This window comes from Coptis chinensis, chromosome 4, assembly GCF_015680905.1.
Source record: "Coptis chinensis isolate HL-2020 chromosome 4, ASM1568090v1, whole genome shotgun sequence".
Lineage (NCBI taxonomy): Eukaryota > Viridiplantae > Streptophyta > Magnoliopsida > Ranunculales > Ranunculaceae > Coptis > Coptis chinensis.
The window spans coordinates 57,021,876-57,085,967 of record NC_141459.1 but is presented as its reverse complement, the minus strand read 5'-3'; the positions used below and the strand labels follow the sequence as shown (position 1 = coordinate 57,085,967).

Sequence of the window (64,092 nt, the reverse complement as noted above, 5' to 3'; positions counted from 1 at the left end):
ACTGTCGAAGAAGAACTTGACGGTGATAACTTGGATGCTGTTATTGAACAATGTTCAATAGATGGTGCTCGAGGAATAGTTGAGGAAGATCCTATAGTTGAGGAAGAGCCTGACACAATTGAGTCCGATAATTTTCGTGAGGCTTTGAGTCCCTTATATCCTGATTGTGAGGACTTCACAGTTTTGAAATTTGTCGTCAAGTTGTTTCGGTTAATGGTTACACATGGGTGGATAGACAAGAGTTTTACGGGACTCCTCGAATTACTTCGTGTGGCTTTTCCACGTGACAACAAGACTCCGGAGAATACTTATAGGGCAGAAAAATTAATAAAAGAGTTGGGCCTAAAATATGAGAAAATTGATGCTTGCCGAATGATTGCATGCTATTTTGGAGAGATGATGATTGGAGGGATACTTGTACTACGTGTGTGGGGCGTCGAGGTACAAATATGCTGATATCGAACAAAGGAAGAAACATATTAGGATTCGGTAAAGATACTTCGATACTTTCCAATTACGGAGAGGTTAAAGAGGTTGTATAGTGTACCATGGGTGGCAAAGGAGATGTGTTGGCACTCGAAAAATTGATTGAAAGGTGGAGAGATGGGGCATCCAGTTGACTCATCTAATTGGAAATTAATTGATCGGAAGTATAAGGACTTTTCAGCTGAAGCTCGTAATGTTCAATTAGGACTAGCGACAGATGGTTTCAATCCTTTTGGAACTTGTGGCACATTATACAGCTCTTGGCCTGTAATGTGTGTTGCCTATAACCTTCCTCCGTGGCTTTGCATGAAACCCAAATTTACCATGCTCTCTTTACTTATCGAAGGGCCCACGACCGGGGAAAGGATATCGACACATATTCTGACCTCTAGTTAAGTGAATTACAATCTTTGTGGAATACCGGGGTGACTGTGAAGGATGCAAACATAGGCAAGATGTGCAATATGCGTGCAGTTTTGTTATGGACTATCCATGACTTTCCTGCGTTAGGTAACATATCTGGTTGTAGAACCCATGGCAAATATGCTTATCCCGTTTGTGGCCCAAATACCTCCTCATTAAGACTCCAACATGGCCAGAAATTTGCTTACATGGATAGTAGACGATTCTTGCCCTCCTCGGATGCTAGTAGGATGGACACTAAACCAAGCACCTTTAACAAGAGTGAAGAGCTTAGAGAACAGCCTTTGAGATTGACCGGACTACAAGTTGAACAAATGACACAGAATCTGAAAATGCAATGGGGTAAGGGCAAAGAGAAGGAAAGGGGGAATGGAAAAAGGAAAAAAAAGGGAAAGGCGGTAGAAAACAAAAAGAGGACAACGGGGATGGGACATGCTTTTTCAAACAGTCGATATTATTTAGGCTTCCATATTGGGCAGAGCTTCTTATCCGTCACAACTTGGACGTTATGCACATTGAAAAAAAATGTTTGTGAACTCCGATTGCTATGATGCTGAACACAAAAGGAAAAACAAAAGATAACACCAATGCACGCAAAGATTTGCAACTTCTTGGGATTAAAAGGAAGTATTGGTTGAGTGATCAAAATGGCAAGAAGGTTATGAAGCCTGGGGTGTTTTGGCTTCGGCGGAGGAGAGAAAAGTTGTTCCTTGCGAGCTTAAGAGATCTCAAAGTACCTATTGGGTTTAGTGGTAACTGGGAAGAATATTGTCCAAGGCGGTCGAGAAGGATTTGAGTGGAATGAAGTCTCATGATTATCACATTTTGATGCAACATTTGCTTCCAATGCTGATCCAACATGCATATCGAGATAGGAAGGAAGTCCGACATGTGATCTTGAGTATTTGCACATTTTTTTGTGAGTTATGTTCTAGGAGACTTGATGTTGACACTTTACATGCACTTGAGAGGGGTATGGTCAGGACTTTATGTGAGCTTGAAAAAATTTGTCCTCCATCGGTATTTGTAATAATGATGCATCTACCTATTCACTTAGCGTATGAGGCTCGTATATGTGGACCAGTATTCTATCATTGGATGTATTTGTTTGAGAGGTAATTCTAACTAATAAGATTGTTTACTTAGCTTCATGGTTGGTTTCTGTTAAGTTATTCTGTTATAAAATTCTTAATTTTGTGAAGGATGATGAAGGTCTACAAGGATTATGTTACAAACAAGGCACGTCCTAAAGGTTGTATCGCGGAGCGATACTTGAAAGAGGAAACCATGAACTATTGCACTGGTTACAAAGGAGGGAATAGTCTTCTCCAGAAGCTTAAGCAAAAGTCTAGTGGTGAAGAAGTAATACCATCAAATGTGTTTGATAGTGAATTTGATGGGGCTGATGAAGTTGGTCCAGTTGGTTTGGGTCATACTTATCATTTGGTAGGTGTTAAATATGAGCAAGCACGCAATTGGGTACTGAAAAGCCATCCAAGATATGATTGGTAGTACACGTATGTATTTCTAAATTTTAAAAGTTGAAATTATAACTTCTATATACTTAAACAGACTATTGCTTTAACTAATACATATATTTATAAACGTAATATCCTATTCAAGGAGTACACTGCAGATTTGGAAGCCCGTAGGCAGTGTGCAGGGAGGAAGGCAGGCCAATATAGGGTGTCCATGGACGATGAGTTCATTCCTTGGTTGAGAAGACAGCCTGAGTTTGAAGACATGGAGGAAGATTCTTTCAAAAATATAGTGGCGGGACCAGTAAGCTATGCCATGGCGTATAAGAAGTATTGTGTCAATGGTTTCCTCTTCATTACAAACGCCTATCAAGAGAATAAGATGAACCAAAATAGTGGTGTTTGCACAGAGTGTCCAACTACATTCCGGGCTAGCGCGAAGGATAAGAACCCAGTAGAAGATGTTGCAGAATATTACGGTGTTCTTATGAATATCATTGATTAAAGTATCGAGATGGGTACCCGGACTGTTTTGTTCAAGTGTGAATGGGTTAAACTTAGACATGGTGTGAAGCTAGATGTGGAAAGCGAACCTTAAGTTGGTAAATTTGTCAAATCAAATTAGTTAGGATAATATGAGTGGCGAACCATTCATTCTTGCGAGATAAAGCTTCTCGGGTTTTCTACTCTAAAGATCCAAAGGATCCCGACCGGGCATGTGGTTTTGGAAGTCCCAAGAAAGGTGTATTGTGATCAAGATGAAACATGTCTTTTATCGATGACCCAATTGAAGTTGATCCTTCTTATGCGAGCCTAGTAACCTTGAACCATCCACGGATGATCTGATTTTTAACGATCTAGGCGATATGTTTGTGGTTGTTGAAGACACTAGGAGGAAGAAAAGACAAAAATGAATTAGTTCACTTGAACTAAATGCTTATCTGCATTAACTATGTTTGAATTTTGAATCTATGTTTGAATTTTGAATACGTGTTTGATTTTTCAGGTTACACAATTATAAATGGATATCATGTTTTCTGATTTGTTTTGATAGATTAAATGTTATGCAATATCTGTGTTTTGATACATCATGTTTTAGATACTTGAAAAATGCATGTTTTGAATATTAAGAGTTTACGGAACTTGTTACAATATGTGTACAAGCAGACCTTCATGGGAACTCCATCTCAAAATAACTTGAACTTGTCCGGAAGTGACTCAGAGGACGACATGGAGCAGACTAATTATGGTAAGAATTTTGAATTTTGTCTAGTTATGTGTTGTACTGGTTACCGTATATGAATGCATGTGGAATTAGATTACTGTACTGGTTCTTAGATTGTAATTCATTTTTTCTTTGATCTTAATATTTTCTTTAGTTATTACAGGAATTGCATCTGAACTTTAATGTATACTAATTGACAAGTTTACTATGTACTTACAGATAGGACTCCATCTACTCCAGAATCATCCAATGCTCCTAAGGAGACTAGAGGTAAGGCAAAAGGAATGTCGGATACACCAAATACGAAGAAAAAAGTTTGGTTAACATTGGACCATCTTGAACAACCATGTCACCCTTTAGCAGAGGTAAGTAGGTTTTCCTCTGAATGTGGTGTACTTGTACGGCGTGATGTTCGGATATGCTATGATACTTTTCCAACCACGCTGAAACATACGTTAGTAGACATCTTTGAAACATTGGAAACCAGCTTCGGGTTTGTGGGACGTCCTATCATTAATACGACATACACTAAAAAAGTCTTGGGTGAGGCATGGAGGCGTCATAAGAGCACCTTGTATAAAAACTTAGTCAAGGGCAAATTTCCTACTATTGTTAAACAAGGACCAGCTCCAGAAGGTGTCAATCTTGAAGATTGGCGGGTTTTTGTTGATATCTACAACACTGAAAAATTCCAAGTTATCTAATCATTAGTTTATTAGTTGTGAATCTTATATGTATATTCTCTTATATATTGTTTTGTATATAGGCTGCTAGTGAAAGGAACACTATAAACCGGTCAAAACAAACAGCTCCTGCTTGCGTTGGGAGGACACCCACCCAAATTATTCGACAGCAGATTGCTAAGGAACAGAACAAGCCAGTCCATATGGTTGCTAGGCCTGAATCTTATATCCGGATACACAAGAGGAAAGCTCCATGCACAGAACCAGTTGAGTGGGAGGTAAGTGTCATTTTCCTGGTGGGAGGGATTGTTGGTAGTAAGTTATTTAAGTTGTATCAAGGTTTGATTGCATTCTTGAGCTTTAGTGTAATACTTTACTTGGTAAGACTGTATTATGGTTTCACTCCCGTTGTGTTGAATAGGAGAGGATTAATGAGGACATGTCTGCAAATTCAGGGTCTCCAATGACAATCACCGACGATGCCGTGACAAGGGTATGCAAACTAGGATGTCGGTAGTGCATAAAATGTTTGTGCTATATTGTAGGTAAAATGAAATGTGTTTGGATACAGGTGGTTGGCAAAGATAGCAAGGGCCAATGTCGGGCTATGGGTCCAAGGGTCAACAAAACATCAATGAAGAGCATGGAGCCTATTTTGGATCAAAACTATCACTTGGCAGAAGAAAACTCCAAGCTATGGAAGGAGACTCAAACAAACCAAATGAATTTTGCTATGCAATTAGAAGAGATTAGGTCAACGATATTAAGGTAACAAGAACCATCCACGACCAACTCTTTTGGAACTTCCAGTAGTATACCTCGCTCCAGTAATGCAACCTCGGTATGTGATTGTCTCTTTTAATGCTTTACTTAAGCCTTTGTAAGTTGTTTGATCTTTTTATATCCAACACCTTTGTTTTTCAGCTGGAAACCTCAAAGATTGGCAAAGAAGTTAACTTACTTGGTGGTTGGCCTCTTGACATTGTGGCAACTGGATGTGTTAAAGAAGTTGACCCCACCTACAAGTTCCATGAAAGGTGCTTGGGAGAGAGATCTTACTTAGTTTACATTGATGAAGTACATGCACAAGATGCTACTCTACCATGCCCTCATGATGCATGGTGTAAGAATCTAGGAGAGAGTTGCCCAGGAAATGTTATATGGCCCAAGTCATGTGTTGAGTTTCTGTCATCTACATCGCGGTCTTGAATAAGTTTACTATCTTTTTTTTTTGTTTATGATACATGCCTATGGGCATGTTTGACTATGTTATCTCTTTTGCTATTTTGAAACGCGTTTCTATGTTCATGTCCAAGCTACTACCAAACTGGTATCATATTTTTTTATTCAATGTAATACTTGTTTTATTTTGCTAATATCAATGTATTGAATGTTTGCTTTCTCTGTTTTTGCTAACCCATTTTTAACTCCGCCAATGCAAGTAAACTTTACGTTTGCATTTGCATTGCCGGTCCCAATCCCGGAAAAAGGAGGAGGGAGAAGTGGTGTATAATATGTTTCTCTTTGTATTTAATTCTGTTTATTTTTCTCTGGGCTGCAGGGAAGAGCTACCAAGAGGTACAAGGGCAACCAATATCACTGTTATCCCTTCGCTAATGGCAGGTCCATCTATCACTCCTAATGTCCGCAGTAGCATCTGCCTAGCCATGTCATTGATCAGTGCAAGATTCCAATCCGGTAGACTTGTGTGCTCATATATGATTTCCTTTTTGCAGTTTAACTCTATCAAATGCACAAATACTAATATCTAACAAATGATATACTCTATTTTGAAGACACCACCCAAGAAGATTACCATTGGCCAAAAGAAGTCATTTGATGCGCTTGGGACTACATCAACCCAGCCAAGGTACTCATTGCATTCTCTTTTAATATATATTTTTTCATTTTAATTTTAATTTTTTTTTTAATCATATGAACTATTTTATTTGGTATTACATAGTAAGAAGCAAAAGGTATATGGGGCACTTTCGATCAAAGCATCAAACAACTAAATGATGTAAGCTGCTGCCGGTGGAGTTAATCTAAGGGTATATATCTTTTACATTGCTCTTTATGTTATATTATACTTTGTTTGACATTTTGGGTATCTAAAATGGTAACAATTGTGTAATCTGTGCAAGTTTTGTTATTTTATTTATCATGTTTAGGAAGAGGAAGAGCAGCTATTTTTGGCCCCAAGGATGAAGGTCGAACTTCGGAAGCAACTAGAAGGGTTGTTCAAGAAGAGGAAGAGCGGCTTGTATTGCAAAAATCCCTTTCTGAGAGAAAATTGGCAAAAATCAGTTTAGACCCTCTACTTTGTTAAAAGCCATTCTTGTTATTATCTTGTCATAGTGACATTTGGGTCCCTTTTGGCAAAGTGTCTAAATCTGGTATATAAAAGTGTAAGCAAGGATGTGTGGGCGTTGTTTGCCAATTGGTAAGATATTAGCATACTGATTTAGGTTTCATATTTTCTCATGGTTATGTAATCTTGATGTGATTGGGTTTCAAGTGCTTGGAGGAGAGGTTGCGAGGATTGATCAATAATTTAGTAAGAGTATCAAAACAGTCGGTTACATGTTATGATTTCTTTTGTCTTGGACAATTTATATATCTTTTTTACGGTTAAAATAAACTACTTGTTTCTTCACTTTTTAAATTTGTAGAGAGTTGATCTTGAGAGGTCAAGACATCGAACTATTATCACCTCGGATGTTAGGCGTCAAATTTTAGTCATGAATCGGAAGGCCAAGGAGGATTGGGAGAAAAAACAATCCGAGAGGAAACCGAAAAGATCGGAAAGTTAATGAAGTAAGTATCCGGTTCGGACAAATTTGGGTTATGAAGTTCCTTTATGTTTCTAATTTCGTTTATGGAAGTTCCTTTATGTTTTTAATTCTGCAACCAGCGCCCTTGAATCCATGTTGAAGGAGTGCTCCCCTAAAAAAAGTATGCCGATCTTCAAAAGGCCATCCACACCTATTTAGGTTGGTATTCATTTATTATTTATGTCAACTTATTTAATATTCCTTCTTTCTTTATTACATCATATCATATCATATTTTTGCATGTCTTGCTGGCCGATTACCAAGGAAACCACTTCAACCGACCGCATCTTCAAAATGCGAGATACATACATTCTTACCAATGTATTTTTAAACCTTCTCTGTTTATATTTAAATTAACCGGTAATTTGTCTTACGCAATTTCTGCTTCACTTTAGTTCATCCGATGAACCCCCGTCCCAAATACAGATGGGTCACACTCAATCGGATACTACCCAAAGGATTGATCTTTGCTAAACCAGTGGAAAGTGATGGAGCTATTACAACTGCTTTAGCTAGTCTTTGGACACACATTACAAAGGGGATTAGGTGGAGCTTGTCTTACACCCACTTAGACTTGCATTTGAAACCAAGAATTTAAAACTCCCCGGAGCCCGCCCTTGATTGTCTTCATGTAACGTTTTCATCTCTTTCAATCTGTAACTTGGACTTTGTGTCATTCTTTCTTTCAAGTAAATCTTTTGGCTACCTTAGTCCGATGCGATTCTTTGAATGACTGTATCTGAAACTCATTGCTTATGATCATTTAGAAGGTGATCCCGGACTGGATGGTGCTAAAAATGCTTCACTATTTCGGACATTATGAACATGGTTTGTGGTTGTGTTGATAATTCTTCGTCCGGATAGATGCGTTGGAGATTTCCAGTAATTTTCACAACATTTCTAGCTTGTACATGCTTCTTACTTTTCTTGACTGAATTTGTATTTGCAGTACAATTTTACAAGTCTTTGAAGGTGCTTCTTCTTCTTTGTAGCATCACACAAGTTCAGAGGTATATTCGAGGGGTTGAGCGAGAAGTTGCTTTCATTTTTGTTAATTTTGGAAAATTAAACTCTTGTCTTGTACATTCTAACTATTAACACGGTCATTGCGATTGTGTGTTTCATTTTAAAACTTCATTAAGCATTGGTGAAATTACAATCACGGAAAATATGTCGTATACTTCCCACATATTTCCACATATGATGCATATATTAGGCCATATTTTTGCCTCTTACGTTTTACATTATCCATAGTAAGAGTTCTACCCAACAACGGGGTCCATATGAAGAAGTTGATTTGAAGTGAATTACGGTTTTCTTGAGACAACAAATACTGATTAGGTTGCAAACTTGCAATTGAGTCTTTGTAATTTGCAGTGAAGAGAACCTTTGCATGTCTAGTTATGTTCATAGTGGACCGTGTATTTGGTCATTCTGGAAGCTCCCATCATATGTTCACATAAAAGTTTGCAATTAGCCAAAATCGTCTGCATGTGGGAAAAAGCACCCACCTTTGAGAGAAGGGTCGTATCTCACTTGATAACTTTTTTCTAGTAAATAATGAGCAGGGGTAGTTTGTAATTCTATTTATGGAATTAGGTCAACTCATGGTAACAGATTAGTATGTAATCAATAACAATATGAAGATACACTCTACTTGGAGCTAGCGATATATAGAGTCTCGGTGTTATGTAAGTAAAGGCGGAAATTGTGGGTCTGGTGTGATCAAGTTATATTGAGTCCGTGCCCATATAGAGCCTTACTCTGTTTGGGTTGAATTCAGCCAAATTAATGTGGTTGATTGCAATTTGTGATTTTGGATACAAGTATGGACGAGTGTTATCGGAATGTAGGCAAGATAACTTATCAAATCCAATCCATTTACTAGGAATATCTCCTTGTCTTCTGAGTAATCAAGATTCTCCTCCACCATCGGTAGACATGCATACAAAAGCCGGCGAAGGTGGTGGCTCAAACTCAAACGCTGATGAAATTTGGATTTGGACGACCATAATGGGAAAGGAATCATTTTGGGCGATGCACTTTCCATTAACGGGATAAAGATACCACTATTGCTTACGTTGAAGAACTTGAAGGAATCTGGTGGTGGTGCGATATTAAGGTGCTTCCATATTCTCTTTAGTTTTAGATTGTCCGGGTTATTTTTTCCAAGCTTATTTATGCAGTTTTTGTGGTTATTGGATGATGGTAAAAGTTACATTACGTGTACCATTTAGGGATTAGAAGCATTCTTGACAAAGTTGTGTATCTTGAGGATGGAAAAAAGATACCCACGGTATGCAAGAGGTGTTATTGCCTAAGTTTGTTTTGGTCTATTACTTTATTTTTTCATGGGTGGGCTCTCCTTATTGAGGTGTTTCTAAAAGCAAGTCTTTTTACTTTTCGAGAGGAATTGACCTTGGATAGCATGAGTATTGGGCAGCGTGATGCTTTACTACTATTTCGCACCCTTTGCAAGGTTGGCTTTCCGCGATCATCCGTTCTGTACTACTGAAGGGTGTATTTTTAAAATTTCTTACTACTTCAAATTTCTCATCATTTTCATTATTCTATGCTCATTATTTTGGTTTTTCTATGGCATTCAAAGCCCGATTATTGGAATAACAAGTACTCTAAAATTCACGGATGGGCATGAAGGAAGAGAATGATGAAGTTCTGACAAGACTAGGCTTTTATCTCTTGAGCTTTTCTGAGGTTAGTCCTATGGCCTTCTATGGCCTTCACTATTATCTGTGCATATCATTGCCTCTTTGGTTGATTTTTTATGTGGGAAGCTTGATTCCTCTTCTAACGGGGAGGGTGAATTTTCTTAAGAAATTTTTTTCACCATTGCGTTGTGCTTTTTAGACCTTATTAGGGAGAAAGGATGTGAAAAAAATACTATATGTTTGTTTACTTTGCACCACTCATTTGTTGGCCAAACAATTATCACATGATTATTTTGCAAAGAACAAAAATCAAGTGTCTTACGTTGTTTGATGTCGTGAGTGAAGTTGCTTCTTCTTTGTGGTATGTATCATTAAAAGAATGCATTGAAAGCAAAGTGAGAGTTTCAAAGACCAAGGATATAAGCTTTATAGATTTTGCTTTAGGATCGCACAAGGCCTAGGATCTTCAAGCATATGTCCTACGGATTTAGCTACCTAATCGGTTCTCTTTCTTGTGGAAGTGTTTGTTTCTTTATGAATGCATGATAAGGTTAGTATATGATTAAAATATATATTTTTTGCAGCGTTTATTGGAAGGGGTTAGTCATTCTTTTCTGAAGAATTTTCATTTCATTGACTTCGATAAAAGCGTATCTTTCTTATGCCTTGTTACATTAAATACGTTTCTCAATCCTCGGTTATATTCGGGTAACCTTCATGTTTCAGTTTTGCCTTCTTTCTATTTTCTATGCTTGATGCTTTTTGTGATTTATTCCAATGATACTAATTAGATTTTTCACAATATGCAACTGGAATCTTCAGCGCGGCTTACGCTTTCACGTTTTAAGGGAAAGCCTTAAAGTAAGTATGCATTGTTTCGGGAGCTCTTGTGGGTCTCTTGAAACCTAGTACGATGGCGTGTTTGGGACACTTCTTGTCATATGGGGCCTTGTCAAGGAAGGGCTTCTTGGGAAACCTGTGAATCTGAGATCTGCAAAAGCATGTTGATTGTGCTAGTATGTGCTTTCATTTGTATAAAGTATGATGTCAATAAAATTGTTAAAAGTAGTCGGGCTCGACCCTTGGCGAAACCCCCCGCAAAGATTCTTGTGGGTTTGATTGAAATGATAGAATTTTGTATGACCGGTAGGTGTGATGCAAATTGTATGAATTGTATGGTGCCAGAATCAATTTTTTTTATCTAATTCAATACATTTGCCACGGCCATAAACTGTGGCTAAACATTAGATATAGTCCAATAAAAGACATTTGCCACGGCCTAGACCTGTGGCAAAATTATAGATCCATTCCACAAAATGCAGGGGCACGGGGTCGTGTGAGCATTAGCCACGGTTTAGTTCTGTGGCAAGCGGAAAAATTCACCACGGCCCATGTAACGGTTTATAACCGTGGCATAAAATGAAGCTTTACCCACGGTCTTTAGCCGTGGCCAAAGATTAGCCACAGGCGCATTGGCAACGGTCGTGCAACGGCTTATAACCGTGGCAAAAGGTCTTTAGCCACGGCCAATGACAGTGGCAAATGCTCAGTATTCTTGTAGTGAAAACTTAATTTTACATAGTAACTTTTAGGATTGAAAATTTTCCGACGACACCAGACAGAATATAAATTTAAATTTTCCTATGAAAAAAAATTTCATATGAAAATTTAAATTTAAATAGGTTAAGAAGACTGTGTAATTTTATATTGTCATATGTAAATACAAATTTACATAGGATGACGTCATCTCGGTTTGTCCTTAAGCCGAAATTATAAGTAAAGATTGATTACGTCAGCCCGATTTTCACAGGGGTATTTTGGTTTGTTTTGGCTTTGATGTTATGTTTTTAAACAAGAAATGAGGCTCAGCCCCTTGGTTCTAACTCAATTGAGTATAAATGAGGCTCAGCCCCTTGGTTCTAACTCAGTTGAGTATAAACTCCCTCCCATCGACCCATATCATATAACATCCCTATTATTTAGGTCTCGTTAAATAATCTCCCTGTTTTCCAAAAAAGAGATAAAATCTAGTCTGTTTTTATTTACCATTTTATCTTATTTTCTTTTTTACCCTTTTGGGATTGAAAATTTCGCAATTATATATATATATATATTTGCATAGTCATTGGAGTTATAAAAACTTAAATTTACATAGTAATTTTTGGATTTGAAAATTTCCCTCACAGAATATATGTAAATTTACATTTTCATATGAAAACTTAAATTTACATATATAAATTAAAATTTTAATATGTAAAAAATACTATGCATGTAAATTTAAATTTTTCCTAAAAAAAAAAAATTTCATATGAAAATTTAAATTGAAATATGTTAAGAAGGCGTGTAATTTTATATTGTCATATGTAAATACAAATTTACATAGGATGACGTCAGCCCGATTTGTCCTTAAGCCGAAATTATAAGAAATGAGGCATCCCCTTAGTTCTAACTCAGTTGAGTATAAACTCCCTCCCATCGGCCCATATTATATAACCTCCCTATTATTTAGGTCTCGTTAAATAACCTCTCTGTTTTCCAAAAAAGATATAAAATCTGGTCTGGTCTGTTTTTATTTACCATTTTATCTTATTTCCTTTTTTACCCTTTTGGGATTGAAATTTTTCCGACTATATATATATATATATATTTGCATAGTCATTGAAGTTATAAAAACTTAAATTTACATAGTAACTTTTGGGTTTGAAAATTTTCCTCACAGAACATATGTAAATTTAAATTTAAATAGGTTAAGAAGACTATGTAATTTTATATTGTCATATGTAAATTTACATTTTCATATGAAAACTTAAATTTATATATGTAAATTTTAATTTTAATATATAAAAATACTATGCATGTAAATTTAAATTTTCCTATGAAAAAAAATTTCATATGAAAATTTAAATTTAAATAGGTTAAGAAGACTGTGTAATTTTATATTGTCATATATAAATACAAATTTACATAGGATGACGTCAACCCGATTTGTCCTTAAGCCGAAATTATAAGTAAAGATTGATGATGTCAGCCCGATTTTCACAAGGGTATTTTGGTGCGGTTTGACTATGATGTTATGTTTTAAATAATAGGGAGGTTTTATGCATTTGTTAAGCGGGGGGTTTTGTGTAACGATTTTTGGTGAGGGAGATTAAACCCAAAATCGGCGAAATTATAAGTAAAGATTGATGGCGTCAACCCGATTTTCACAGGGGAGTATTTTGGTATGTTTTGGCTTTGATGTTATGTTTTAAATAATAGGGAGGTTTTATGCATTTGTTCACTTCGGAGAGGTTTTGTGTAATGATTTTTTGGTGAGGAGATTAAACCCAAAATCGACCCGAAATTATAAATAAAGATTGATAACGTCGACCCGGTTTTCGCAGGGGTATTTTGGTCTATTTTGGTTTTGATGTTATGTTTTAAATAATAGGGAGGTTTTATACATTTGTTTGCTTTCGGATGGTTTTTGTATAACGATTTTTTGGTGAGGGAGATTAAATCCAAAATCTATGTTTTTAAATAATAGTAAGGTTTTATGCATTTGTTCACTTATAGAGGGTTTTTGTGCAACCATTTAAGTACCAAGTACTAGGGAGATTAAACCCATTGTCTGCTTATTGTTTCTCTAGTGTGGTTACTCTTCCCCTACACAAAACATGCTCGTTGTCAAGTCTTGTTCTTTAAAGATTCTCTTTCAGTTTGATTTCATGGTCCAATGAGTAAGCGAATTTCAATATGCCCAATATTCCCAGGTGTGCTATTATTAAACAAAAACAGAAGTGTTGTACAAAACCTTTTTTTTTTATGCATTTCGTTAACACAAATTGCTTGCCTACACTTTCTCTCTATGAAGTGAAAATCTGCAGAGTACATAATTTAGGAGGCTGTGCAAAATAAGAACAAGACCTTCTAATACATTTAATGAATGTAGGGTCCTGTTTGGTAACAAGCAAAAGGTCAGACGAAAATTTTAGTTTCACTACGTCTTGAGGAAAGTCAAGTAAAACATGGAATCGAATGGGATATGAGTAAGCGTAGAGCAAAGAGTGCCATGATTTCTGATTTGAGAATCTCTTAATACCCAAATCTTTACAAGAGTAAAAGTGAGGAGAGAAATAACGGATTGGAAGGCTAGCCAGCTGGCGAAAATGACAAATGAAGCGGGGAGCGGCACCTAGTAATTGGAATTGGTTAGCGATATTGGATGTGATCCCATATCAATGTCTTGAAATGTGAAAAACCGAGCAACCTCCGTTTTTGTCTTTGTATCAATGAGATATTATCTCTAAACGGTCTGTTCAGCTGTTTAGAAACTAGAGACACATCTCCGCCTAAAACGAGTTATATCTACAAGTTTGTAGATATTCTATCTGATGTGTTAGTTTGTGAATATTTGATTCTTCTTGTAAAGGTGTGATATGGTTTTCCTTAAAAGCAGGTCTGCCGGGACCTGGAATAGACTATTGGATGAGACCGAGTTCGACTTGAGGCTTAACCGCCTAACGTATCTTACTCGGGTTGTATGGGGAGAGTAGAATCAGGTCCGGGCGTAGTTCATAGGAGAGGTATTTATAGAGATCGAGAGTGTATCCTTGCTCTCCAATGGCGTCGAGGGGTGTCCTAAGCGAGGGGTGGAGATTAGGATAGCACGTGAAACTGTTCTCATGGAGTCTGGCTTTGTAATGATGTGGGCGGATGTCGTACAAGTAACTGCGGCCGTGACCCGATGGCGACGGTCAAGATATGTACAAGTACCCTTTAGTCATGATTGCTTATGGATAGGGGATGCGTGTCACTTCCTGGCGTAGTTCGTGATGATATTGCAATCTGTAGGCGTTCTACCGCGGCTCATGGATGCGACTTTGTATCCATAGGTCGATGTGTTATTTCCACCATGTTAGGCGCTTGCTGGATAGAGAATATCACTCCCCTACACAGCCCCCTCTCAGTAGGTTGTGAGAGCGACCTGCTGAGAGAGATCGGTAGCGCGCGTGGAGTATGTGAGAGGTGGAAATCTCCAGCGACACACGTGAGGAATGGCTCGTGTTAACCGGGTGAGCTAGTGGGTGCGAGCGGGACGGCGTGTCGCGACGATGACGAGGATCTGGCGATTCAGAGAGAAGAAACGTGGCGCCCCATTTTTTCGGGATATGAAAAGACAAGACAGTTGGTTGGAAGTCGTGGGCAGCTAGGGCTAGGGTGTAATCATGATGCCTTGGAAATTGGAGGGGCGGTTGCTCAAAAATTTCACTTGCTCTGCTGAGACTTCATTTAGCTGCCGTGCGGTAGGCCGAACTTCATTACCGCATCATCCTTCGGGTTAGTTCCCTGCCATTTTTGAACCTCTTCTTCTTGTTTGGTGCTAAGCCTCTGTGCTAGAGTTGTTAGGATACCCTGTTAGATACTAGTAGCTAGATTTGTTAGGGTTAGAAGAGACAATGTCGGACTCGATGACACTTTCGATCTAATGAGGTTCGAAGTTTCTCTTGGTTTGGGATAGCGAAGGTGAGGAGAAGCGGTAAGTCGTGTGTGAGATGGTTGAGAATGATAATGAAGGCGAGGCGGCTGAGGGGGCTAGCAGTGAGGAAGATGTGGCTCGATCTGCGTCTGTAGCTGCTGAAGCTAGCACTTCAGGTCGCGGTGAGGGGTCGTCGTCTTCAAGCGGCCTGCCGCTTTAAGCTCGTGGATAGACATGCTTTGAGGCGTTCCCATATCGAGAAAGAAATATGGGATAACCATAAGCGATCGGGGAGATCCATGAGCCCGATCGAACGCCTCGGTTTTAGTGAGAGGTACACCCCACCCAATCATGGGGTGATCATCCGTGAGGGACGGTGAGGGTGCACATGGCGATACCGTTCTCAAATTTGGTTTTGCGAGTTCACGAACCGTTGTGGCAAAGGCTGTTCAGTTTGTGGGGAATCGTGGCTATTATTTAAAGTTTTTAACCTCTTGAGCGCCCGATTGGTGAGTACGAATCGAGGTCATTGATGTGATCGAGCACTACCTCATAAACCGATCTAGTCATTTGAACTTTAGCACCGCAAAACACGAAGCTACTGTCGGGCGTTACGGGCGTAAAGAGTAACGAAGTCGTGGGACAAGCGATCGTTGTTGCTCCTTGCCAGGGGCCTTCCGTGCTAGCGGGTTAAGTGTGAACCATAAAGTATGCAACTTTACTGGTGGGTAGCAGCGCGTTGTCTGATTAGGTCAACTTGGTTTTGTTGAACTTTTACTGAAACTGTTGTCTTGTTGCCTATGCAGATATCCGCCTGAAAAAGGAGTCAAGTCGACAAGTGATCGAGAAGTTCGTTTGCTTGTCGCGAGCTGAAAAATAGGCCAAGCTACCAGAAGTTGCGCATTTCTTTGAAGAGAGCGGAGGACCTGCCATCCGGGAAAAAAAGTAAAGCGAGAAGGCTCGGCGGTGGTAACAATGGGGAATCGTCGAGGAAAGCTGTTATGGAGAAGCGTAAGAGTGATCTGGTGACGCGGGAAGAGCAGCGGCGGGGCGTCTTGGGGGAAGCGACCCGTTGGAATTCTTTGGGGCCTCTGGCTGCAGGCGGGGAAGCGGTCGAGAAGGGCGCTCCTTTTGATGTGGGCGGCGTTCTCTTCGACCTTCTAGAGTATCGACCGCAAAGGCTGCGAGGGGTATTTGAGACCGCCTTTGGGTGGTGAAGTCGCGAACCGGGGAAGCGGCTCGCGGAAATTTCGAAGGCGGCCGATGCCCGACTTCGCCCTAGGTGAGGATGCCCGGAGGTTGCCCGGTCGCTCGACCAAGGTTGTTGGAGATCCCTCGGCAAGATGAAGGGAAAGGTCGATTAGGGAGAGGCGGTAAAGGCGATCCAATACTAGAAAGGACGGCGGGCGCAACTGATGTACATTGATGAGGTAGCGGGAAGAAGCGCTATGTGAGGAGGTCCATTGCGGCTACAAGTCCACCCGTATAGGCGCTTGCTTGTTGGAGGGATGACCACTGGGCGGTGATAGGAAGGACTTGGATGCTATGATTTTGGAGTCGAACCCGAGAGAGGGATGGACAAGGCGATGTGCCTGGTAAGTAACTTTTGCGCTCTTCTTGACTGTGTTGTTGCACTACATGCTATTATTTGATGATAACGTGATATGTTGTGTGAGCTGTCGCAGCTGATTGCTGGGTACCAGAAATTGAAGACGGCTGCTCAGATCGCTGAATTGGAGAAGGCGGACGTTGAGTCGCTAAGGGACGAGCTATCGAATCTGCGCGTTTGTGCAAGAGGCGAAAAGGCTGGCTGGATCTGCCGAGGCCTCAGCTCACTGCCCTGACTCTGGAGAGGGCCTCTGCGGTGAAGCGAGTCGATCGAGTTGGAAGCATGAGGTGGAGGCGTTGAGGGGCCAACTAGCCCGCGGCGAACACTTATCTTGAGCGATGTAAGACTTCCACTCTGCTGAAAGCCAAAGAAGCCTATCTCACCATCCGTCTTTGAAGTGGAGGCTGGAAGGAAAATGGGCGACACTGGAGGAGGGAGGCGGGACTTTGCCCGGACTTTGAAGGAATCGAAGGTGAACTGCGCGGCTGCGCTGTTCTGCTGATCGTGTCACCCTCCCTCGGCCGGTGCGATAAGTGAAGCGACTTGGGGTCAGCGATCTCCCGGTGGTTGGTTGGAGAAGGGGGTTGTTGGCGTCTACGGTGATCAAGCTCCGTCTCGTTTTGAATGTTACTCTTGAGAAGATTTAGGTGAAAATGTTTAGAACATTTGTTTTAGCACATCGCGGTTGTAATGGGCCTCTGGCCGTAAACAATAGAGCTGGTTTCCTAGGTTGACTGGAGCGACTCGCTTTTTTCCTTTGTTATTGATTCACGATCTTTGGATGTTTAATTATCTTTGGATTTCACGAGTATTCTCGGCGGCCGCGGTTGATCTGTGAAGCTGGGGCGTCCTTCTTGTCGTTAAATTCGCTCCTTGTATGAATGTGAATCTTGTTGCTCTTTCCCTTTTATGGCTGGCCTTGTGTATGAGAGGAATATTTATATTTGTAAAGCGTGTGCTGCTGTTATGAACTAATTGGTGTCGGTCGTTCATCACCGATGAAGCGGGGGCGTTTGCTCTGGCGCAGCACGAGATATAGTCGCGTCGCGTGCGACGTGTCGAATAATGGCGTCGGGGGGTATGAAATGATGGCTGCGGGTTTCGGGCGTTTGGTGTCTCGATGCCATAATGGTGTGCCTTGGGAAGAGGCGTTTCCTAAGAATAAATCGACCGGTCTAGGGGAGGAAGCGGCATTTGCTCTTCTTGTTCTTCCTATCTGCGGTACTGTTCTCCTTCTACTGCCGGTTTCTCTTTGATTTTCCTTTTTACTCGAATGCGTTTTCTTGCTTTTCGTTTAGATTGTGAGCGTAGAAGTTCTTGGTCGCTCGACCATCTTTGTTTTGTTTTACGTGTTCGGCTTTCATTATGGCTCGGTGTTTGCCCACATCAGGAGGAGAGTCGGAGTGTCGAGGCGAGTTCCTCTCTGCTCATGGAGGAGATGGAGTTTCATGTGCATGGGGACCGTGGTGGAAGGAAAGGCTGTTGTGTCTGGTGGCAAGAAGAGCAAGCGATCGAGGGGTTGGATTCGGCGGGCGGCATTGTATTGGTCGCCCGGCCCGGCGGAATGCTCCCGTCGGTGGTGAGGGAAGCGGCGACTGGGCCAAGGTAAATCCGTCACTAATGAGGGGTTAAACTCCCTGGGTGTTGGGGCGTGGGGGGGCGGAATTCTACTACATGGGGAGAGCGGGGAAGAAGCGTCTTCGTAAAGCGTTAGGTGCGGCAACTTCCACTCGGCGCCAATAGCGACAACTTTCTTGAAGGGGATCGTGTTAGATGGGGACGGGCTGAAGTCGAGGATGAAGACATGGACTTGCGGCTGGGCGGGGACTATGGATATGGCGAGTTGTTTGGTGAGTATTCCTATGTCGGCCATTAAGCTTTGTTTCTTAAGTGATTCCGATTATGACTCTGTCTTATAGTTTACGGTGGGTATGATAAAGCTTCGAAGCGTTGTGCAGCGTCGTCTCGATGTCAACTCCGGATTGGCTGGGATGCTAACGCGAGCTGCGGGGGGCGACAAGAGAAACTTGACATGATGACTGAAACACCGTCTTCTTGTTGATGAAGCGCTAAATTTGGTGGTATTTGAGATGGTACTGCAACCAAATGGGTAGCGAAGTCCTTTGAGTATGCTAAGCGATGTCGGCGGGTTGCTCGCCAAAGCTCAATGGCGTATACCGCGGCCTATAGTGGTATGCCAAAATTTGGGCCGAAATATTGTCGGTGACTAAAATGAGATGGGGTTCAAAGGGGCGGGTATGCTTGGCGTTGTTAGCGGGAACTGCGAGGCATGTTCCGACCACGCGCTGCCCCGGGACAAAGCATGTGGTTGGTGCTCCGTGATGTTGATTACGCTTCTTGGTAAAGAAATTTGGTTTCGTGTTGAAGCGATAAATGCGTTCTTTGCCCTACGAGGGTTAAACATTAGAAATTTTGTGTTTTCAGGCTACCGGCCGGCGGTTCGATTTTCTGAGGAGGGGCTGGTCTCCCACGAAAGTGGCGATTCGTTAATTTTGCTTTCTCTGCGTTACTTTAATCCGTCTACGGATTTTTCTGGGTAAACCGGCCGGTCGGTGGGTTTGGCAGTTATCGGAAACTTTCTTTGTATAGCTCCATGGTACTTGTATGCTTGATGTTTATCTTATGCTTGACCTTTGTAGGTATTACTTTCTTACTTATTTCATTGAACTTGTTTTACGAGATCTGTTCTCGTAAAAGTGTTATGCTTGTTTAGTATTGCTTTCGGGAGGCGATCTAGGAAGATGTAAGTGTTTGACTAAGCTTAGGCTTAGGGGAGCGGGCCTCTCGAGTTCCACGTGCGTGGTCGTGTTGGTTGTTCTGGGTATAGGTTCTCGTGAGTTCTAGGGGAGTTCATGCAGCTATAGGTTCTCAGCGAGGCGTGAAACTCGGAGAGGTCTTTTGCACATGTGGCTCTGGCGTCCTACTTGCGAGGCGTGTGTAGCCGAGGCACGTCTTTTGCTCTGAAGGCGTTCTCGCTTTCAAGTTGATCCCTAAGAGTATAGGTCCTCAACTTGAAGCGTTCTAGCGTTGGTCCTGGGAGTAGGTCCTCGGAGAAGGCGATGAGCACATGTAAGCTCTGGCGTTCTGCGAAGCGCGCGTTTGGCTGGCCGAGGGCGAAAATTTGCTCTGAGCGTTCTCGCTGAGGTTGGTTCTAGGGTATAGGTCCTCAACTTAGCGAGATTTGGAAGCGATGAGCTGTAAGCTCGAGGCGTTACGCGCTTTCGAAAGGCGTTTAGCCCCGAGAGGCGTCTTTGCTCTGAAGGCGTTCGGCTGAGTTGATCATAGAATTATAGGTCCTCAACTTAGCGAGACCGGAGAGGCGATGAGCTTTTGTAAGCTCACGAGCGTTTGCTTCGCAAGAGAAGCGTTTGTATGATGCTTGTAGTGCGGTGGCTTGGCTTGGAGATTTGAGTAAAAAAACGCGGTTTATGATAACAATCTTGGTAGCTTACACTTGAGCTTGTAGTACCGTGGACATGAATTACAATACATACTACCACTCTTGGTAAAACTGTTTTAGTAAGTATGTGTTCCAAAGGTGCGTGGCGACAACTTCCCTTCAGGGTTTTAATCAATAAAAGCTCCATTGCCAGCGGCAGCGTTCCACTATGTAAGGGGCCTGCGTTGGTGCTAGTTTAGAGTCATCTTGAGTTTTCTTCAAAGCGAGATCCCAGGTTGAAAAGATCGAGGATGTACTTTCGTTTGTTGTAGGATCGCTTTAGGACTTGTTGGTAGGATGCTACTCGATGGCTGCCCGGTGCGCCGTTCCTCGAGGAGGTCGACCTCTCGAGCTAAAAGCTGAGTCATTGGGCTGGCTCGACAAGCTCGAGATCGGGTTGTCGTGATTGTCATTTCGGTGGGGATGGCGGCGTACGTACCCATAGCATAGGGAAAATGGTGATTCGCCCGGTCTTTGGAAGCGAGATGTAGATGCGATGAGCCCATAGTATGTTCTCAAGCTAATTTGGCCATTTGGCTCTTGTTCTTTTCAATTTTCTTCTTGATTCTCTAGAATGGCTTTGTTCTTTGGCCTCTTGTCCGGTTGCTTTGGGCATCTTTGAGTGAGAAGGCATGAGCGATCTTCAATGGCGAAACTCTTTGGTATTTTACCTTTTTGGGGAGCCATTGTCCATCACCGGTGTGTGGTAAGCCAAACGGGTGATGATATGAGTCCAAATGAAATTCTCGACATGTGATTCTTTGGCGTGTGCGGAATTGCTTCGACCCACTTAGTGAAATAATGCGTGGCGATGGGGCGAGCGAGGCCGGTGCTCTTAAAGGGATGAATGGTCCCATAATGTCCATGCCCCATGTGGAGCGGCGAGGGCTCCATGATGTTGATCAATTCGATTGGCTGTATGATGTTGTGACCAAATGTTTGACATTTGACACACGAGGACATCTGATTTGGCATCAATCGCATACGGGGCGAAGTATCGCAGGAGATCGCTTTGTGGGCGATGGCGACCTCCGGCATGATTGCCCACACTCTCCTTCCGCCGGATCTGGCGAAAATTAAGCCCGACCCTTGCTACGGGTGATGCATCCCGGATGAGGTCCTCCTGCGGACTTGCGGAATAACACGGCATTCAACAAACAATAGCTCGTGCACGGTGGTGGGACCTTTACGGCTTTTGATACGCTTCATCCGGGAAGTGTCTTGCGTCTTTGGATGTATTAATATAATGTTTGCATCCATGTTTGACTCATCGATCTTGAGAGAGTGGGCCGCAGTCAGCGATTGCAAGACATGGTCCACTTAGTCGCCGTCGACCACTTCAATGGTCGATTGTCTTGGGGGCCGCAGATTCGATTCACGGTGGCTAGGTATGCTAAGCTATCTGGCGTGATGGTTCTCGTCCGCGCAAAAAAGATATATCGTAGCTCTATTAAAGAAGGAAGTAAATCATTAACAACGAAGGTACTTGGAAAGGTTACCCCACCGGTAGTGTACTCTTTTGCGACTGGCGACGACCAGTTCGCGAGTCACTAAAGATTTGGATCTCCTGCACGGTGGATTGCCTTGCGCATTCCCATTATTAGTGCCGTCTTTCGCCGTTATTGGAAGTTGCGAAGTCGTCGCGGACTGCTTTTCTACCATAGTTCCCTCGGGGGACACTAAAGCGATTCGCATACCTTTGCCGCCCCGGGTTGTTGGAACCATCGGCGTAGAGGGACGGTTATTTTATGTTGCTTTTGTGGTGCGACCTCGTTTACTCGTTTCCCAATTAAGGTGTTATTTGGAAAATCTGCTAGGAAATCTGCGACGACCGACCCTTACTGCGGCGTCGGGGGCGAAGTCCATGTGGTGCTCGCTTGATCTTCCCTCTACCCATATTGCCATCCTGGTGGTCTTATATTTTCTTTGTGAAGGATCCTTCTGCCAGGAGATCGCTAAGTACTTTGATTGGATGGGCTTGAAAGTAAGGTCTGAATTTTCTTGCAGGTATAACAAAGCGAAGGACCTCTCTCTATGTGGGAGTAATTCCTCTTTGGAGTGAGTGTCTTACTTGTGAAGTAGATCGACTTTTTCTGAGTTGTGTTCCTCTTTGAATAGGACCGAACTGATGGCGAAATCCGTCTTTGCCGGATAAAGCCCCAGTTTTCTAAATGCAGCCACTTAGCTAAGGCGGAGGTGTTGTCGGTATTCTTAAGAGTGGAGAATGTTTGGTGGCATTGATCGTTCCATGAAAACTGCTTCGCCTTTCTTTAGTATCTGTAGAGCGGTCGGCATTTGTCTAATGCTCTCGATATGAATCGGTTGAGTCGTGACCATACGACAAAACTTTTGTATTTGTTTTCTTTATTTGGTGGGGCATGTCGAGCGCCCGAATTTGTGCGGATTTGCTCGATACCTCATTTGCGAGACATAATGTAGAAATTTTCGGATGGCGGCTCCAAAAGGCACTTCTGCGGGTTCGGCTTCATTCGGTTCGTCATAAATGGAGAAGCGCTTGCCGGGGTGGTGAGTGAGGCGGCCTACTTTCTTGCTTTTGACAACCATGTAAATTGATGTATACCTCCATGGTATCTCCTAACATGTCTTTGGAACATGTCGGTTATAAGTCGTTGATATGTAAGCCCTTGCATTTTGGTCGAGCGGAGAACATTGTAACAATAAAATTTGCTTTCGATTGATGAATGAGGAATTTCTCGATCTTCTTCAAAGAAGTGGTATTTGATTGTACCCACTATATGCATCCATGAATGAGAGCAGTCTCGTGCCGGATGACTCTAGTAGTCGGTCGGTCGGGTAGTGGGAAGGCGTCTTTTAAGTTTCTTGGTTGGCGTTGGTGAAGGCGGCCTGGCCCGCGGACTGTACCATTCTTTTAACTGCCACTATGTTTGCGACCCCTTTCACGGGTAATCGACCTTCGGATGAAACCTACTTGTTTGAGTTTATCTACCTCGTCGTTTGGCTTTTTGAAAGCGTAAAGACAATCTTCTGGGTCATTGTCGAACCGGTTTGGCACGTGGTTGGCGATTTAACCCGGTGGCATGCAACTCTAGGGTTATACCGAACACGTCGATATCGACCAAGCGAACACATCTTTATTCATGGACCGAGAAAATTTACAAGATGAGCCTTAAGTGTGGAGGATATCGACACATATTTACAGCCTCTAGTTCGTGAATTACAATCTTTGTGGAATACCGGGTGATCACCGGAAGGATGCAAACATAGGCAAGATGTGCAATATGCGGCAGTTTTGTTATGGACTATCCATGACTTTCCTGGATAGGTAACATATCTGGTTGTAGAACCCATGGCAAATATGCTTATCCCGCTTGTGGCCCAAATACCTCCTCATTAAGACTCCAACATGGCCAGAAATTTGCTTACATGGATAGTGACGATTCTTGCCCTCCCTTCGGATGCTAGTAGGATGGACACTAAACCAAGCACCTTTAACAAGAGTGAAGAGCTTAGAGAACAAATTTGAGATTGACCGGACTACAAGTTGAACAAATGACAATAATCTGAAAATGCAATGGGTAAGGGCAAAGAGAAGGAAAGGGGAATGGAAAAAGGAAAAAAAAAAAGGCGGTAGAAAACAAAAAAAAAAAAGAGGACAACGGGATGGGACATGCTTTTTCAAACAACATATTATTTAGGCTTCCATATTGGGCGAGTTTTTATCCGTCACAACTTGGACGTTATGCACATTGAAAAAAAATGTTTGTGAACTCCCCTCCTGATTGCTATGATGTTGAACACAAAAGGAAAACAAAAGATAACACCAATGCGACGCAAAGATTTGCAACTTCTTGGGATTAAAAGGAAGCATTGGTTGAGTGGATCAAAATGGCAAGAAGGTTATGAAGCCCGGGGTGTTTTGGCTTCGAAAGGAGGAGAAAAAGTTGTTCCTTTGTAGCTTAAGAGATCTCAAAGTACCTATTGGGTTTAGTAGTAACCGGAAGAATATTGTCCAAGGCGGTCTGCGAAGGATTTGAGTGGAATGAAGTCTCATGATTATCACATTTTGATGCAACATTTGCTTCCAATGCCGATCCAACATGCATATCGAGATAGGAAGGAAGTCCGACATGTGATCTTGAGTATTTGCACATTTTTTCGTGAGTTATGTTCTAAGAGACTTGATGTTGACACTTTACATGCACTTGAGAGGGGTATGGTCGGACTTTATGTGAGCTTGAAAAATTTGTCCTCCATCGGGTATTTGTAATAATGATGCATCTACCTATTCACTTAGCGTATGAGGCTGATGATATGTGGACCAAAGATTCTATCATTGGATGTATTTGTTTGAGAGGTAATTCTAACTAATAAGATTGTTTACTTAGCTTCATGGTTGGTTTCTCATTTAAGTTATTCTGTTATAAAATTCTTAATTTTGTGAAGGATGATGAAGGTCTGCAAGGATTATGTTACAAACAAGGCACGCCCTAAAGGTTGTATCGGAGCCGATACTTGAAAGAGGAAACCATGAACTATTGCCTTTCGTTACAAAGGAGGAATAGTCTTCTCCGTAGAAGCAGCAAAAAGTCTAGTGGTGAAGAAGTAATACCATCAAATGTGGTTTGATAGTGAATTTGATGGGGTTGGATGAAGTTGGTCCAGTTGGTTTGGGTCATACTTATCATTTGGTAGGTGTTAAATATGAGCAAGCACTAAATTGGATAATTGAAAAGCCATCCAAGATATGATTGGTAGTACACGATGTATTTCTAAATTTTAAAAGTTGAAATTATAACTTCTATATACTTAAAAACGCACTATTGCTTTAACTAATACATATATTTATAAACGTAATATCCTATTCAAGGAGTAATAATCGCAGATTTGGAAAGCCCGTGAGGCGCAGGGGGAGGAAGGCAGGCCAATATAGGGTGTCCATGGACGATGAAGTTCATTCCTTGGTTGAGAAGACAGCCTGAGTTTGAAGACATGGAGGAAGATTCTTTCAAAAATATAGTGGCGGGACCAGTAAGCTATGCCATGGCGTATAAGAAGTATTGTGTCAATGGTTTCCTCTTCATTACAAACGCCTATCAAGAGAATAAGATGAACCAAAATAGTGGTGTTTGCAATGAGTGTCCAACTACATTCCCAAGACTAGCCTTGAGAATGATAAGAACCCAAGAGAAGATGTTGCGCATTATTACGGTGTTCTTATGAATATCATTCAGTTAAAAGTATCGAGATGGGTACCACCGCTTTTGTTCAAGTGTGAATGGGTTAAACTTAGACATGGTGTGAAGCTAGATGTGGAAGCGAACCTTAAGTTGGTAAATTTGTCAAATCAAATTAGTTCGATAATATGAGTGATCTTAACCATTCATTCTTCGCGATAAAGCTTCGTTTTTTCTACTCTAAAGATCCAAAGGATCCCGACCGGCATGTGGTTTTGGAAGTCCCAAAAAGGTGTATTGTGATCAAGATGAAACATGTCTTTTATCTGATGACCCAATTGAAGTTGATCCTTCTTATGCAGAGCCTAATAACCTTGAACCATCCACAGATGATCTGATTTTTAACGATCTAGACGATATGTTTGTGGTTGTTGAAGACACTAGGAGGAAGAAAAGACAAAAAATGAATTAGTTCACTTGAACTAAATGCTTATCTGCATTAACTATGTTTGAATTTTGAATCTATGTTTGAATTTTGAATACCTGTGTTTGATTTTTCAGGTTACACAATTATAAATGGATATCATGTTTTCTGATTTGTTTTGATAGATTAAATGTTATGCAATATCTGTGTTTTGATACATCATGTTTTAGATACTTGAAAAATGCATGTTTTGAATATTAAGAGTTTCTGGAACTTGTTACAATATGTACAACAGCGCATGGGAACTCCATCTCAAAATAACTTGAACTTGTCCGAAGTTGGACTCGCAGGACTCTACATGGAGCGGACTAATTATGGTAAGAATTTTGAATTTTGTCTAGTTATGTGTTGTAAATCGGTTACCGTGATATGAATGCATGTGGAATTAGATTACCAGACCGGTTCTTAGATTGTAATTCATTTTTTCTTTGATCTTAATATTTTCTTTAGTTATTACAGAATTGCATCCGAACTTTAATGTATACTAATTGACAAGTTTACTATGTACTTTACAGATAGGACTCCATCTACTCGGAGAATCATCCAATGCTCCTAAGGAGACTAGAGGTAAGGCAAAAGGAATGTCGGATACACCAAATACGAAGAAAAAAGTTTGGTTAACATTGGACCATCTTGAACAACCATGTCACCCTTTAGCAGAGGTAAGTAGGTTTTCCTCTGAATGTGGTGTACTTGTACGGCGTGATGTTCGGATATGCTATGATACTTTTCCAACCACGCTGAAACATAATGCTAGTAGACATCTTTGAAACATTGGAAACCAGCTTTTCCGGTTTGTGGGACGCCCTATCATTAATAATGACATACACTAAAAAAGTCTTGGGTGAGGCATGGAGGCGTCATAAGAGCACCTTGTATAAAAACTTAGTCAAGGGCAAATTTCCTACTATTGTTAAACAAGGACCAGCTCCAGAAGGTGTCAATCTTGAAGATTGGCGGGTTTTTGTTGATATCTACAACACTGAAAAATTCCAAGTTATCTAATCATTAGTTTATTAGTTGTGAATCTTATATGTATATTCTCTTATATATTGTTTTGTATATAGGGCTGCTAGTGAAAGGAACACTATAAACCGGTCAAAACAAACAGCTCCCTCGCTTATGTTGGGAGGACACCCACCCAAATTATTCGACAAAGAGATTGCTAAGGAACGAACAAGCCACCCATATGGTTGCTAGGCCTGAATCTTATATCCGGATACACAAGAGGAAAGCTCCATGCAACCTGGTTGAAATGGAGGTAAGTGTCATTTTCCTGGTGGGAGGGATTGTTGGTAGTAAGTTATTTAAGTTGTATCAAGGTTTGATTGCATTCTTGAGCTTTAGTGTAATAATTTTACTTGGTAAGACTGTATATGGTTTCACTCCGCCAGGTTGAATAGGAGAGGATTAATGAGGACATGTCTGCAAATTCAGGGTCTCCAATGACAATCACCGACGATGCCGCGGACAAGGGTATGCAAACTAGGATGTCGGTAGTGCATAAAATGTTTGTGCTATATTGTAGGTAAAATGAAATGTGTTTGGATACAGTGTGGTTGGCAAAGATAGCAAGGGCCAATGTCGGGCTATGGGTCCAAGGGTCAACAAAACATCAATGAAGAGCATGGAGCCTATTTTGGATCAAAACTATCACTTGGCAGAAGAAAACTCCAAGCTATGGAAGGAGACTCAAACAAACCAAATGAATTTTGCTATGCAATTAGAAGAGATTAGGTCAACGATATTAAGGTAACAAGAACCATCCACGACCCAACTCTTTTGGAACTTCCGAAGAGTATACCTCGCTCCAAAGAATGCAACCTCGGTATGTGATTGTCTCTTTTAATGCTTTACTTAAGCCTTTGTAAGTTGTTTGATCTTTTTATATCCAACACCTTTGTTTTTCAACTGGAAACCTCAAAGATTGGCAAAGAAGTTAACTTACTTGGTGGTTGGCCTCTTGACATTGTGGCAACTGGATGTGTTAAAGAAGTTGACCCCACCTACAAGTTCCATGAAAGGTGCTTGGGAGAGAGATTTACTTAGTTTACATTGATGAAGTACATGCACAAGATGCTACTCTACCATGCCCTCATGATGCATGGTGTAAGAATCTAGGAGAGAGTTGCCCTCCAGAAATGTTATATGGCCCAAGTCATGTGTTGAGTTTACATCATCTACATCGCGGTCTTGAATAAGTTTACTATCTTTTTTTTGTTTATGATACATGCCTATGGGCATGTTTGACTATGTTATCTCTTTTGCTATTTTGAAACGCTGCGTTTCTATGTTCATGTCCAAGCTACTACCAAACTGGTATCATATTTTTTATTCAATGTAATACTTGTTTTATTTTGCTAATATCAATGTATTGAATGTTTGCTTTCTCTGTTTTTGCTAACCCATTTTAACTCCGCCAATGCAAGTAAACTTTACGTTTGCATTTGCATTGCCCCCCCAATCCCGAAAAAGGAGGAGGGAGAAGTGGTGTATAATATGTTTCTCTTTGTATTTAATTGCTTTATTTTTCTCGGGCTGCGGGGAAGAGCTACCAAGAGGTACAAGGGCAACCAATATCATTTGTTATCCCTTCGCTAATGGCAGGTCCATCTATCACTCCTAATGTCCGATAGCATCCGCCTAGCCATGTCATTGATCACAGTGCGCATTCCAATCCAAGAGACTTGTGTGCTCATATATGATTTCCTTTTTGCGTTTAACTCTATCAAATGCACAAATACTAATATCTAACAAATGATATACTCTATTTTGAAGACACCACCCAAGAAGATTACCATTGGCCAAAGAAGTCATTTGATGCTTTGGGACTACATCAACCCAGCCAAGGTACTCATTGCATTCTCTTTTAATATATATTTTTCATTTTAATTTTAATTTTTTTTAATCATATGAACTATTTTATTTGGTATTACATAGTAAGAAGCAAAAGGTATATGGGGCACTTCGATCAAAGCATCAAACAACTAAATGATGTAACTAGCCGCTGGAGTTAATCTAAGGGTATATATCTTTTACATTGCTCTTTATGTTATATTATACTTTGTTTGACATTTTGGGTATCTAAAATGGTAACAATTGTAATCTGTGCAAGTTTTGTTATTTTATTTATCATGTTTAGGAAGAGGAAGAGCAGCTATTTTCCTCGCCCCAAGGATGAAGGTCGAACTTCCTCAAGCAACTAGAAGGGTTGTTCAAGAAGAGGAAGAACGGCTTGTATTGCAAAAAATCCCTTTACAGAGAAAATTGGCAAAAATCAGTTTAGACCCTCTACTTTGTTAAAAGCCATTCTTGTTATTATCTTGTCATGACTGACATTTGGGTCCCCTTTTTTGGCGTTGTCTAAATCTGTATAAAAAGTGTAAGCAAGGATGTGGAGCGTTGTTTGCCAATGGTAAGATATTAGCATACAGATTTAGGTTTCATATTTTCTCATGGTTATGTAATCTTGATGTGATTGGGTTTCCGTGCTTGGAGGAGAGGGTTATGAGGATTGATCAATAATTTAGTAAGAGTATCAAAACAGTCAGTTACATGTTATGATTTCACCGCTTGGACAATTTATATATCTTTTTACCGGTTAAAATAAACTACTTGTTTCTTCACTTTTTAAATTTGTAGAGAGTTGATAATGAGAGGTCAAGACATCGAACTATTATCACCTCGGATGTTAGGCGTCAAATTTTAGTCATGAATCGGAAGGCCAAGGAGGATTGGGAGAAAAAAACCGAGGAAACCGAAAAGATCCGGAAAGTTAATGAAGTAAGTATCCGTTCGCACAAATTTGGGTTATGAAGTTCCTTTATGTTTCTAATTTCGTTTATGGAAGTTCCTTTATGTTTTTATTCTGCAACCAGCCCTTTGAATCCATGTTGAAGGAGTGCTCCCCTAAAAAGTATGCCGATCTTCAAAAGGCCATCCACACCTATTTAGGTTGGTATTCATTTATTATTTATGTCAACTTATTTAATATTCCTTCTTTCTTTATTACATCATATCATATCATATTTTTGCATGTCTTGCGACATTACCAAGGAAACCACTTCAACCGACACGAATCAAGCGACATCTTCACCGAAATCACGAGATACATACATTCTTACCAATGTATTTTTTAAACCTTCTCTGTTTATATTTAAATTAACCGGTAATTTGTCTTCGCAATTTCTGCTTCACTTAGTTCATCCGATGAACCCCCGTCCCAAATACGGATGGGTCACACTCAATCCCGGATACTACCCAAAGGGACCGATGCCGCTAAACCAAGTGGAAAGTGATGGAGCTATTACAACTGCTTTAGCTAGTCTTTGGACACACATTACAAGGGGATTAGGTGGAGCTTGTCTTACACCCACTTAGACTTGCATTTGAAACCAAGAATTTAAAACTCCCGGAGCCTGCCCTTGATTGTCTTCATGCGTTTTCATCTCTTTCAATCTGTAACTTGGACTTTGTGTCATTCTTTCTTTCAAGAAATCTTTTGGCTACCTTAGTCCGATGCGATTCTTTGAATGAATCTGTATCTACAGAAACTCATTGCTTATGATCATTTAGAAGGTGATCCCCGGACTGGATGGTGCTAAAAATGCTTCACTATTTACTGGACATTATGAACATGGTTTGTGGTTGTGTTGATAATTCTTCGGCCGATAGGTACGCGTTGGAGATTTCCCAAAGAATTTTCACAACATTTCTAGCTTGTACATGCTTCTTACTTTTGTCGACCTGAATTTGTATTTGCGTTACAATTTTACAAGTGCTGAAGGTGCTTCTTACTGCTGTAGCATCACACAAGTTCAGAGGTATATTCGAGGGGTTGAACGAGAAGTTGCTTTCATTTTTTGTTAATTTTGGAAAATTAAACTCTTGTCTTGTACATTCTAACTATTAACACAGTCATTGCGATTGTGTGTTTCATTTTAAAAACTTCATTAAGCATTGGTGAAATTACAATCACGGAAAATATGTCGTATACTTCCCACATATTTCCACATATGATGCATATATTAGGCCATATTTTTGCCTCTTCTGTTTCGTATCCATAGTAAGAGTTCTACCCAACAACAGGGTCCATATGAAGAAGTTGATTTCGTAGTGAATTCCGGTTTCTTGAGACAACAAATCTGATTCGGTTGCAAACTTGCAATTGAGTCTTTGTAATTTGCAGGTGAAGAGAACACTGCATGTCTAGTTATGTTCATAGTGGACTGTGTATTTGGTCATTCTGGAAGCTCCCCATCATATGTTCACATAAAAGTTTGCAATTAGCCAAATCTGTCCTGCATGTGGGAAAAAGCACCCACCTTTACAGAGAAGGGTCTCGATCTCACTTGATAACTTTTTTTTTTCTAGTAAATAATGAAATGGGGTAGTTTGTAATTCTATTTATGGAATTAGGTCAACTCATGGTAACAGTTAGTATGTAATCAATAACAATACGAAGATACACTCTACTTGGAGCTAACAAAGATATAGAGTCTCCAAAGTTTATGTAAGTAAATGGAAATTGTGGGTCCCGTGTGATCAAGTTATATTGAGTCTGTGCCCATATAGAGCCTTACTCATTGGGTTGAATTCAGCCAAATTAATGTGGTTGATTGCAATTTGACTGAGCCGGATACAAGTATGGACGAAAGTGTTATCGAATGTAGGCAAGATAACTTATCAAATCCAATCCATTTACTTCCTAATATCTCCTTGTCTTCTACGAGTAATCAAGATTCTCCTCCACCATCCGGTAGACATGCATACAAAAGCCAATCGGCGTGGTGGCTCAAACTCAAACGCCGATGAAATTTCGTTGATCTAACCATAATGGGAAAGGAATCATTTTGGGCGATGCACTTTCCATTAACCGGGATAAAGATACCACTATTGCTTACGTTGAAGAACTTGAAATCTGGGCCGGTGGTGCTGATATTAAGGTGCTTCCATATTCTCTTTAGTTTTAGATTGTCCGTGTTATTTTTTCCAAGCTTATTTATGCAGTTTTTGTGGTTATTGGATGATGGTAAAAGTTACATTACCCGTGTACCATTTAGGGATTAGAAGTCGCTCTTCTTGACAAAGCCGTATCTTGAGGATGGAAAAAGATACCACGGTATGCAAGAGGTGTTATTGCCTAAGTTTGTTTTGGTCTATTACTTTATTTTTCATGGGTGGGCTCTCCTTATTGAGGTGTTTCTAAAAAGCAAGTCTTTTTACTTTTCGAGGAATTGACCCGATAGCATGAGTATTGGGCAACGTGATGCTTTACTACTATTTCACCCCCTTTGCAAGGTTGGCTTTCACAAACATCTGTTCTGTACTACTACCCAAGGGTGTATTTTTAAAATTTCTTACTACTTCACTCATCATTTTCATTATTCTATGCTCATTATTTTGGTTTTTCTATGGCATTCAAAGCCTTCAAATTGGGAATAACAAGTACTCTAAAATTCACAGATGGGCATGAAGGAAGAGAATGATGAAGTTACGACCAAGACTAGGCTTTTATCTCTTGAGCTTTTACAGGTTAGTCCTATGGCCTTCTATGGCCTTCACTATTATCCTATGCATATCATTGCCTCTTTGGTTGATTTTTTATGTGGGAAGCTTCAATTCCTCTTCTAACAGGAGGGTGAATTTTCTTAAGAAATTTTTTCACCATTGCGTTGTGCTTTAGACCTTATTCGGGAGAAAGGATGTGAAAAAAAATACTATATGTTTGTTTACACTGCACCACTCATTTGTTGGCCAAACAATTATCACATGATTATTTTGCAAAGAACAAAAAATCAAGTGTCTTCTGTTGTTTGATGTCGTGAGTGAAGTTGCTTCTTCTTTGTGGTATGTATCATTAAAAGAATGCATTGAAAGCAGCAGAGTTTCAAAGACCAAGGATATAAGCTTTATAGATTTTGCTTTAGGATCTGCACAAGGCCTAGGATCTTCAAGCATATGTCCTACGGATTTAGCTACCACACTGGTTCTCTTTCTTGTGGAAGTGTTTGGTTCTTTATGAATGCATGATAAGGTTAGTATATGATTAAAATATATATTTTTTTGCAGCGTTTATTGGAAGGGGTTAGTCATTCTTTTACGAAGAATTTTCATTTCATTGACTCAGTAAAAGCGTATCTTTCTTATGCCTTGTTACATTCGTCTGTTTCTCAATCCTCAGTTATATTCCAGGTAACCTTCATGTTTCAGTTTTGCCTTCTTTCTATTTTCTATGCTTGATGCTTTGTGATTTATTCCAATGATACTAATTAGATTTTTCACAATATGCAACTGGAATCTTCAATTGCGGCTTCGCTCGCTTTAGGGAAAGCCTTAAAGTAAGTATGCATTGTTTCAGGAGCTCTTGTGGGTCTACTGAAACCTAGTACGATGAGCGTGTTTGGGACACTTCTTGTCATATGGGGCCTTGTCAAGGAAGGGCTTCTTGGGAAACCTGTGAATACAGATCCTGCAAAAGCATGTTGATTGTGCTAGTATGTGCTTTCATTTGTATAAAGTATGATGTCAATAAAATTGTTAAAAGTAGTCCGGCTCGACCCTTGGCGAAACCCCTGCAAAGATTCTTGTGGGTTTGATTGAAATGATAGAATTTTGTATGACCGGTAGGTGTGATGCAAATTGTATGAATTGTATGGTGCCAGAATCAATTTTTTTTATCCAATTCAATACATTTGCCACGGCCATAAACTGTGGCTAAACATTAGATATAGTCCAATAAAAGACATTTGCCACGGCCTAGACCTGTGGCAAAATTATAGATCCATTCCACAAAATGCAGGGGCACGGGGTCGTGTGAGCATTAGCCACGGTTTAGTTCTGTGGCAAGCGGAAAAATTCACCACGGCCCATGTAACGGTTTATAACCGTGGCATAAAATGAAGCTTTACCCACGGTCTTTAGCCGTGGCCAAAGATTAGCCACAGGCATTGGCAACGGTCGTGGTAAATCTTATAACCGCGTGGCAAAAGGTCTTTAGCCACGGCCAATGACAGTGGCAAATGCTCAGTATTCTTGTAGTGAAAACTTAATTTTACATAGTAACTTTTAGGATTGAAAATTTTCCGACGACACCAGACAGAATATAAATTTAAATTTTCCTATGAAAAAAAATTTCATATGAAAATTTAAATTTAAATAGGTTAAGAAGACTGTGTAATTTTATATTGTCATATGTAAATACAAATTTACATAGGATGACGTCATCTCGGTTTGTCCTTAAGCCGAAATTATAAGTAAAGATTGATTACGTCAGCCCGATTTTCACAGGGGTATTTTGGTTTGTTTTGGCTTCGATGTTATGTTTTTAAACAAGAAATGAGGCTCAGCCCCTTGGTTCTAACTCAATTGAGTATAAATGAGGCTCAGCCCTTGGTTCTAACTCAGTTGAGTATAAACTCCCTCCCATCGACCCATATCATATAACATCCCTATTATTTAGGTCTCGTTAAATAATCTCCCTGTTTTCCAAAAAAGAGATAAAATCTAGTCTGTTTTTATTTACCATTTTATCTTATTTTCTTTTTTACCCTTTTGGGATTGAAAATTTCCCAATTATATATATATATATATATATATATATATATATATATATATATATATATTTGCATAGTCATTGGAGTTATAAAAACTTAAATTTACATAGTAATTTTTGGATTTGAAAATTTCCCTCACAGAATATATGTAAATTTACATTTTCATATGAAAACTTAAATTTACATATATAAATTAAAATTTTAATATGTAAAAATACTATGCATGTAAATTTAAATTTTTCTATGAAAAAAAATTTCATATGAAAATTTAAATTGAAATATGTTAAGAAGACTGTGTAATTTTATATTGTCATATGTAAATACAAATTTACATAGGATGACGTCAGCCCGATTTGTCCTTAAGCCGAAATTATAAGAAATGAGGCATCCCCTTAGTTCTAACTCAGTTGAGTATAAACTCCCTCCCATCGGCCCATATTATATAACCTCCCTATTATTTAGGTCTCGTTAAATAACCTCTCTGTTTTCCAAAAAAGATATAAAATCTGGTCTGGTCTGTTTTTATTTACCATTTTATCTTATTTCCTTTTTTACCCTTTTGGGATTGAAATTTTTCCGACTATATATATATATATATATATATATATATATATATATATATATATATTTGCATAGTCATTGAAGTTATAAAAACTAAATTTACATAGTAACTTTTGGGTTTGAAAATTTTCCTCACAGAACATATGTAAATTTAAATTTAAATAGGTTAAGAAGACTATGTAATTTTATATTGTCATATGTAAATTTACATTTTCATATGAAAACTTAAATTTATATATGTAAATTTAAATTTTAATATATAAAAATACTATGCATGTAAATTTAAATTTTCCTATGAAAAAAAATTTCATATGAAAATTTAAATTTAAATAGGTTAAGAAGACTATGTAATTTTATATTGTCATATATAAATACAAATTTACATAGGATGACGTCAACCCGATTTGTCCTTAAGCCAAAATTATAAGTAAAGATTGATGATGTCAGCCCGATTTTCACAAGGGTATTTTGGTCTGGTTTGACTATGATGTTATGTTTTAAATAATAGGGAGGTTTTATGCATTTGTTCGCTTCTGGGGGGTTTTTGTGTAACGATTTTTTGGTGAGGGAGATTAAACCCAAAATCTGGCCGAAATTATAAGTAAAGATTGATGACGTCAACCCGATTTTCACAGGAATATTTTGGTATGTTTTGGCTTTGATGTTATGTTTTAAATAATAGGGAGGTTTTATGCATTTGTTCACTTCCGGAGAGGTTTTGTGTAATGATTTTTTGGTGAGGGAGATTAAACCCAAAATCTGACCGAAATTATAAATAAAGATTGATAACGTCAGCCCGGTTTTCACAGGGGTATTTTGGTCTATTTTGGTTTTGATGTTATGTTTTAAATAATAGGGAGGTTTTATACATTTGTTTGCTTTCGGATGGTTTTTGTATAACGATTTTTTGGTGAGGGAGATTAAATCCAAAATCTATGTTTTTAAATAATAGTAAGGTTTTATGCATTTGTTCACTTATAGAGGGTTTTTGTGCAACCATTTAAGTACCAAGTACTAGGGAGATTAAACCCATTGTCTGCTTATTGTTTCTCTAGTGTGGTTACTCTTCCCCTACACAAAACATGCTCGTTGTCAAGTCTTGTTCTTTAAAGATTCTCTTTCAGTTTGATTTCATGGTCCAATGAGTAAGCTTTAATTTCAATATGCCCAATATTCCCAGTGTGCTATTATTAAACAAAAACAGAAGTGTTGTACAAAACCTTTTTTTTTTATGCATTTCGTTAACACAAATTGCTTGCCTACACTTTCTCTCTATGAAGTGAAAATCTGCAGAGTACATAATTTAGGAGGCTGTGCAAAATAAGAACAAGACCTTCTAATACATTTAATGAATGTAGGGTCCTGTTTGGTAACAAGCAAAAGGTCAGACGAAAATTTTAGTTTCACTACGTCTTGAGGAAAGTCAAGTAAAACATGGAATCGAATGGGATATGAGTAAACGTAGAGCAAGAGTGCCATGATTTCTGATTTGAGAATCTCTTAATACCCAAATCTTTACAAGAGTAAAAGTGAGAGCAGAAATAACGGTGGAAGGCGCTAGCCACTGGCAGAAATGACAAATGAGCAGGAGCGGCACCCCTAGTAATTGGAATTGGTTAGCGCATATTGGATGTGATCCCATATCAATGTCTTGAAATGTGAAAAAACCAGAGCAACCTCCGTTTTTTGTGCTGTATCAATGAGATATTATCTCTAAACGGTCTGTTCAGCTGTTTAGAAACTAGAGACACATCTCCGCCTAAAACGAGTTATATCTACAAGTTTGTAGATATTCTATCTGATGTGTTAGTTTGTGAATATTTGATTCTTCTTGTAAAGGTGTGATATGGTTTTCCCTTAAAAACAAATGGGGACCGAATAGACTATTGATGAGACCGAAGTTCGACTTGAGAGCTTAACCGCCTACGATCTTACTCTGGGTTGTATGGGGGAGAGTAGAATCAGGTCTGGCGTAGTTCATAGGAGAGGTATTTATAGAGATCGAGAGTGTATCCTTGCTCTCCACGCGTCAAGGGTGTCCTAAACGAGGGGTGGAGATTAGGATAGCACGTGAGAACTGTTCTCATAGGTCTGCTGTAATGATGTGGAGCGGCAATCATAAGTAGCTTGGCGGGCCGTGACCCGGGTCGACGGTCAAGATATGTACAAGTACCCTTTAGTCATGATTGCTTATGGATAGGGGATCTGTGTCACTTCCTAGCGTAGTTCGCATGATATTGCAATCTGTATGTAGTGTTCTACTGGCTCATGGATGCGACCTGTATCCATAGGTCGATGTGTTATTTCCACCATGTTAGGCGCGTGCTGGATAGAGAATATCACTCCCTACACCCCTCCTCAAGAGGGGTTGTGAGAGCGACCTGCTGAGAGAGATCGGTAGCGCGCGTGGAGTATGTGAGAGGTGGAAATCTCCAACGACCTGTGAGGAATGGCTCGTGTTAACCAGGTGAGCTAGTGGGTGCGAACGCTTTGACGCTGCGTGTGCAAAGACGCGTGATGATCCGGCAGCGCAGAGAAGAAAACGCGGGCGCCCCATTTTTTCGGGATATGAAAAGACAAGACAGTTGGTTGGAAGTCGTGGGCAGCTAGGGCTAGGGTGTAATCATGATGCCTTGGAAATTGGAGGGGCGGTTGCTCAAAAATTTCACTTGCTCTCCTGAGACTTCATTTGGCTGCTTCGTCTGGTAGACAGAACTTCATTACCGCATCATCCTTCAGGTTAGTTCCCCGCCATTTTGAACCTCTTCTTCTTGTTTGGTGCTAAGCCTCGTGGTGAGAGTTGTTAGGATACCCCGTTAGATACTAGTAGCTAGATTTGTTAGGGTTAGAAGAGACAATGTCGGACTCGATGACACTCGATCTAATGAGGTTCGCTGTTTCTCTTGGCCGGATGACGAAGGTGAGGAGAAGGGTAAGTCCGTGTGTGAGATGGTTGAGAATGATAATGAAGGCGAAGGGCCGAGGGGCTAGCAATGAGGAAGATGTGGCTTGATCTGCGTCAGAATTTGAAGCTAGCACTTCAGTCGCGTGAGGGTCGCCGCCTTCAAGCGCCCGCCGCCTGGCTGTGGATAGACATGCTTTGAGGCGCTCCCATATCCGAAAAGAAATATGGGATAACCATAAGCGTTTATCCGGAGATCCATGAGCCCGATCGAACGCCTCGTTTTAGTGAGAGGTACACCCCACCCAATCATGGGGTGATCATCCGTGAGGGACAACCGAGGGCACATGACGATACCGCTCTCCAAGCTGGTTTTGCGAAGTTCCCCGAACCGTTGTGGGCAAGGCGCTGTTCGGCCAGGGGGAATACGTGGCTATTATTTAAAGTTTTTAACCTCTTGAACGCCAGTGGTGAGTACCGAATCGAGGTCGCTGATGTGATCGAGCACTACCTCGTAAACCGATCTAGGTCACTGAACTTTAGCCTGCAAACACGAAGCTACTACTGGCTGTCGGGCGCTTCGACGGTAAAGAGTAACGAAGTCGTGGGACAAACGATCGCTGCTCCTTGTAGGACGCCATCGCTAAGCGGGTTAAGTGTGAACCATAAAGTATGCAACTTTATCGGTGGGTAGCGGTAAATAAGTCCGATTAGGGTCAACTTGGTTTTGTTGAACTTTTTATCAAAACTTGTCTTTGTTGCCTATGCAGATATCCGCCTGAAAAAGGAGTCAAGTCGACAAGTGATCGAAGTTCGCTTTGCTTGTCGCGAAATGAAAAACAGGCCAAGCTACCGTAAGTTGCGATTTCTTTGAAGCGCTGAGGACCTGCCATCCGGGAAAAAAGAGTAGAGCAGAAGGCTCGAGCGCGGGGTAACTTGAGTGGGAATACGTCGAGGAAAGCTGTTATGGAGAAGCGTAAGAGTGATCTGGTGATGCGGGAAGACAGGCAGCGGGGCCGTACTGGGGTGAAGCGACCCGTTGGAATTGCCGGGCCTCTGGTCCAGGCGGGAAGGGGTCGAGAGGACGCTCCTTTTGATGTGGACGACGTTCTCTTCGACCTTCCAGAGTATCGACCTGCAAAGGCTGCGAGGGTAGCTGAGACCGCACTGGGTGGTGAAGTGCGAACTGGGGGAAGGGCGGCTCGCAGCTCGAGGGCGAGGCCGATGCCCGACTTCAGCGTCCTAGGTGAGGATGCCCCGGAGGTTGCCCCGGAGGTCGCTCGACCCAAGGTTGTTGGAGATCCCTCTGGCAAGATGAAGGGAAAGGTCGGTGCAAGGGAGACTGGTAAAGGGCAGTCCAGTACTAGAAAGGACGAACTGGAGCGCAACCTGATGTACATTGATGAGGTAACTGGGAAGAAGCGCTATGTGAGGAGGTCCGACTGCAGCTACAAGTCCATCCCTATAGCTGCTTGCTTGTTGGAGGGGATGACCCTGGACGGTGATAGGAAGGACTTGGATGCTAAGGAGCTGGAGTCGAACCTGAGGGGGATGGACAAGGCGATGTGCCTGGTAAGTAACTTTTGCGCTCTTCTTGACTGTGTTGTTGCACTACATGCTATTATTTGATGATAACGTGATATGTTGTGGCGAGCTGCCGCAATTGATTCTTTGGGTACCGAAATTGAAGACGGCCGCCGATCGCTGATTGGAAGGCGGATGTTGAGTCGCTAAGGGACGAGCTATCGAATCTGCGGGCTGTGCAAGAGGCAGAAAAGGCCGAACTGGATCTTGGCCTGAGAGGCCTCACCACCGCCTCGACTCGAGAGGGCCTCTGCGGTGAACGAGTCGATCGAGTTGAAGCATGAGGTGGAGGCGTTGAGGGGCCAACTAGCCACGGCGAACACTTATGCTGAACGATGTAAGACTTCCACTCTGCAAGCCAAAGAAGCCTATCTCACCATCCGTGCTGAAGTGGAGGAGCTGAAAAGGAAAATGGACGGCCTGCAGGAGGAGCGGGAACGCCGGACTTTGGGCGAAGCTCGGCGTGAATCACCGAAGCTGCCGCTCCTGTTCCTGCAGTCGTGTCACCCTCCCTCACTGGTCTGATAAGTGAGCAGCTTCAGGGGTCCAGCGATCTCCCTGTGGTTGGTGCTGAGGCAGTTGTGGCGTCCTCTGGTGATCCAAGCTCCGTCTCTGTTTTGAATGTTACTCTTGGAGAAGATTTAGGTGAAAATGTTTAGAACATTTGTTTAGCACATGCGGTTGTAATGGGCCTCTAGCCGTAAACAATAGAGCTAGTTTCCTAGGTTGACCTGGGCAGCTCGCTTTTTTCCTTTGTTATTGATTACGATGCTGGATGTTTAATTGGCTTTGGATTTCCGAGTATTCTCGCCAGACGGGGTTGATTCAGGAATCAGGCGCCCTTCTTGTCGTTAGGTCGCTCCTTGTATGAATGTGAATCTTGTTGCTATTTCCCTTTATGGCTGGCCTTGTGTATGAGAGGAATATTTATATTTGTAAGCGTGTGCCTGCTGTTATGAACTAATTGGTGCAGGTCGTTCATCTCGATGAGGGCGCCATGCTTCGTTTCGGGCGCACTGAGATATAGTAGCGGCGCGGCACGGGCTCGGAATGTGGGCGGTCAGGGGGTATGAAATGATGGCTGCCAGGTTGGCTGGCGTTTGGTGTCTCGATGCCATAATGGTGTGCCTTGGGAAGAGACGTTTCCTAAGAATAAATACGACCGGTCTAGGGAGAGCAACGGCATTTGCTCTTCTTGTTCTTCCTACTGCGGCTGTTCTCCTTCCTACCTGCTTCGGTTTCTCTTTGATTTTCCTTTTACTCAGGTACGTTTTTCTTGCTTTCGTTTAGATTGTGAACGTAGAAGTTACTGGTCGCTCTGACCATCTTTGTTTTGTTTTCTGTGTTCAGCTTTCATTATGGCTCGGTGTTTGCCCTACATCAGAGGAGAAGGGAGTGTCAGAGCGAGTTCCTCTCTGCTCATGGAGGAGATGGAGTTTAGCCCCTCATGGGGACCGGGACCGGTAAGAGGGAAAGCTGTTGTGGTCCGGTGGCAAGAAGAGCAAACGATCCAGGGGTTGGGTCGCCGACGGGCGGCATTGATTCAGTCGCCGCAATGAAATGAATGCTCCCATCGGGTCAAGGAAGGAAAGCGACGACCTGGGCCAAGGTCGTCACGTCACTAATGAGGGTTCGCTCCCTCGTGTTGGGGACGTGGGGAGCGAATTCTACTACATGGGGAGAACGGGGAAGAAGCGTCAGAAAACGCGTTCGATTGCAACTTCCACTCTACCATAGCGACTAGCCTGCTGAAGGGGATCGTGTTAGATGGGGACCGGGCTGAAGTCGAGGATGAAGACATGGACACGCTGGTGGGGACTATGGATATGGCGAGTTGTTTGGTGAGTATTCCTCTATCAGCTTCGTCGCTTTGTTTCATAAGTGATTCTGATTATGACTCTGTCCTTATAGTTTCTGGCTGGGTATGATAAACTCAAGAACGCCAGGCAACGTCGCCGATATCGATGTCAACTCCCTCGGTCGAAATGGGATGCTTTATGAAGCTGCTGGGGCCGACAAAGAGGAAACTTGACATGATGATCGCTAAGCACCGCGGCCGTCTTCTTGATGAGAACGCCAGGGTGGGGTCATTTGAGATGGCCGAGCTGCAAAATGGAGGTAGCGTAAGTCACCGAGTATGCTAAGCGATGTCAGCGGGTTGCTCGCAAAGCTCAAAGCGCGTATACCACGGCCTATAGTGAGTATGCCAAGCTGGACGAGAAGTATTGTCAGCTGACTAAGGCAGATGGGGTTCAAGGGACGGGTATGCGCGTTGTTCTGCGGGCTGCGAGGCATGTTCCTTCGACCAGCGCTGCTCCTCAGGACAAGCATGTGGTTGGTGCTCCGTGATGTTGATTCTGCTTCTTGGTAAGAAATTTGGTTCGTGTTGAAACGATCTGTCTGTTCTTTGCCCCTACGAGGGTTAAACATTAGAGCTGTGTTTTCAGGCTGGCCCTGAGCAGTTCGCTTTTCTTCGATACGGAGAACTGGTCTCCACGAAAGTGGCAGTTCGTTAATTTTGCTTTCTCTCGTTACCGTCCGACCGGATTTTTCTGGGTAAACCCAGCCAGATCGGGTGGGTTTGAACCGGTTATCGGAAACTTGTCAGTATAGCTCCATGGTACTTGTATGCTTGATGTTTATCTTATGCTTGACCGCCTGTAGGTATTACTTTCTTACTTATTTCATTGAACTTGTTTCTGAGATCTGTTCTCGTAAAGTGTTATGCTTGTTTAGTATTGCTCGGGAGAGCGATCTAGGAGATGTAAGTGTTTGACTAGCTTAGGCTTAGGGGAACGGGCCTCTCGAAGTTCCCCGAGGTCGGTTGGTTCTAGGAGATAGTTCTCAACGAGCCGTTCTTAATGTAGGTTCTAGGAGTATAGGTTCTCAACGAGTGAAACTCGGAGAGGTCCTCAACTTAGCCCAGACGCCCTCCCCCGAAACGTTCTACTTGCTCGAGAGCGTGTGTAGCCCCTGAGGGCGTGCTGCTCCTAAGAGCGTTCTCGCTGAGTTGATCCTAAGAGTATAGGTCCTCAACTTAGCGAGATTCGGAGAGGCGATGAGCCTGTAAGCTCCCCGAGCCGCTCTCGCCGCTTGAGAGCGTTTGTAGCCCTGAGGGCGTGCTGCTCCTGAGAGCGTTCTCGCTGAGTTGGTTCTAGGAGTATAGGTCCTCAACTTAGCGAGATTTGGAGAGGCGATGAGCCTGTAAGCTCCTGAGAGCGTTCTGCTCGCTTGAGAGCGTTTGTAGCCCCTGAGGGCGTGCTGCTCCTGAGAGCGTTCTCGCTGAGTTGATCATAGGAGTATAGGTCCTCAACTTAGCGAGATTCGGAGAGGCGATGAGCCTGTAAGCTCCTGAGAGCGTTTTGCTCGCTTGAGAGCGTTTGTATGATGCTTGTGGTGCGAGTGGCTTAGCTTGGAGATTTGAGTAAAAAAAAAACCGCAGTTTATGATAACAATCTTCAGTAGCTTACACTTGAGCTTGTAGTACACGTGGACATGAATTACAATACATACTACCACTACTGGTAAAACTGTTTTAGTAAGTATGTGTTCCAAGGTCGTGGCAGCAACTTCCCTTCCTGGGTTTTAATCCAATACGCTCCATTGCCAACGACGCGTTCCACTATGTAAGGGCCTTCCCACGTTGGTGCTAGTTTAGAGTCATCTTGAGTTTTCTTCAAAACGAGATCCCCAGGTTGAAAAGATCGAGGATGTACTCGTTTGTTGTAGGATCGCTTTAGGACTTGTTGGTAGGATGCTACTCTGATGGCTGCCAGATTGCGCCGTTCCTCGAGGAGGTCGACCTCTCGAGCTAAAACTGAGTCATTCAGGCCTGGCTCGACAAGCTCAGATCGGGTTGTCGTGATTGTCAGCTCGGTGGGGATGACGGCTTCTGTACCATAGCATAGGGAAAATGGTGATTCGCCGGTGCTGGAGCGAGATGTAGTGCGATGAGCCCATAGTATGTTCTCAAGCTAATTTGGCCATTGGCTCTTGTTCTTTTCAATTTTCTTCTTCAGATTCTCTAGAATGGCTTTGTTGCTGGCCTCCGCTTGTCCGTTGCTTTGGGCATACTGGGGCGTAGAGAAGGCATGAACGATCTTCCACTTGGCCAGAAACTCTTTGACTGTTTTACCTTTGAACTGGGAGCCATTGTCCATCACCGGTTATTGTGGTAAGCCAAACCGGTGATGATGATATGAGTCCAAATGAAATTCCCGACATGTGATTCTTTGACGCGTGTGCCAACGGAATTGCTTCACCCCACTTAGTGAAATAATGCGGGCGTATGGGGACGGGGCGAAGCGGTGCTCTTCGAGGATGAATGGTCCCATAATGTCCATGCCCCACATGTGGAATGGCCAAGGGCTCGCGATGTTGATCAATTCACGGGCTGGCTGTATGATGTTGTGACGAAATGTTTGACATTTGACACACTTGAGGACATACGATTTGGCATCAATCTGCATACGGGGCCAGAAGTATCCTTGGGAGATCGCTTTGTGGGCCAATGAGCGACCTCCGGCATGATTGCCACACTCTCCTTCACGGATCTCGGCGAAAATTAACTGACCTTGCTCTGGACTGATGCACCTCAGATGAGGTCCTCCTGCGGACTTGCGGAATAACCTGGCATTCAACAAACAATAGCTACGTGCCTGGTGTGGGACCTTTCTGGCTTCGGTACGCTCATCCGGAAGTGTGTCGTGCTGGATGTATTGTATAATAGGCTGCATCCATGTTTGACTCATCTGATCTTCAGAGAGTGGGCACAGGTCACTGATTGCCAAGACATGGTCCACTTGGTAAGCTGGTCGATCGACCACTTCAATGGTCAGTTGTCTTGGGGCACAGTTCGGTGTCTGGGTCGCTAGGTATGCTAAGCTATCTGCGTGATGGTTCTCGTCACGCAAAAAATGGTGTATCGTAGCTCTGCTAAAAGAAGGAAGCAGATCATTAACAACTTGAAGGTACTTGGAAAGGTTACCTTCGCTGGTAGTGTACTCTTTTGCGACTGGCCGAGCGACCGATTCGTCACTAAAGATTTGGATCTCCCTTACACCGAGCTGGATTGCCGCACGCATTCCCATTATTAGTGCTTCGTACTCCGCTTCGTTATTGGAAGTTGCGAAGTCGATGCGGACTGCTTTCTCTACCATAGTTCCCTCGGGGGACACTAAAACGATTCCGATACCACTGCCGCCGGGGTTGTTGGAACCATCGACGTAGAGGGACCAGACTGTTTTTATGTTCGCTTTTGTGGGTGCGACCTCGTTTTCTTTCCCATTTAAGATCGCCGACCGAAAATCTGCTAGGAAATCTGCGACGACCTGACCCTTCTGCGACGTGCGGGGGACGAAGTCCATGTGGTGCTCGCCCAATTCTTCTACCCATATTGCCATCCTAGTGGTCTTATTTTCTTTGTGAAGGATCCTCTTCAACGGGAGATCGCTAAGTACTTTGATTGGATGGGCTTGAAAGTAAGGTCTGAATTTTCTTGCCGAGTATAACAAAGCAAGGACTGCTCTCTCTATGTGGGAGTAATTCCTCTCTGCTGGAGTGAGTGTCTTACTTGTGAAGTAGATCGACTTTTCTGAGTTGTGTTCCTCTTTGAATAGGACCGAACTGATGGCGAAATCCGATACTGCCAGATAAAGCCCCAGAGTTTCTCATCGTGGGCTTTAGCTAAGACGGGGGGTGTTGTCAGGTATTCCTTAAGAGTGGAGAATGTTTGGTGGCATTGATCGTTCCATGAAAACTGCTCGCCTTTCTTTAGTATCTGTAAGAACGGTCGGCATTTGTCTAATGCTCTCGATATGAATCGGTTGAGTGCAGCGACCATACCTGACAACTTTTGTATTTGTTTCTTTATTTGCGGGTCGGGCATGTCGAGGAACGCCCGAATTTGGTCTGGATTTGCTTCGATACCTCGCTGCGAGACCTGATAACCGAGAAATTTTCCGGATGACGCTCCAAAAAGGCACTTCTCTGGGTTCAGCTTCATTCCGGTTCGTCATAGTCTGGAGAACGCTTGCTCGAGGTGAGTGAGGTGGTCGCCTACTTTCTTGCTTTTGACAACCATGTCGTCGATGTATACCTCCATGGTATCTCCTAACATGTCTTGGAACATGTCAGTTATAAGTCGTTGATATGTCGCCCTTGCATTTTTCAGTCCGAACGGGAGAACATTGTAACAATAAATTCCTTGCTCAGTGATGAATGAGGTCTTCTCCTGATCTTCTTCAGCAAGTGGTATTTGATTGTACCCACTATATGCATCCATGAATGAGAGCAGCTCGTGCCCACAAGTCTGGTCGACTAGTTGGTCGATCTGGGTAGTGGGAAGTCAGTCTTTTGAGTTTCTTGGTTGGCGTTGGTGAAGTCGACGCACAAAGCCGGACTTGTACCATTCTTTCTTTCTCGAACCGCCACTATGTTTGCGACCCACTGGGTAATCGACCTTCCGGATGAAACCTACTTGTTTGAGTTTATCTACCTCATCGTTGATTTGCTTTTGAAAGCGTAAAGACAATCTTCTAGGTCATTGTCGAACCGGTTTGGCACCGGGGTTGACGTTTAACCGGTGGCATGCAACTCTAGGGTCTATACCACGCGCCGATATCACCGCTTAACACATCTTTATTCATGGACAGAAAAATTTACAAGATGAGCCTTAAGTGTGGGGTCGAGGTTATCCCCGACATAGACGAGTTTAGGGTCGTCTTCGGTTCAATTCACTTCGCTTTTAAGTGAGTCGGTGTTTGGTTCAGCTGCGTTCGAAAGTGCTCTCCTCGGAGGATTGCACTTTGCCGATGCTGGGCTGGTCTGATGATTGGCTGGAATAGCCGTAGGAGTTGGAGCGTCTTCTGTGGTTACGACAACGGGTCAGGGGACAAAGTGGCCGCGGACAACGTAAACCGGGTGGTTTGTTTTAACAACTCCGCCGGTTGGTTGTATGAGAGCTGGTAGTGCGACCTCGAGATTTTGTTTGCACGCGACGCGTTCTCCAATCGCGACCTCGATTTGCATTTGCAATCTTTGATGCCTTTGCCTTGGCGTGATGATCCGGGCTGGTGAGAGGAAGTTCTTGTTGGAGGCCCCTGCGTTCTATCTTGGTGCGCTGGCTCTCACCTCAGCCACTAAGTCTTTGGCCATCGTATAGCTGGTGGGCTCGTTGCCGACGGTGATGGGAGGTTCAGCGATCTTGTTTGCTGCGATGACCTGATTACAATGATGGGCCTCGAGCTGGTTGCTTCGGCTCCATCATTCCCGTTGGGCTTAAAAACGGAGCACTTGGTGCAAAGTGGACCGATCGCCGCATTTGGTGGATCCACCGCCGCCCTAGAATGGCGTTGTAGGGCGACTTGGTATCTAGGACGTTGAAACGCGTGATTGAAGTTTAACCTTGTCTTCGGGAGCCCACCGGACCGAGTATGATGTCTCCTATTGGATCGGCCCCGAGCCGCCGTTGAATCCGAAGAGGGGTGCGATGGGGTCTATGAAGACCGACTTTGGCAGGTTCATCTCTTGGATCGTGTGGTAGAACAAAATATCGCAGGAGCTGCCAGGATCGATCAAAACTCGCTTGACGGTCCAGTCACTGATTTTGACGTGGACCACGAGTGCGTTGTTGTGCGGGAGGCAGACTTTGTTGAGGTCGGCCTCTGAGAAGGTGATGTCTCCTGTTCTACGTCCTGAACTGCGTGGCGCGGGAGCGGCTTGTGAAGAAAAGTTGTACACTTCATGGAGGGCACGGACGTGTCTTCTTTTTTCTCGTGAACTCGAGACGAAATCATCCTGGAGTGTGATCATGTGGATGGTTCTGTCATGCTTGCGACCTCTTGATGTTTGACGGCGATCTTGACGGGAGCGTTCTTTGGAGAGTCCTCAGCTGTGAGGACGACTTTGGGACCGCGGATCGCTCCGTCGGGGTGGGGACTTGCTTCGTATTCTGCGGGCCATGAGCTTGTGGCGCAGGTCGCCGTCGGGTATATTGGTGTACTGCTTGATGTGCCCGGCTTCGACTAGGTCTTGCAAATAATGTTTGAGCCCCCAGCACACGTCGGTCTCATGGCATCTAGCGATGAAAAACGCCGCTAGAAGGGTCGGGTCGGTCGGGCGATCCGGCCGTCGCCTTTATCTCCGATCGGTAGAAGGCAGCTCGCTTGATCTTCTCTAGTATGTAACTAGGAGATCTGGTGAGCACGGCGAATTCTCGATCATTGCTTGGTTTGGGTTTGGAGGGTTGTCCTTGTTGTCGACGACGCTTTTTAGAGGATGATGTTACCTCGTAAACCTCTCCTTCTTCTGTTTCTTCTTCTTCTTGGTTCTGCTTTTTCAAACCCTCTTGCAGCTTGATGTATTTATCAACTCGAAAGTATATAGCTCGGTTAAGCGTTCGGGTCGGTCTTTCGGAGCGATCCGTTAGGTCGGTATTGCGGGTCGCAGCGGTTGTGAAAGCCATCGCGGCAAATGACTCTTTGAGGCCGCTTCCATGTCCAAGAGTTACGCTTTTGAACCGGCTTAGGAAGGAGCCGTAGGTTTCCTCCTTGCCAAGAGCGAAAGGAAGAGTGAATTGAGATCACCCTTCTTACGCCATTTGTGGATGTCTTGGCTTTCGCGAGCAATCGGTGAAGCCGTTCGAGCTTTTATGGAGTCCGCCTCGAGGGAGAAGAACCAATCGAGTGGGCCATCCTTTGGACTTCGCGGAAATAGTCCGCAGTGGAGATGGTCGAACTTTGGTCTTATTTGTAGGGGCAAGACTTTGAACATATCGTGCTATATCTTTGGCGGGCATGTCGCGGCCGTCGTACATCGGGAACCGTGGTTGGACAAAGTCCGGAGGAGAGACTTTGTGCGATATTTCAACAACAAATGGAGATCGCGGTGGTAGGTTTTCATCATCTTTTGCACTATCCGAGTGGAATCTTTCTTTACCGTTTTTGTCGAGCCTTTGGTTCATTTCGGTGATCCGTTAAAGTGATGTTGATGACGCCGTCCTCTGCGGTGACTCCTAGTGGGTTACTGTGTCCACCGCGCGGGAGTGTGATGTTTTCTTGCCCGAGCTCGACTATTTGCTCGCTCACTGTCCCTAGTTGGCCTGCTAAAAGGTGAAGTTGAGCTTCGAGGCTTGCCATGCTTCGTGGGCTTGAGAGTTTTGGCTACAGATTTGTTTGGAAATAGTCTGGTTTCTCAAGTAATCGAGACCACAGACGGCGCCAATGTAAATGTGTGATATGGTTTTCCCTTACAAACAGTCTCTGGGGGACTGGAATAGACTATTGGATGAGACCGAGTTCGACTTGAGAGTGAACTGCCTACGTATCTTACTCTGGGTTGTATGGGGGAGAGTAGAATCAGGTCTGGCGTAGTTCATAGGAGAGGTATTTATAGAGATCAAGAGTGTATCCTTGCTCTCCACGCGTCAAGGGTGTCCTAAACGAGGGGTGGAGATTAGGATAGCACGTAAGAACTGTTCTCATAGGTCTGCTGTAATGATGTGGAGCGGCAGTCTGTACAAGTAGCTTGCGGCCGTGACCAGTGGCTGACGGTCAAGATATGTACAAGTACCCTTTAGTCATGATTGCTTATGGATAGGGGGTCTGTGTCACTTCCTAGCGTAGTTCGCATGATATTGCGATCTGTATATAGCGTTCTACTGGCTCATGGATGCGACCTGTATTCATAAGTCGATGTGTTATTTCCACTATGTTAGGCGCATGCTGGATAGAGAATATCACTCCCCTACACTTCTGATGAGTTTTCGTGTTTTTGTCGTGTCATTACCTCAACTTATCGAGATTAGGTTCTCAAATGTACAGTGCTTTATAAGGTTTTGGGTTTTCGATTTTAATAACCAAACCCATTTTTTGTAGACTCAATATTCAAATGAGCGGAGCAACGATCTTGGGCCGGGTGGGGTAGGTGGCCCAAAAAGTTGTTTGGTTGGTTTTGTTTGTCTTCAATTTCTCTCTCATTTTTTCTTGCCCCAATACTCTTTCACTTTCACCCAACTCTCTCTCTCTCCCCCAGCTCCGCTCATTCCCCACTGTTTTGATGGAACGATCTGGCCTCTGGGCAGAAGAGGGGACAACAACTAAGTTGGTTGGTTTCTGTTTTCTGCCTGTCCCTCTCCCTCTCAACCAAACCCTGACTCACTCTCTCCCCAGTCACAAACCCATCTCTCTTTCTCTCTTCTCCACCCTCCGCTCAGGCCCCACTGCTTTGATTTTTAGACGAATTTGTTTCACTTCAGTAAATGTCTTCTAGTACCTCTAGTTTTTAACTTTTGAGCGTCACATTTTACCCTACTACTCTACAGTCTACACCAATTATACTCATGTCTGGTTCGTTTTTCAAATCATTATGCTTTTAAAAATGTCATTAGATTGGTAAGTATCACAATAACATCTTAATAAATGCTTATTCTCATGTTTGGTTATTTCCATGGCTAGTGACTTCCTTTTTTGATGAACTTACGTTCTATTCTTTGCAGGAATTTTGATACCTGGCCTATATTTTATCCCCGAATCACGTCGATGGCTGGTAAGGATCATGGAATTACTTTTCCATCTCAACTGGTTTTGACATTCGCTTCTTGACTATGATGTATTGAATTGCCTCTTTTGTGCTTTCTTTCTCTTTTCTTTAATCCAGGAAAAAATGGGTCTTATGGAAGATTTTGAAATTTCTTTGCAAGTTCTACGTGGATTTGAGACCGATATCTCCCTTGAATTAGGATCGTTAAAAGTCTAGTTATTTAGTAATTGTTGTTCTAGTGGTATTTAGTATAATTTGGTTTGGTTTCTATTTAGGTTTCCTTGGACTACAAGGATTGAATTGTATAAATAAGGTAAGGCCTTTGGCCTTATGAATTAGGAGGTTGATTTATTGAGAATATAGTTTGTGATTTTCGGATTAAAAGTGTGTTGATTTTAGGTTATCCTAAAATCCCTTTTTCTATCAAATTTGGGTTAGATTTAGCCTCAATATATCAATGGTGTGTTGATTTGGAGTTGTTTCCGCATTCTATTCACATCACACACAGACTCATTGCAGATAAAAGCTTATATAGAATATATTTCATGTGTTAACCATATGGGAATTGAGTTTATGCAGAGGTCTATAGCATCACCAAGAAGAACTGCAATCCGTTTTTCAGATCTCAAGCAAAGAAGATATTGGTATCCACTAATGGTATCATATCTTGTTTAATATTTCACTGCTTTGGAATAGTATTCCATCCTAACAATTTTTAGAACCTAATTTGCTCTGATTGTTGATATTCTTCACAGGTAGGAATTGATTTACTTGTGCTGCAGCAGTTGAGTGGAATCAATGGCATCCTGTTCTACTCCAGTAATATTTTTAAGGCTGCTGGTGAGGTGCTAATTTTTTAAGCTTGATGGTACTATAACCCACAAAAAAGAGCATTTGATGGTGATACTTGCACACTGCTTTGTTATTCATTGTTTATATTTTTTGTTGTTCAGTTGTTCCTAAATTTGAATAAGTCCTTGAGAATATTAAATCGTACCAGTATTGACCTTTTTCTTTTGGTTTTATATAGATAATTGATAAGAACATACTCTATTAATTGGAATCATTTTTCGCATTCACACATTGAAGTACAAGGGCCTCCTTTCCTAGTTGCTCATTTTTTATGGGTTTTAATTATATGAGTCATTGAGTCAATCAAGCTATTACTGATGCATGAGCATGTATATTAGTTAATAATTAATTGGTAGTTTCTATTTCTCAAGTTTCCTAATTCAATTAGGAATAGGAATAGGAATTAGTAAGGTTTCCTATTTGGAATCCAATTAGAGTTATAAGTTGAATTTATTATATAAAGGCATCTAGGCCTTCATTGTTAGATGGTTTTTATTGAATATTATTTCTTTCTTCTTGTTTGAAGGTTTAAACCCTAGTTTTAGGTGCTTGTTCTATTCTTCAGAATTGATGTTTAACCATTGTTGCAACTTCTACCAACAAGATACATCAATTACACTTCTCCAACATTGCATATTCTAGGGGAGTTTTGTAGTGTAGTGTACACAAATTTGGCGCTGCTAAATAGTTTTTAGAGGTCATAATCTTTTTCTTTTTCTAAAGGATTCCAAAAACTTGGTCTTTGTGCAATTAGGGTTTGATATTAGATGTATCTGCATTATTGGGCTTTTTCATTATTATTATTATTCTGTTTATTCTTCTTGTTCTTTAGCATCTTAAATTATTTTAGCTAACTGGGTGATGACTTCCTATTGGGAGTTGAATTAATTGAGTGGTGCTGTGAGTTTATCGTCTCAATTTTTTGAAACTCATGCGCTTATAATTTTCTAAAGAAAGTGGTTTTATCTATAACTTGATATAAACTGCAGCTTATTATCTTATTTACTATCAGCACTGTACACTTACCGATAAAAAAAAACAAAAAACAGCACTAGACTCTTAAGATCAATTAAATACAAAGTGACCTTGTCTTTAAGCTGTAAACGTGTTATCTAACTCTTGCTCATATTTGATCAGGAATTTCCTCAAGCAATGTTGCAACATTAGGACTTTGAGTCATTCAGGTGGGAATCCTAACTAGAAATATCAAATAGGGAATTCCAGTTTAATTGGATATTTCATGTATTTTGTGTGAGCTTCTAAACATTATATGTTAAACAGGTCCTTGCTACTGGGGTTACTACTTGGTTGGTGGACAAAGCTGGTCACCGGCTACTTCTCATAGTGAGTTTCAGAAAATACGAGATCCCAGCATCAGGCATTGGGTAAAGCTATCCAGCATTGGGCCTTTGGATTGCCATATACTCCTATTAAGTTAAAGAGGAGTAACTGTCAAGCCTGAGACTTGGTGTTTGGCAATTCACCCCCAGCCTTTCAAGGGATATGTGTATCTTGAGCAAAATTAGTTTTTCTCTTCCTTTCAAAAGATGATATATAAATCCATCATCTGTGCCTTATCCCAACGGATGTGGGCTTTTGAGAACATAAAATTCTATTTACAATTTCAAACTAAGATTGTAAGAGAGTGATCCACTGGTGCAGGTTTCGTAATCTGGAATGACTGCTAGCCTCCTCCTTGTTGCAGTTGCATTTTATTGGAAGGTTAGTTGTGATGTGCGCACATTAGACTCTTCATTTCGAATCATGTATTTATATTGGTTGCGAATCTCGAGTGTGGGCATTTGAAGCTTATATAGTTCTGCAATTCCCAATGTTTAGAGTGGTTTCTAAGTATTATTCACCCTTCCCAACCTAGGCTGCTGTGGAAGAAGGTTCTTGTTCCTACAGTGTCATGGGGATACTGTCACTAGTGGGACTTGTGTTATGAGCTTGCTCTCCGAAATTCTTAATATTGCTTAATCATTGTTAATGGTGTTATATCACTTTTTCCTGACAATGAGTTTCTTTCAGTCCTTTGTAGTGTTCTTCTCTCTTTCCTGACAATGAATTTCTTTCAGTCCTTTGTAGTGTTCTTCTCTCTTCGAATTGGAGCTATTCCATGGGTTATAATGTCTGAGGTATGCTCTTTATATCAGAACTTCTGATTTCTCAAATTTTAATGTATCCCTTTTGAAAGCATAAGAAAATGTTAGGAGCGTGTAGGGTGGTTTAGTAAACCGTCTTATTTGTGAACCAGTAAATGAGCTCAACAATTTGAGAAGAAATTCCTTTTCATTTCTGTATATATAGTTTTTGTAAATTATAAATGCTAATGTGAAACTTACCAAACTTTAATTTCGAAACCTTCATCACATTGTGAATCCATCATTGTTTGCGAATCCTAAATTAATATCGCACTGTCAAATTTTTTTAATCTAAACTGTCATTCTTGTCTAGTACCTCTCTACTTATATCAGTTGGCTGAAAAGAATGACAACATAGGTCCATTGGAAAGTTTCATTTTATTTTTTGGGCAATTTTCAATTAAACTCTCGATAGAAAAGTAAGGGAATGAAGCGGGGATCCAAAATCTTGATGTTCCATAGTTTTTGAGTTCCATAACTTGTTGAGCTTAAGTTAAAGCCCACAGTCACGGATATCCAGCAGAAATACGTTCAGAAATATAATTTCTTCTTTACGTCCTACACCAGCTGATCATATGTCAATGGCCGACGAACATCAGAAAACTAGATAATCGAGGTACACATTTTCCCTCCTTTAGGCACTGTAAGCTTGACACGTACCTAATAAAGCAGCCACATTTCCACTAACTCAAAAGGTAGTATGGTCAACACCTACCATGTTACCATCCTTTATTCCACACTAACACAATTTAGCAAGCTTCTTATTACCGTTTTGAAATGAAGAGAATTCTTGTTCTCAACATCAAAAAACAAGAGACAACGTTTCATTTCAGTGAAGCAGAAGTTTGTTTGATAGATTGAAAAGATGGGGAAGAAAATGGTGATAGTGTTTCTATGCATTATGCTTTCAGTGCAAATGATTTACTCTGCTACTACTACTACTACAACGGAGAAAGCAAATGAGACTGCTGAGGAGGCTAAGAGGAAAGCAGAGGAGTTGAAACATTCAGTTGGAGAAACTGTAGAAGAACCTAAGGAGAATACCGAGTCTTGGACTGAATGGGCTAAGGAAAAATGACTGGGTAATTCATCGTACACGCACGTACAATTTATTTTCTTGTTTAGATTGTAAAGTTGGTAGCATGTTGATGATTTAAGTGGTTTCATTTTGATTTAATATCAGGGGTTTAGGATCTACAAAAGAGGGTGAAAAGCAGACTGGTGAAGAAGTGACAGACACAGCATCTGGTAAGTTTTCATGACAACGTTTAGACTTATATGTTCGGTTTTGTATAAGATGTTACTTCAACTGAAATCTCTGAATCGTGTTTACCTGTTGTTCTTGCAGGTGCTGCAGAGACAGCATCGGACATGGCAAGTAAAGCAGCAGAAAAGGGTGGTGAGGCTTCAAATTTGGCTCCTGAGAAGGCCCGTGAAGGGGCAAACTTAGCTTATGAGAAAGTTTATCAAGCAACTCAGTATGCTGCTGAGAAGGCTGAAGAAGCAAAGGAAGCTGTGATGGGTGCATTGAAGCAAGGGAAAGATAAAGCAACTGGTGCAACTAAACAAACTTATGACACTACTAAATAAACTCTTGAGCAGGGCAAAGATAAAGCTGCAGACGCAACTAAACAGACTTATAACTCTACTAAACAAACTTTGGAACAAGGGAAACAGAATGCTGCTGAGACCTTGAGCGGTAAGGCACAGAAGGCAAAGGAAGCGAAAGAAACTGTGAAGGGAGGGAAAGATAAAGCTACTGAGACTGGGTGAGACGGTGAATGACTGTGGGTCAGACACAGAAAGCCAAGTTTAATCTCCAATATGCGAAAGAGAAAGGGTCACAGGCTGCAGGGGATTTAGGAGCTAAAATGAGGAAGGATGATGAGCTAGACGAGTTGTAAATGGAATACTGGTCTCCCTAGTACTTGCATTTTTAGGCCTGCTGATTAGCCCCTTTGTGTTTGTTGTTATTTGTAATTTCTTCTTATGTATGATATATTTTTATGAAACATCTCCAATTGCTTAGGTAATAGTGCAGTTCCACGTATATGGGGTAAGAACAGCATGAATGTAAGTTATGTTTTAACAAAGACATGATGCTTTTACTTGAGTTGGAGCGGAAGCTATTTTGTATTCCTAGTTTTTCTCTCTCAAATATCTACATCCACACGCTTTTATTTGGGGACTAATATTAGACTTTGATTGATTCCTAATGTATCCCAAGTGATTATATATATTGGTTGACGGAGCTGGTAGTGGGGGTTTTGAATACGTCGTCCCTTGAACTGACATTGGGGTTTGTAAATCTTTGTGAGAACTCCCGAAGTTCTGCACTTATTTATTTTGGTCCGGGGGAGACAAACGTCCATAGACCATAGCCATCTCTATAGATTTCATGAAGAAGTATGTGAACGCAAAAGCAAATAGAGGAAATGGAAGAAAACGCTCCAATCAGCCATTTTTACTATGAGAGATGCAGATTTCATGTCAATACAAGATTTCAGGTCAGAAATTAGTTTACATGTATCACGTACTCGAAGTTCGCATTTGGCAATGCTATAGCCTACAGTCTAGAAACTTAGGTGCGTTACTGGGATTCCAAACAAGTCTTGTTAATTTTTCCCTTACTCTTGCCATTGCTTCTCCTCATAGTTTACTTGGTCTGCGCCAAATTCATTACTGTTTGGGAAACAAAGTAATGCAAAACATATTCATCAAAGAAACGAAACACAGACAAACGTACTGCTCAAAAAATCAAAAGCAAGCATAAACTGCAATGGAAAGACAAAATTCACTTTCGGTTAAAGATACCGCAGCAGATGCTGCTCTGCCGACTAGGATCGATATTGCAACTACTGGAACCCCTTTTCCTTCAGCAAACTTTCAACACGTACTAAAACTCAAGTACATTGAGAGTTTTCTTCTCCTTTGGGGGGTCGACAAGGGAGTTTGAGTGAAAAAGGCTGGTTGAGAAGTAGGGGACTAATTAAGAAATTTCAATAACTATTGAGCATTGACCATCAACTTTTAATAATGCCTTGTGTAAATAAATTTGATTCATGAGAGCCTTCACATTAGATTGTCTTTTAACAGAATCTTATCATCCGACAAGGAAATTATCCCTCGAACTTGCAATCTATTATTTTTACACCATCCATACTGCAAGACCAAGTCACAAAGAGAAAGAAAGGTGCCAAGGGCCACACATTGGCTTCCCATAAAGTTATGTACTGGAGTGAAGCACCAAGGTTAGAAAAGTTGAAACAAATCCAACTTAATTAATTGCATTTTTCATCTTCAATTTGATGTCGATCATGTGGTCTACAACCCTTGCACCTATAGTTGGAGAAATCCCACCTATTCAGTGCAAAGAACAGGCTTCGAGAGTTTGTGTTACAACACCACTTCATCTGTTAAACTCTAGTTTATCTCGCAAAAGAATTTCGTTAATCACCAAGATTAAGTTAACAGCAGAGCGACTTGGCCACTTGGGCTTCCGGAATGAAGAAATACTACTACATCATTACCACCAACTCATCATTACCAAACCATCTCTCCCTACAATTACATGCACTATTACAGTGTCTAGCTGCATTGGTGGATCAGACACCTCTCTTCTCCGAAAGTGTCCTCTCAGGCATCCTTACAGTCAATTTGCTTCTCTTAGTGCTGCTTCTCTCTTTTCTTGGAACACTACGCTGTATAATCCGGATGGGAATTCCACCCATATCAAAATCATCTTTCAAAGACTTGGTTAGAAACCTTATATCAGTATCTGGTAGTTGCACCTTCCCACTTGTAAAGGCCACAAAGGTTGGTGGGCGGGCCTTGACTTGTGTGAAATACTTGATCTTGGGCTGTGATGCTTGATCTTTCCAAGAATGCCTACTCATAACCTAAAGAACCAAAAGGAGAAAAAGTAACTAGGTATGTCGCATTCAGGTGTGTACATTTACTGTCAGCCAGCGGGAGAAAAAAATAGACAAGAGATAGAAAGAGGAAAATACCTTCCGCAACCAACGGTTAAGTCGGGCTGTTGACAACCTTAAACACCATTTTTCATAAGCATTTACAACTTGACGCATGACCGTTGTCCTTCCTTTTCCCTCTAATGCTGAAACAAATACAACTGGTATCCCTGTCACCTGGAAACAAATGATTGTTGATATTAGGTCAAAATTACAGCAAAAATATTCTTTTATTATTATTATTATTTTTATTTATTTTTGGGGAGGGGAGGTGGGGTATGCATCTTCCTTATGGACTGCATGCAACAATCGCAAGGAAAGAAATTCAATGCCTAAGGTTGATAGTCATGTTTACTTTTTTCTTGTGCTTAGGCTACTTCCAAAGAGACGTATTCATAAATCACATGAGTTCAAGACAAGATACACCATCTCAAGGAAAAACTTAAGTCCTTAATGAAAAAATTGGGTTGCCTTGTATTAAAAATACTACATTTTAGGCTCTCCTTTTGGGATAAACTCCTAAGAGTTGTTACATTCTTATTTTTATGTTTTGTTGTTGTTTGTTTTTTGGCAAGAGGTGGGTTTGTATGTAATTGAAAAGAGAGTGAAGTACAATCATAGGCAGTACAACCTAACAGGAAGCATCTTATGCTTATAGCCTCACACTTGAAAAAATTCTCCTAGTGCTTAAAACAATGTTGGAGGCGCACCCCTCGAGACGTGCCCCAAACCATTTTTAGAACAATTACACGTTGAGGCTTAAGCATGAAACCCTATATGTGAGGCCCTGAGGAGTCGCATTAAGGAGCATGCAATGACTCGACATAGAGGATAATGCCTCACTGGAGCAAAATTGGGTTCTCGGGAACCATTTTAATTTTCTACATTTTTCACTTTTCTTTCCCTAAGCTCCCTCTATATTTCATCAAAAGTCAGATTGGACCTTATTAGGTTATCTTTTTCATCTTCTTTGTCCATTTTTTTTTTTGTTTGTTTTCCACTTTGTAACAAGCTAACCTTATTAGGTCTTGTTTTGTCTTGTGTTTTTCTTTTTTCTTTCCCTTTTCAATAGATATGATGTATTTATTATTTTATTGTATAACATAAAAGATTTTATCAACCTTAATGCGAATTAGCCAGGTGTTGTTTTGTTTATCAAAACAGCATAATCTAATGGTCAAACATATAATAAATATTGCAAACAGACAGACCTGAGGTATAACCGTTTGAATTTCTTCTGGAACAGCCTTGATGACCTTCTCATACAATTTTTGCTTCCCTCTTAAAAGATCCATCTTATTCACAATCACAATCAGACTGCGGCCTTCTTCTACCGCACGCCTTGCTATAACTACTTCAGCATGGTTCATGCTGCTTCTGGCATTTGTAATCTATAAAAATTAATATTATCACACCGAGTAAAAAATGGGAAAAGGTAATATTGAAAGCATACAAGAAACTTTTGAATTCAAGAAAGAACTTTTGACTCCACAAGGCATTAATCTTCAATCCACACGAACAAGAGTAAAATTTCTCAAAAGTTTATTTATAAGAACAATTTCTATTTATATACAAGACAGTGCTTATATAGTCTAAGCACCATTTGTTAAACCAATACTTAACTAACAAACCTATAATACATATGGAAGCCCTTAACCCACAAAAAACGATGCACGGTATCTATCCATCTCCTATTGGCTAAATTTAGATGTTCGGGATAATTTTAATAATACAAAACTACAAAAGGAACATGTCAACAAGTTCTTTAGAAGCTTGTCCACATCTGATGACTTGATTAGTAGGATTAACCCCAGAAGCTCCTTGCATTAGTCTCTAGATCCCGAACTCAGATATAGGCATATAACACTAACAATATTAGGCGATAACAAGAATAAGAATGTTTGTGATACCTCTTCTGCATCCAGCACCAACGCAATGACATGGGCCCTCATAAGACTTTGTCTGGACTGCATGACACTCAGGGATGCAGGTCCTTTCTCCTGCTTTGTCCTCTGCAACCAACCTGCTGTATCAACCTGAGAAATTAACCACAAGCCCCTTAGACTACATAGATAACAAGGAAGCTTAAGGAAAGTTCTGATAGCCGATATCTGAACTAGAAACTTAAATCTTAACGTAAGTCCAAACCATCAAATACATCTTTGCTTCTGTTAGAGTTCTAAGAGGATATTGCCCGAGGGGATTTATTTTAAAAAGTTTCTATTATTGTAAACTCTTATTTTTCATATATATATATATATATATATATATATATATATATATATATATATATATACAGCCCGACTCCTAAAAGGACCTTAAATAAATACCAAACTTAAGTACCAAATCTAAAACAACCCACAACTTCACCTACAAAATGATTTAAAACCTAATTTTTTATGTGGATATGATCTACTAACCACAAAGAATATTTCTACAAAAATTCAACTTGTTTGACAATTTTTAACATTGGTAAAAGATGATTGCAAAAATTAGACATTTCTGGACCGTTAGATATTTTTTCAAAAGTGGACAACAATTTTTATCTAAGTTAAAAGATATCAAACGAGTTGAATTTTTGTAGAGATGTTCTTTATGGTTAGTAGATCATATGCACAAAAGATTAGGTTTTCAATCATTTTGTAGGTGAAGTTGTGGGTTGTTTTAGATTTGGTAGTTAAGTTTTGTACTTATTTAAGGTCCTTTTTGGAGCCAGGCTATATATATATATATATATATATATATATATATTATTATTTTTTATTGGCAAACCTGTTTTAAATGAGATCAGTAACTCATGCTGGCGGGATTCGAACCCCAGACCTCAGGCATCATCTCCTTAAGGTTTTACCGATTTTGCTAGTCGGCACCTGCTCAATATATATATATATATGAAGTGATACAAGGCCGAACTAACAAGGCCGTATCCTCTTTCTCTTTCCTCTCCAAACTTCCTCTCCATTCACAACAATACAATTTTAGTGGTTCTTTACTACTTTGTAAACGAGACTTCTCCCAACTCTATAATTACAATTTATGCCATTTTATTATATTGTTCTAAAATTAAAATGAGGTGGACCAACATTCATCAATATATACAGTTCCTAATCGTATACACTTAGTTGATTTATAAAATTTATTATATCTCACTACCATATTTAGAGGGAAAAAACAATCAGTTCAGAGGCACACAACGTGCATGCACTGTATTGGAACTGAGCTCATCTATACCAAATATTTGGTCAGTATCTAAAAAACCTCGTAAAAACAAAAAAGTAAAAGTAAGACAGAAAGCACAAAAAACCTCATCTTTACCAAATATACAGTTCTCCCTTCATATTGGAACTGAGCTCTAACCGAGTCTCTGGTCAAACCGACTTCTGGTCCAACGAGAACACGATCTTCTTGCAATAATGTATTTAGCAGCGTTGACTTTCCAACATTGGGCCGCCCAACAATAGCTAACTGTAAAGGTAGCTTGGATTCCTCAACCTCAGAAATGCTACAACCCAGACTAGCTTTGTCTGATAGAGAAAATCAATTAGAGATTAAAAAATCAAACTACCATAAACAGAGAGGATTATAAGAATTTAAAATAAAAGCACATCTATTACAAGCTTTTCTCATAATGAAACAAACCCAAAAGTTTGCTGTTACTAAAAGCCAATGTAGCAACAAATACCCGAAAATACTTAACAGCGTGACTACTAAGGACAGAGTAGTGATCAACGAAGCATCTTAGGCACCATAATTGATCTATTAGGTGAGAGGAATTCATGGGAAGAAAAAGATCTCCAAAATCAAGTTAGAGTGTATTCCTGCATATATTGTTATAAAAATAACCATGAAAAGTGAACACCATAAGCATGTATGATAGTACGAATGCTGAATGCATGAGTCAATTACTAGATGAAGATTGAAAATATAGCAGGTATATAGACATTAAAAAGTTATAAGCATTTGGCTGTCTAATTTAGCATGCAACAAGTCACAGACGAGAATACGACGAAAAAGAAAATCTAAAAAAACATGAAGCGCATGTTATACCATTTATGGAACGAAGCATATACTCTTCAAGCAAAGGAAGAAGTGCTTCATAGAGGTCAACCATGCCTAGTCCAGTTTCAGCAGATATTGCAATAGGGTCTCCATATCCCAATATTTGGGCTTCTCCAGCAGCTGAAACAAGACACCCCGTATGATCATCAAGTGATTCAGATTTATTCATCACTAGAACAATCCTGATTCCAGAAGCATGCTTCCGCAACCACTTTCCAACCTCCAAATCCATTGGATGCAGTCCATCTCTAGTGACAGTAGTACGATAAGAGGAGCAATATAAATCCACCAAGTTAACTCGTCAGTTTATAATATATATATATTTGGCCGGTAAATCATGAAAATTCCATTGAATGGGAACATCAACTTAACATGAAACGAAAAATTCAAAGTAACACTAAAGAGTCGTGAATGAACTAACCGCACATCAATGAGGAAGATTGCAAATTGTGACCTTCTTAATACATTCCCAGTCATCTCTGCAGTTCTATCTAGAATGCTTCCCGTAGATGCTGCCATCTCTAAGCCAGCCGAGTCCAATACCCTAAACCGCAAATCGCCTAACTTGGCAATGCCTTCTCGTATGTCACGAGTAACATGATCATCAGGAGTATTATACACAAGAGCTTCTCTCCTCTGGATGAAACTAAAAAGACAGAGAATGACAAGTTGTAGATTTTTAAAAGCTGCAAGAGATAAAAGTAAAGAATCCGAGCACTTGAAAGGGCAAAATAATGAACTGAAATGGCAACTGACCGATTAAAAAGTGCAGATTTTCCTACATTCGGACGTCCAACAAGTATTACAGTAGGAAGGGAGTCGGGGTCAACTTTGGTGAAATCGACAACAGACTTTTTATAACCACGTTTCTTTCTTGGCTCTTTAGTACGAGTAGTATCATGAGCCGCAGTTACAGCAATTGATTCAGTACACAGATGAGGGAGTCCACAAAATCCAAAATGAGTAGAACATCTCCAGGGGTGCATGGTCGAACTACAGTTGGTATCTCTAGTAGATGACACTAAATAAATTTCGATTAGGAAAACAATGTAAAATTAACAATATAAAACTTGACAGTGTAACATAATGTGCACTCACCATTACCAGTGTTGAGGAGGAGACTGTGTATGAGACGATAGTGATGATGGGAACGAGCATATGTTTTATTGGCAAGAAGAAGCGGAGCACGAAGCCAGAAGTGAGGCATTCAATTTAAAGGCAAACACTACATAAGTAGTCACTCACTATCCGAAACCATCTTACATAAACCAGTGACCCATGGGCATTCAATTTTCAGACTCCAAATCTATTTCTACGAATCCTCGATGCTTATTACTCAAAAGTTGAACAACCAAATCATCGTCTATAGTGGCTGATTTGGAGTGGCCGAACTGGGAAGAAGTACTGCGCTGGGCTTTAAAATAATTGGGCTGACACACAAAGTTTACCAAACCCTTGGGCCTTGACTTCCAATCTATCATCACTAACCACCAGAGTTTATTACGAGCGTCAGTCCACTTGCACAATTTCCACGTGATAAGCTCCTAACACCTAAGGATGCCAATGGTATCCGATTACCCGAACCGAACTGGAACCGAAACCGAAACCGAATGTTCTAGTTCTAAGTCTTAAAAAGTTAAATCCATTTAAAATAGACTAGTATACTGCGTGGCAGTGGGGAGTGAGCGGAGCTGCGGCAGAGGGAGAGAGTTGGGTGATGCGGGGGGAGAGAGAGAGGTGGGCGAAGGAGAAAGGTATTTGGGGGAAAAAAAAATAAAAGAGAAGATGAGGACAGACAGACAGAAACCAACCAAGTTGGTTTTTGTCTCGCATAGCCCCCCTTCTCCCAAAATCGTTCGCTTCGCTCACTTGATTATTAAGAACTGAACTGATAAAGAATCGAAACCATAGAACCGAATAGTAAAAAACCTGTGGGTACTCAAACCGAAACCGACATCGATTATTATGATTTCGATATATAAAATTTAGTATTATATTACATTTAAAATAATTAAACTCATACGTTATAATATAAAATATGTTTTACATGTAAAAGTCTATTAAATATATATCGCATAATAGTGAATGTGTGTTGTTTGGCACTCAAAACAACAAAGGGGCACACCTTCAGTCCCCCACATAAACTCAGCATAATAGTGAATGTGTGAATGTGTACTATGAATAATTGCATGACTGACATGAAAGCTCAGCACACCTTTAATATTCCACATAAACTCAGAAGGGCCCCTCAAATTATCGAATGATATTGGCTCCCCCTAACCCCTAGGATCATAAAAGTTAATGCAGATGGAAGCTCAAGGGGAAATCCAGGAATGGCAGGCTGGGGAATAGTTTTAAGGGATTACAAAGGGGATTTCTTGGGGGCAACAGTAGAGGGTTTAGGCATTGCAACTAACTATATGGCAGAAACTATTGCCATTATCGAAGGAATTCAAAGAGCATTGGATCTTGACTGGAAATATATATGGGTTGAATCAGACTCTTCCTCAGTGGTTAAAGCCTTTCAAGAGGACACAATACATTGGAAAGTTATAGCAAAATGGAAGCAGCTGAAGGAGAAAGCCACATGGATAAATATAACAGTAACATGGCCAGAAACTAACTTAGGAGCGGATAGTTGCTCGAGACATGGTGCAGCACTACAAAGGGGTGAAAGTAAATGGTGGGACACAAGACCTCTTTTCATGAGAAACCTGGAGAACCATTGTACTACCTACTTTCGTTGCACTACTTAATTTTGGGCTGTAATAGGTGGGTACACATATGATGTTACTCACACTAGACAACTTTTACTCTTCTTATTCTTTTTCTTTGTAACTTTTCATTTTATTCATTTAATCAATTACCTTTTAACAAAAAAAAAAATGTGTGTTGTTAAATGTATATTTTATAACAATAAGTTAAACAAGTATATAATAGATATTAATAATAATGTCAAC

The 64,092-nt window shown here is 41.2% G+C and overlaps 4 protein-coding genes across 10 annotated transcripts; 3 read left to right on the top strand and 1 right to left on the bottom strand.

Annotated features, from left to right (window-relative positions):
* Positions 1-3,557: 3,557 nt before the first annotated feature.
* Positions 3,558-5,136, top strand: LOC147504123 (uncharacterized). Its single transcript, XM_086604032.1, has 4 exons — positions 3,558-3,636; positions 3,832-4,573; positions 4,717-4,788; positions 4,867-5,136. The coding sequence occupies exons 2-4, from the start codon at positions 4,499-4,501 to the stop codon at positions 5,065-5,067; spliced, it is 348 nt and encodes a 115-aa protein (XP_086460158.1). The 5' UTR covers positions 3,558-3,636; positions 3,832-4,498; the 3' UTR covers positions 5,068-5,136.
* Positions 5,137-9,555: 4,419 nt separating this feature from the next.
* Positions 9,556-33,583, top strand: LOC147504122 (brefeldin A-inhibited guanine nucleotide-exchange protein 5-like). 2 transcript variants are annotated; one of them, XM_086604030.1, is made up of 4 exons: positions 9,556-9,608; positions 32,431-32,499; positions 33,037-33,159; positions 33,326-33,583. In XM_086604030.1, exons 1-4 carry the CDS (start codon positions 9,558-9,560, stop codon positions 33,344-33,346), a joined length of 264 nt encoding a protein of 87 aa, XP_086460156.1. In that variant the 5' UTR covers positions 9,556-9,557; the 3' UTR covers positions 33,347-33,583. The 2 variants fall into 2 exon arrangements, with proteins under 2 accessions (XP_086460156.1, XP_086460157.1); XM_086604031.1 differs by having other exon boundaries at positions 33,293-33,583.
* Positions 33,584-49,552: 15,969 nt separating this feature from the next.
* Positions 49,553-55,215, top strand: LOC147504121 (uncharacterized). Of its 4 annotated transcripts, XM_086557214.1 has the most exons (12): positions 49,821-49,958; positions 50,063-50,112; positions 50,224-50,419; positions 50,686-50,763; positions 50,862-50,946; positions 52,096-52,142; positions 52,240-52,302; positions 52,621-52,680; positions 53,037-53,096; positions 54,014-54,184; positions 54,286-54,350; positions 54,451-55,215. In XM_086557214.1, exons 10-12 carry the CDS (start codon positions 54,177-54,179, stop codon positions 54,690-54,692), a joined length of 315 nt encoding a protein of 104 aa, XP_086413340.1. In that variant the 5' UTR covers positions 49,821-49,958; positions 50,063-50,112; positions 50,224-50,419; positions 50,686-50,763; positions 50,862-50,946; positions 52,096-52,142; positions 52,240-52,302; positions 52,621-52,680; positions 53,037-53,096; positions 54,014-54,176; the 3' UTR covers positions 54,693-55,215. The 4 variants fall into 4 exon arrangements, with proteins under 4 accessions (XP_086413339.1, XP_086413341.1, XP_086413342.1 ...); XM_086557213.1 differs by having other exon boundaries at positions 49,553-49,958; positions 50,224-50,763; XM_086557215.1 differs by having other exon boundaries at positions 49,553-49,958; positions 50,224-50,763; positions 50,862-50,951.
* A 1,139-nt stretch (positions 55,216-56,354) lies between these two features.
* On the bottom strand, positions 56,355-62,603 carry LOC147504120 (GTP-binding protein). Of its 3 annotated transcripts, none has more exons than XM_086557209.1 (9): positions 62,231-62,603; positions 61,889-62,153; positions 61,554-61,778; positions 61,121-61,380; positions 60,389-60,597; positions 58,984-59,109; positions 58,285-58,464; positions 57,113-57,250; positions 56,355-57,001 (listed from the first exon to the last, which is right to left on the bottom strand). In XM_086557209.1, exons 1-9 carry the CDS (start codon positions 62,337-62,339, stop codon positions 56,708-56,710), a joined length of 1,806 nt encoding a protein of 601 aa, XP_086413335.1. In that variant the 5' UTR covers positions 62,340-62,603; the 3' UTR covers positions 56,355-56,707. The 3 variants fall into 3 exon arrangements, with proteins under 3 accessions (XP_086413335.1, XP_086413338.1, XP_086413336.1); XM_086557212.1 differs by having other exon boundaries at positions 61,889-62,140; positions 62,231-62,481; XM_086557210.1 differs by having other exon boundaries at positions 62,237-62,481.
* Positions 62,604-64,092: the final 1,489 nt, after the last annotated feature.

Bases quoted from the DNA above. Each gene is read 5' to 3' on its own strand.
- LOC147504120 (XM_086557209.1), bottom strand. From the start codon at position 62,339: ATGCCTCACTTCTGGCTTCGTGCTCCGCTTCTTCTTGCCAATAAAACA. The intron at 61,381-61,553 runs GTTAGTTCATTC...TACTGTCACTAG, and splicing joins ATCTTCCTCATTGATGTGCG to AGATGGACTGCATCCAATGG. The intron at 57,002-57,112 runs GTATTTTCCTCT...TTGGTTCTTTAG, and splicing joins TTAACCGTTGGTTGCGGAAG to GTTATGAGTAGGCATTCTTG.
- LOC147504122 (XM_086604030.1), top strand. From the start codon at position 9,558: ATGAGTATTGGGCAGCGTGATGCTTTACTACTATTTCGCACCCTTTGC. The intron at 32,500-33,036 runs GTTAGTCCTATG...ATTTTTTTGCAG, and splicing joins TATCTCTTGAGCTTTTACAG to CGTTTATTGGAAGGGGTTAG. The intron at 33,160-33,325 runs GTAACCTTCATG...GCATTGTTTCAG, and splicing joins AATCCTCAGTTATATTCCAG to GAGCTCTTGTGGGTCTACTG.
- LOC147504121 (XM_086557213.1), top strand. The intron at 54,351-54,450 runs GTAAGTTTTCAT...TTGTTCTTGCAG, and splicing joins AGTGACAGACACAGCATCTG to GTGCTGCAGAGACAGCATCG.
- LOC147504123 (XM_086604032.1), top strand. From the start codon at position 4,499: ATGGTTGCTAGGCCTGAATCTTATATCCGGATACACAAGAGGAAAGCT. The intron at 4,574-4,716 runs GTAAGTGTCATT...TGTGTTGAATAG, and splicing joins CAGAACCAGTTGAGTGGGAG to GAGAGGATTAATGAGGACAT. The intron at 4,789-4,866 runs GTATGCAAACTA...GTTTGGATACAG, and splicing joins CCGACGATGCCGTGACAAGG to GTGGTTGGCAAAGATAGCAA.